The sequence below is a fragment of the Prosopis cineraria genome, unplaced genomic scaffold, assembly GCF_029017545.1.
Source record: "Prosopis cineraria cultivar Desert tree isolate PC_DT_omini unplaced genomic scaffold, ASM2901754v1 PC13, whole genome shotgun sequence".
Classification (NCBI taxonomy): Eukaryota; Viridiplantae; Streptophyta; class Magnoliopsida; order Fabales; family Fabaceae; genus Prosopis; species Prosopis cineraria.
This window is the reverse complement of record NW_026555344.1, coordinates 29347689-29419777: the sequence shown is the minus strand read 5'-3', so window position 1 is coordinate 29419777 and position 72089 is coordinate 29347689. Positions and strand designations below refer to the sequence as shown.

At 32.0% G+C, this 72089-nt stretch overlaps 1 protein-coding gene and 2 long non-coding RNA genes across 16 annotated transcripts; 1 reads left to right on the top strand and 2 right to left on the bottom strand.

Annotated features, from left to right (window-relative positions):
• Positions 1-23164: 23164 nt before the first annotated feature.
• On the bottom strand, positions 23165-36798 carry LOC129290612 (uncharacterized). Of its 3 annotated transcripts, none has more exons than XR_008588464.1 (6): positions 36459-36798; positions 36059-36088; positions 35829-35976; positions 34261-34356; positions 27466-27611; positions 23165-23484 (listed from the first exon to the last, which is right to left on the bottom strand). It is a non-coding gene; the product is annotated as an uncharacterized LOC129290612 (long non-coding RNA). The 3 variants fall into 3 exon arrangements; XR_008588463.1 differs by having other exon boundaries at positions 35829-35971; XR_008588462.1 differs by lacking the exon at positions 34261-34356 and having other exon boundaries at positions 35829-35971.
• A 2671-nt stretch (positions 36799-39469) lies between these two features.
• LOC129291067 (uncharacterized) lies at positions 39470-51148 on the top strand. Of its 12 annotated transcripts, none has more exons than XR_008588623.1 (8): positions 39470-39807; positions 41822-42177; positions 42257-42326; positions 42439-42532; positions 42844-42887; positions 43073-43116; positions 43827-43909; positions 47210-51148. It is a non-coding gene; the product is annotated as an uncharacterized LOC129291067 (long non-coding RNA). The 12 variants fall into 12 exon arrangements; XR_008588622.1 differs by having other exon boundaries at positions 39470-40148; XR_008588627.1 differs by adding an exon at positions 44222-44313 and having other exon boundaries at positions 39470-42177; positions 43834-43909.
• Positions 51149-53762: 2614 nt separating this feature from the next.
• LOC129291066 (cytosolic sulfotransferase 12-like) lies at positions 53763-55577 on the bottom strand. Its single transcript, XM_054928186.1, has one exon. It carries the CDS (start codon positions 55489-55491, stop codon positions 54451-54453), a length of 1041 nt encoding a protein of 346 aa, XP_054784161.1. The 5' UTR covers positions 55492-55577; the 3' UTR covers positions 53763-54450.
• Between the last annotated feature and the right edge of the window lie 16512 nt (positions 55578-72089).

Below are 72089 nucleotides of genomic sequence, written 5' to 3'. Positions count from 1 at the left end.
TTCAATATGATAACTATATCCCTGATCAACTATTAGTCAAAAGTCACCTTTGATTGGGTGATCATAAAGGCTATGATTGAGTTTAGTGATATTCATGTAGAGGAATATGAGTGGTCAAGATGGAATTTGTCCCTTACATTAAGTAAGAGATATTATTAGGCCCCTCGATGAGTAAGACTGAGAAAATGTATGGCCATGCTATAATGAAAAGGGTTTTTTTTATTGCTACTTTTAGTCTACTTAGAGATCGAGAAAGTAATGGTCAGGTAAAGGAGAATGACAATTCCATGTCTCATACTTGACCGAAATATCATGTGACAAAAGGATGTGATATGTTTGCATGATAGGTTAACATTGGATCATCGATCTCCATGTGAATTAGGTATTTGCAATGTCTTACTAGAGGCCACTGTGACTTGTGGGCTAATAGCGTAATTAGTTTACTGCATTTCATATGGGCCTACAGGATCACATACAAAAAATAGCCCAACTCGAGCTATTATGTTCAAGTTCATTGAGTCTGAAATATGTCTAGATTCAATGAATGTAATATAGGGTGAATGAATTCTATATATATAAATAATATATATATTTGAATATTTATTTGATAAATATTTATATATATATATATTTATATGAAATATAAAAATTCAAAATATAATTATATATATTTTTTGAAAATATATATATTCATATATGTATTATATATATATATATATCAGATATATATGATATATGTATATGATATATAAAATTAAATATAGATAATATATATATATATATATATTTGAAATATATGTGTATATAGATATAGTCGTGTATATGTGATATATATTATATTTATTCTATTATGTTATATTATATTAGTTTTAATTTCCTTTTATATGATAGATTAAATTTAATAACTAACATGATATGAGAGAATATCATGTTAGTTTTATAATTTAAATTTATAAGATAAATTCAAATTAGATATGATATTATGGATTAATTTATAAGATAAATTAATTAATTTTCATGGGCTTTTAAGTGGAAGACGAAAACCCTTATCTATATGCTATATATAGATAGGGACATCCTTTATGAAGGAGGAGAGAGTTGGAAAAGTTCTGACAGCAAAAACACTTTGAGAGCCACAAAACACCTTATAGAAAGGAAAATTAACGTTCAAAGAAGAACGGATGTTGAGAGCGCTAGCACGCTGTTCGAGTTAGAGAGCTGTTCATGTGGATACCGGTAGAAGAGCAGATCTACGTTGTCAACTCTTAAAATCCAGACTCTTAAAAGAGAATGTGCGCCAACTTCAAAGAATTAAAATGTAACTCTTCTATCCATCTTGACTTAAATGAGTTCTTTAGTCCATATTAGGATAGGAACTTTAAAATTTTAATCTTCCACTGCGCCTCCCTATCCAACAGATGAAGATGTGGAACAACCTTTCACACCCTCAGTGATCATAAATATAGCAAAAAGAGAAGTTAAAAGAATTAAAAAGCTGGATCAAATTTCTCCAATAGTAAGAGCATATTCAAGCTTCATAACAAGAAAAATAAGCAATGGTTGTAGGAGAAATTTTCAAACAACTTAGCAAAGAACTTGTGCAACATAACAAGCGAAACAAGTCGTACTTAGGAAATCCTCTATGGAATAGAGCTATCAAGGGGATGAAAGTACAAGAAAAATATAAAGGTATAATTAAGAATTGTCTTTTTAGGTTTGTACCTTAAGTATTTTTCTATTTTTTCAAGAATTTGTTTTTAGTTAAGTTATGTTGTATTAAGACCTTAATGATTTATGATGTATATGAAGCATGTTATTTTATTTTTATTTTTTGCTTTATATATACTTTGTTTGAATGGAAGCTCTAAAGTGATAAGTCAGTTAAGAATTATATATAACGATTATAAAAATATTTGTAAAATTCTTTATAAATGATAGCGATTTATTAGAATCAATGTGATGGGAGATACAAATGTAACCTCCTGATCATTGACTTAATAGAGTTGTTATCACTCTAATAAAGAATAATATAAATATAAGACATTATATGTTTCTCATAAGTATTTTATTCTTGGTTTAATATAGAAAACTATTAATATGGGATAGTTTCGTCTCATAACTAAGAATGACAACAAAAAAGCATTATCACTGAATTGAATAAGGGCGACAAATTAAACGAGGATAAGTGGGATATCTGGCACCGTAAGATGTCATATTTTGGAAGAACAAGATGCTGTTAAGCCACTGATTGTAGTCATAGCCGAGCATGAGGTGGGAAACTCGGCTTAATATAGGAGAGACCAAGATGCATTTGCAGGATGGAAACAAAAAAATAGCATTGCACGAATAACAACTTCTAAGTACTATGGCGGACGATCTGATGTGAAAATTTGAGAAGTACTTTACTGCCCAGGCCATATGGGCTACCTTAAAAGAAAAGTTTGATGGTACCTCAACCACCAAACTAAGAAAGCTTGCAATTAAGTTCGACACTTATAAACTAAAACTGAATACTCTTATGCGACAACACCTTAGGGAGATGGCCAATATGATTAGGGGTGAGCATTGGTCGGTTTGGTTCGGTTCGATCTTAAAATATGCAGAACCGGTCGATCGAATAACACTGAAAATGAAAACCGAATCAATTCGAACAAACAAATCAAACCAAACAAGGACCGAACCAAAATTTGATAATTCGATTCGGTTGGTTAATTCGGTTTTTTGGATTTCATATTGGGCTATTGAAATTGGGCCCATTTTTTAAAATATTAAAATAAACAACACTACAAAATTGAGCCTTTTTTTCTATTCATTTTTTTAATATGAGCCTATTTTAATTACACCCATATGACATAAAGTCTAAATATTATAAAGGCATAGATAATCAAATAAACAATCACAAATAAACACCGATGATCAAATAATGGCCCCATAATCTAGCCACAACACCATAATCTAGTACAACACTTACTGATGACAGTGACTGACCGAAATAGGGTTTTAAGTGATTCTATTATTTTTTGTTCTTTATTAAAATAAAAAATAAAAATAAAATAAAATAATTTATAAATTAAATATAATTTATAAATTAATAAATTATATGTAATTCGGTCGGTTTGGTCTATTCAATTTTAAATTTTACTAATCGAATTAAACCGATCAACTGAAATATTTAAAATAAAAAAAAACCGAATCGAATTGAAAAATCAAATAGACCGAATCAAATAAAAAAAATTCGATTCAATTTTCGGTTTTGATTCGGTTTGTTCACCCCTAAATATGATCCATGAACTTAAAGAAGCCGGGCACGATCTGTTTGATGAACAATAAGTACGAGCTATAATCATATCGCTACCAACTAGCTGGGGGCATATGAAAGTTAACTTAACCCACAATGAAAACATTGTTAACTTTAATGATGTGGCTAAGCACATGGAGCTAAGGCTAAATGTCTAGACGCTTACAAGTCATCTGGACAGGCTTACCTTGTCAAGGAACGTGGTCCTTCAAATGTTAAGCCTAAGAGGGGCAAGAAGCAACAAAAGAAGGGTAATAAGAGTGGCCTTAAAGTAAAAAAGGATAAACAACCTTTCAAGAAGAAGGGAAAGAAGAGTGGTAAAAAGAGAATTAACCTTAAAAAGGTCAAATGTTTCGCTTGTCAAAAGATGGGCCATTTTGCAAAGGATTGTCTTAAGAAAAGTGGATGTGATTAGGTACTTGTGAATTATGTGAATTCACATTTTTCTTATGTTTCTAGTAATATTTTTCTAATGGAAACTGTTTCCACTTCTTGGATTGTAGATTCAGGCTCCACTAATCATGTAAGCAAGGATTGTGGATCCTTCATAGAGTATCGTCAGTTGCCAAATCAAAGAAAGTGGGTTTACATTGGCAACAACGTGAGAAGTGAGGTAAAAGGCATAAGAACTTGCAAATTGATCTTGCGAGGTAGAAGAACCTTAATTCTTTATGATGCTTTACATACACCGGACATCTGACGGAACTTAATTTCAATTACTTGCCTTTTAGAATTTGGTTTTGTAATTAATTTTTATGACAAGGTTGCTGACATTATGTACAATTCAACCTTTTATAGTTGTGCTTTTCTTTCAAAAAAGTTCTTTGTTATGGATATTGCTGACAAAGTTTACTTTCATGATTGATTTACCACTTCTTCCAATAATGTTGATATGAATATCTAGCATGCTAGACTAGGGCATATCAATCAAAATAGAATGATTAAACTAGCTAAAGAAGGAATGCTAGGTCTAATTAAAAACATGGAAATGTCCTTGTGTGAAAATTGTTTAGCTAATAAAGCAATAAGACAACCTTTTAGTAAAGGTGTTAGGGCTAAAAATTCATTGTAATTAATCCATTATGATATATATGGTCCTGTGAGCATAAGGGCAAAACACGAAGCTTGGTATTTTATTATCTTTATTGATGATTTTTCATGTTTTGGTTATGTCTATTTGATATCACAAAAGTTTGAAGCTCTTAAGTGCTTTAGATGATACATTAATGAGGTTGAAAATCAAATGGATAGTAAAATTAAAGCATTGCGAACTAATTAACGACGTGAATACTTGTCCAATCAATTTGAAGAACTTTGTAAAGAAAAAGGAATAATTAGATAATTAATTATTCTGAGCACTCCACAACAAAATGGAGTTGCTGAAAGAAGAATTAGGACTCTTATAAACATGGTTAGGTCAATGACAGCACAAGCAAATCTTCCAATCTCGTATTGGGGGGATGCTTTGCTGACTGCAGCCTTCATACTTAATTATGTGCCCTCAAAATCAATTACTTCTACACCCTATGAGTTATGGACAAAATGCAAACTGAATTTAAATATCCTAAGACCATGGGGGTTAGCTACATATCCATGATGATTCCCATAAATATGGAAAATTAGGTCTAAGAGGGAAGAAATGTATCTTTATAAGATACACTTTGAGCAATCAAAGGGTTATGTTTTCATTGGTGAAAATGATGATAGAACTATAACTGAAATTAAATCTAGGAATATCACATTTTTAGAAAATGAGTTTCCTAGCAGGGGTGAGGTTAATCAAATTGTATCTCTTTACGAGACACGAGAACCACATAATATAGAACAAATAGATAGGCCTAAATCATCACAAAATGTTGATCTGAGTGAAAGCTTTAAAAGGTCTGCCAGAAGACATAAAAAGGATCAAAATCTACAAGTAACCCCACTTTAAAAAAGTAATAGAGAAAGTGTGCTGAAAAGACGCTTCTAAATTGAGGGTGAAGCATTAGTGGTAACTCCTCAAGATGATGATGAGCCACATTCTGTAAATAAAGCTTTATCAGAACCTACTAAGGATTCATAGAAAAAGGTAATAGATGAAGAAATAGATTCCATGAAGACTAACCAAGTATGGAAATTAGTTGATTTACCACGTGGCTGAAAGGCTATTAGGAACAAGTGGGTTCTTAAAATCAAAAGAAAAGTGGATGGATCAATTAATAATTACAAGGGCTCGCTTAGTAGCGAAAGGGTATACATAACAAAAGGGAATAGATTATGAGGATACATTTTCTCCTATTGTACACTTCAATTCTATCAGACTAATTCTGACAATAGTAAATAGTCTGGACTTAGAGTTACACCAGATGAATGTAAAAAACTTCTTTTTAAAATGGTGATTTAGATGAAGAAATTTATATACAACAACCATTAGGTTTCATTGAAAAAGGAAAAGAAGATAAAGTATGTAAATTAAATAGATCAATTTATGGACTAAAACAATCATCCAAATAGTAGTATTTGAGGTTTCATAGAGCAATAACCTCATATGACTTCCAAATGATTAAGGAAGACCACTGTGTTTACATCAAGAGGTTTAACGGGAACTTCGTAGTATTATCTCTTTATGTGGATGATATTCTACTAGCCGGAAATAGTCTGGATGTGATAATCGCTATTAAAGAATGGCTTTTATCGAATTTTGAAATGAAAGACATGGGTGAAGCAGAATACATTCTTAGAGTTAAAATCCAAAGAAATTGCTCTAAGAAGCTCCTTTCTCTTTCATAAGAGAATTACATAAGGAAAATTCTTGAGCATTTTAATATGAAAGACTATAAACTTATGAATACCCCAGTAGCTTCAGGTGTGAAGCTTAGTCCAGATATAGGTCCTAAAACTGAGATAGCCAAAAATAAAATGGAAAGAGTTCTATATGCTAGTGCAGTTAGAAGTTTGATGTATGCAATGATGTGTACAAGACCAGACATTTGTTATGCTGAAGGACTTGTGAGTCACTACCAATCCAATCCCACTGAGGGACATTAGAAGGCTGTAAAGAGGATCTTAAGATACTTAAAGGGTACTATTGACTATGCACTGTGTTAATAAGGAAGTAATTTATGCTTGACAGGATACTCCGACGTAGATTTAGGTAGAGATAAAGATGGACGAAGATTGACTTTAGGCTACACTTTCTTGCTAAATAATGTTGCCATTTGTTGGAGCAGCAAGAAGTAGACATGTATTGCCCTACACTTTATGGAATCTGAGTTTATAGCATGTACTGTATAAGATGCTATATAACTGAAGAGATTTTTAGAACATCTTGGGTTTGGAAATGAAAGTACAAATTTAGTGTTAATTTATTGTGACAACACTGCAACCATAGCCTACACTAAAAACCCTAAATACCACAGCAAAACTAAACAAATAGACATTAAGTACAATTTTGTAAGGGATTATATAGTGCAAAAAGTTATCACTGTTCAATACATTTTAACAAAGTGTATGATAGCAGATCCCCAAACAAAACCTATAGCTAAGGAGATATTTGAGAAACATGTAAGGGCTCTTGGCATGGCTAGATTGTGAAAAGACAGACTTCTTGTAATATTTTGGTTACATTAATGAGAATTTTCATTACTTCCATTTGTGTACGCTCAAGAATATACAATGTCTAGTATGTTGTACAAGTTGATAAGGTTGACTCTCTCACACGAGCAACAGCATTTGACATTTAAATCAAAGATATGACATTTGTGTTCACCAGCAAGGCAATAGAAATGTTGATATGGTAGAGGAGAAACATAAATAATTTGTCGCATCGATCAAAGAGCAAGTCAAGATAAGATCTATAAGTATACTTAGATCGATTCATGGATCCCCATATCCATGATACTTGTAGCCAAACAATAAATTCTTCTAAATTGACATCATACGAGATCAATAGAAAAGAAGAATTTGGGTTTAGGTATAGTGCATATCTAAACTTAAGTTTGTATGGTGTTAATAATAAATGAAAATGACATACGCTCTTACAAGCAAGAGTAACACTAGAACGTGTGTTTCATACCACATGTGCTTAAGAATAACAATGGGAAACAAGTGAATAAATCACTGCTTTATTGCTGCGTGAGTCCTAAAAAGGAAAAATCCTTTCAATGATGTCCTTTGACTTTGACATTATCATAAAGATATGTCACAGTGTTTGCTACTTTAACATACATCCTATGGTCATGATTGATATGACCTAAATGTATCGTATTAGGAAACCACTGTTTCTTATCAAAGTGGTATATGGACAAAAGGAAGATTATCTTAAATATACATGTCTATGCTTGTATTCAAGACATGTCCCTTTCGAAATAATTTGTTGATTCCTAAGTGTGGATACTATGCATATAAGAGAGACTATCTAAGTCTTAGATTGACTTAAGAGGGATCAAATTAGTCATAATGAGAAAGTATATATTGATAAATCTAAGACATTAAGGCATGAATTCAATTAAGAATAAATTCAACTTTAGGGTTATTTGTACTGGTCTTTAATAGGATTCGTAGTACGAACATCCAAAATGAAGACATCAAGCCTTTGCAGTCACGGCAAAGTACTTTGTATAAAGAAAGGAAAGAGAAAGAGATAGGACTGACATTATATTCTCCACCAAGTGTGAGTGGGAAATGTTAGGTAATCCACTTTTAGTGGATCAGGCCTAATATGAGCCCATGAGATCTTTATTGAAATATAGAGAAGATTTGGGCTAGAAACTGTAATATACTCTGGCTCAGATATGCAATTTTCCCTTAATGATTTAAAACTTCAGAGGAGGGAACACTTTTACTTCATGCACGCACGACTAAAAAACATAATTGGTGTGGGTGGTTTTAGGAGCCAGAAAACTTCCAAGTAGTTGAGTAGTGGGAATTCATTTTTTGGGCTTGCTCTCCCTCTTTCTCGATTTTTACAAGTGCATTTGCTATGTGTATCCAAACGAAGTTTGACTTTATGGCTTTGTTCTTGCATATGTCCATGCAACCCAACCACCACAGATATGTCTTCCTCCTCAAAATATTATAATGACGAACAAGAACATAGACGAATGGAGAAGAAGATCTAGACACACACAGAACCACACAGACTAAGGGACTACAGTCGATGCCGGCATTTCAATCAAAGAAGAAAGGTGCTTGAACGGGTGTTAATGGCAGCAAACAAGTGAAGGCAAGGCACTAAGATTATAGGGTAAAGGGACTGAAGCTTCTCAAACACAAATTGTTGGCTCTCTTCTTAATATAGAACACGTGTTGGGAAAGAAGAGAAGAAGGGAAAAATTTCTGATGGTTTCAGTTTTGGGCAATAGGGTAATTTTATAAAGCTAAAATAAAAAAAATCCTCATTTTATTTTGAGGATTCAAACCTTCAATGAGAATGCTAAACACCAATTAAATTTCCACAAAGCCACTTCATCTCTCTAGGCATATCTTTCCCAAAAATAATAAAAATATATTTAAATAACTCATAAATTTAATTTAACTAATTTAATTATTTATTTTTTATATATTTTTAATCTATTTTTATTTATTTATTTATTGTTATTATTTACATAAAACTTTGGGTCATTATATTTACAATCTATAAACAACCCTTAGCTCTGTTCCTTTCCCTATCCACCACCAGATCCTTTGCCTGGACCTAAAAATATTGAAAGAAAGGGGTGAGACAACCACAGTCTCAATAATAAAGAAATCTACATTCCCTATTACAAAGAAAAGTCATAATCAAGTAAATAAATAATAGATTCAAAATAACATATAATTAAGCTAATTAAAATGCTTGAATGCATTATATAGGCCAGTATGGCCTTTCCTGACTAATAAAATGCCCTTGGCACACTACAAAAAAACAACGGATTAGCAATGGAATAATTTTTCATCGCCAATCCGTCAGTAATCCATTGCTAATTCTATCACCAATTTAGTGACGGAATTTTGTGTCACTAAAATTTTATCATTACTCTGTTGCTAATCCATTAGAAATAATTTTCCGACGGAATTTACCGATGAAAAATTCTGTTGCTAATGGTTGGGATATCTTATTCTAATTTAGTAACAGAATTAGCGATAAAAAATTTCATCACAAAGCTTTCTATTATAGTCCGTCGCTAATTCCATCACAAATTATTTTTAATTTAATTTTATTATTTATAATAAATATTTATATATAATTTATTTAATAATTTATTATTATGCTATAAATAAAGAATTTTAAAATTATAATTTAAAATAATTTATTATTTTAAATTATTTTTATATTATGAATAATAATTTAAATTGTATACTTAATTATTCTTATTTAAAAATAAAAATAAAATAAAATAATTAAAAAATAAAAAATTGAAAATTTTAAATATTATATATTATATAGATACAAATTATAATATAATATATAATGATAATAAAATATTTTTCAATTTAATATTAAATTTATTATCAACACTATTTTTTAAATAAAAATATAATATAAATTATTATTATTTATAAATTAATTTTTCCATATTAATAAATAAAAATAATGTTAAAACAATAAGTAAATTTAAATACTATATTTAATAATAATTTAAATAATATTTATTAATATATGTGTATGTGGTTAGTTATTATATATTTAATTTATCAATTAAGACTGAAGATTCCTTTCAACTAAACTGGCAATAAGGTGGATGCAAAAGCACTAAGGAGTGTGAGGTTGCAAGTTTAAACCTAGCCAAGGCACAATTGAAGGTAATAATATTTGACATGACAGTGATAAATGACATGGCGGTGATGTGGCACTGATCCACTGAGTGATTAGGTGGTGGTGAGGTGACATTAATCTATTGGGTGATATGGCAATGATATTTTGGTCCACTTAATAAATTAACGATGAACAAGCCCATTGAAAAATTAGCAATGGAATGCATTGGTCGCAAAGTTAGAACAACTTATCCTTATTTAGTGACGGAAAATTTCTGTCACTATTCCATATCTAATTTTGTTGCCAATTTTGTCTATAATGAATTAGTGATGGTGTTTTTATCGACAAAAATATTTCATCGCTAATCCATTTAGCGATAAAATTTTCACTGATTAGCGATGGAAAATTCCATCACTAATTAGCTATTTTTTTGTAGTGGCACTCTTTAACTCATAGGTAAACCACATACCCCCTTGTACCTCTACAGGTACAAAATATAATCTACGGCATGATCTAATTCACTGAACTGCATGTGCCCCTTCGATATGGATTTTGGGAAGTCAAAACTAACTCCCTCCTAGAATTAGCCTGACTTTCTCTCTATGTGAGAGCTACCTTGTCCTAGGCACTTAATCTCACACTTCTCATGTCGGATTCTCTCTCCATTGAAAGGTGTCAAATACTCAATCTACTAACCTTTTTAGTGAACTGAGCCCACAAATAGGTACAACAACACTAAGTGCTAGCAGTGAGCTATAGAATATCACAAGATCACATCTCTCATTGGTGAACTCCTATCAAGAGCATGCCTCCAACCCTTTTTTACCTTCTCTAAGTATTGACCATAGTATAACACTTATAGTTCCTCCCTTAAGTGATTCCTTAGCTTATCTAAGGTACTTAACTTAGTTGCACTTTCCTAATTGCAACTCTTCATCTCTATGATCACAATGTATGCTAATAATCTCATTTCCATAAATAACATCATTATTAAATAAATAGTAAACAGAAATATATTATTATTAAAATAATACCTCATAAACCCTCCTAAAACATATTTGTTTACATTTAATTGTTTAAAAGATGTAACGCATGCTAGATAAAATTATCTACTCAAAAATAGCTAAACAAAGCAATAAAAAATATAAATTTTCGTATTACCTCAACCCTTTTATACCAAAAAAGCTTCTCTTTGTACAAAAATATGACTTGGCTTGTTCCTTAACTTCTTAATAAGTTTCACCAACAATTTCTATTGCTTAAACCAGGCTTGCAATAGCTGCAAAATCTCTTGGATCTGAGCCCTAACTTCCTTGTCGTCCTCCCTCCCTCACTCTCTCGTCTGTTCTTGCTCTTTGTTTCGTTTCTTTCCTTTCTTTGTTACATCTAGTTTTCTACATGCTTTACCCTTAAAAAAAAACTGAACAAAATAATTTGAAAAAATTACAAAGAATGGCCCAAATGTTTTTATTATAACACAAAAGCTTGGGGCAACTTTAATAATTTTTTTCATTATTAAAAATAAAATAAAATTAAACTTTTGCTAAGTAGAATTTGAACTTTGAGCCTTTATCAAATTATTCTTAATTTTAATTTAATTATGCATATTTTATTTTTATTATTATTTTAATTAAATCTGGATCTTAAAAATTTCAATATGTTTCACATTGATCATGATAAATAATCATTCTTTAACTGGTAAAATCAATCAATATTAGCATGGTAATACTTATAAATATTTGTTTGAAAAACAAACTCCAATTCCGTTCACAAGATTTAATGTAAAGTAAAACTTTTCATATATAATAGTCAATAACAGGATTAAACCACAACATTAGATACATATATTATATAAAAAAAATTCAAAGAAAATGAATATACTATCAAATTATTGAACGTTATTTACTCACCTGAGACATTCCTAAACAAATAACTTACTCCTAATTAACCATTTTTGTGATATGGTTTGCACCTTGATTCCCTAATGCCCAAAAGAGACATTATTGTTACATCTTTTAACAAATTTTGAGAATTAGGAAAGAAAATCTCATCATCAACGTTTTACAAATAAAATGCTACGCTAAGTTTAAATCAACAAATCATCAACGAATACGTATGCAAATATCATTCAAGGTTTCCAAGCCTTTCTATAGAAAATAAACAACTATGATTTAATCGGTATTGCCATTCATGTACATTCAATTTTCATAAACCTCTTTCCCTAAAATTTTTATTGGACACTTTATATATATGTACCTAAAAGTCATAAGAATAAACAAACTTTAACATAGAATTATTAACCAAATATATTTTTTTAAAATTTCCTAACTTTATCTCCAACCAAATAATTGTCAACTATAATAATTTAGTCAACAATAGTATATTTCTCCAGGCCATTTTTTTGGCTACCATATGCTGAAATTCTTCTATCAAACATTTCAACATTAAATTTCCAAACCATTTGATCAAGTCCTTAATCGTAAAGTCTCACGCCCAGCAATTTTAGCATCAATATTTAAATTTATCAAGCTTCTCAAATTCGATTTGCCATCAAAATTAATTTTAACTCAATAAAACCAAATCTAATCTAATCTAATCTAATCTATCTCTTGCAAGAGTAACAACAACCCAAAACAATTATAGTGGAAATTTTTTATCAAAATTCATGTTCTTCAAACATAAATTGCAGTTTGCCTAGTCCAAACTACTCTCCCATTTACGCATCAAGCAAGAACAATGAGACAATCAGTTTTTCCCCCTATTACAGCAACCTATTCAACAACTACAATCACATAGATTCGAAGCCTGAGAGGGAAAAAGATTGAGTTTGAACTCACCAAGGAGGAATGGAAAGAAGGAATTGAACTCTTCTACTCACCTAAGACAGTAACGTTGCGGAGCTATGAGAGGAAGAAGGAAAGTGTGTGATGCCAAAATAGAGGAAGAAAAAATTGTGAGCTAACGAAACCCACAGCAGCGGCGGCGGCAGCCAACACTCCAACTATTGCTAGCTATAGACGATCAGAAATGGAAAAAGATGAATAGAAGGATGAAGGATTGAGTTGTCTCCCTTAGCTCTGGAACAATCCCCAAAATGAGGAAGGAGAGGATGAAAGTTTATGTGTGAGAGTTTTTCTTTGGGTTTCCGATTCACTTTCTCCTTTCTTTTTAATGGCATTTTGGTAATTTTGTAAGGTAGGGCAAAAATAAAATAAAATGTTCCACTTGGGCAAAAAGATGATTTGAACCTAGAACATGAGGGTATTTAGCAAGCAAGTTTACTACTAACCACTAATACATCTTGTTAAATTTACTCCAAAATTAATAAAAATACACTTAAATTATCTCATCATAAATTATAATTTTATTAAAAATTCTTGGGCTATTACATCTAAATTCTTGAGACAAGGCAAGACAGTAAACAACAATACCTATTCTGTACAGTATCTCAAATAGAAGGGTAAGTTACTGACAAGCACGGCTAGAAGCCACGAAATAATCAAGCATGGTTAAAAGTCATGAAACAAACACAAGCATAAAGCCCACAAAACAATCGTGAGTACGATACTCACAAATATCCATCCCTCTATTCCACATGCGTTGGCCTGTGCATTAAGCTAGCACTTTCTACAAACACCCTGCTAGTTAAGTGTACCATGGCACATCAAGGGCTAAAGGAACTATCATTAGCAACTAATGTTCTAAACTCAATCCCCTTAATCAAAATCAAGAGTGCATGGATCTAAACATCCACTTTAAAAATCATTCCTTTCAAAATTTAAGATTCAACTATCAACTTCCGTTTTCAATATTTCTTTATGCACGAATCACTGTAAAAATAGATTTCAAATCAAACATTAAATTTAAACAATAAGATTATTTTGAATAAATAATCAATTTATTACATATTGGATAAAATAGCATAACTTCTTGATAAAATAGAATAATTTCAATAATATCCCAATTGAATAAAAATAAGATAAATAGGGAGAACTATATAAATCGCAGAGAAAATAATAACAAAGACTTTAAAGAAAGCATTAAATGAAGATAGTTTAAGAAAAATTTTAAGATAAGTGGGACACACTCACACACTTGAGGGATTCTCAAGAATTCTAAAGCTTGCTTCTCTTAACTTTATACTTTAATTCTAATGATGCTCTTAATTTTTTGACAAATAAATCATAATTGTAAAATCATTTATTAACTAATTTCCAAATCAAATCCAAGAACAAGCATCTTAATTTAAAACTAACCAACTCACTTTTATGTTGAAATGAAATTTCTAAGAGCTTTCTTATCAACAATATAAACTTTTAAACCAAATATAAATTTCTCTTTTCCTGTCAATAAACCAAAATTTAACTATATTAATCAATCAATCTTACCCTTCTCTTAAGCATTTAAACAAACCTCCCTCGTACATTTCCATTTTCTCACTACAACATTTAATCTCACTGATCAAGGAATTTCCATACACCTGGTGGGTATTTAAATTCAATTCTAAACAACATCACAGCTAAAAATCCATACCCAATAAGTTTATTATTAAATTTATAACTTATCAACAATCCAATTAGATATGCTTCTCATACAAAAGTTAGTTAAATCTCATAAAATACATATTCAAACAAAGTTCCTCCTAATAAGCATTTGGGCAACCACCTTTCATGCATTACTTCATAAACTCCAACTAAATTGTTTTCTTCCTTGACTCCATCTCCCAAATTTTCACAATATAGATATTTAAATCAATCAGCCTCTTAAATTTATTTCTTCAAAATAAATCAAATCAATTTAACTCAGTAAATTAAATCCCCACCAAAATTCAACTAAGCTTAAAGAAATTTCAAATCACTACCACTCTCCTCAAGTTTGAGCTAAAAGAAATTATGGGGAAATATCATACTAAAATCAGAATCATAAAACGTAAAGTTTAGCTCAACCTCATCATCAAATAATTTCCAACATTAGTCAAAGCAATATTACCCTTCCTAAAACGCAACAGCAACAATGAAAAACGGGGTCTCTATCCATCGACCAAAGAAGGAGAGAATGATTTGGTTTAGATGTTAAAAACAAAGGGAGAAGAAAAGACCAGTTATTTACCTTGAACCAAAGTTGTCATGTCTCAAAAATTAGATGTGAGTGGCATGAGATATATGTACAAACATACATACCTTAAATTGTGGTCAAGAAAACTTTAATCTAATGTTTAATATTTATTTTTAAAACATAATTAGATTTATATTGAAATTTTTAATGCCTTTAATAATATTTTATAATAAAATTTTCAATAATTTTGTAGAAATTTCTGCAAAATCTCCCCAATAAATAGGGATTTTTCAAAAATTCTACAATGTAAAGTTTCAACCAAAAATATCAAATTAGTCAGGAGCAAAGCTCCTTCCAGCTAGCTGACAAAATATACATATCAACATAAATAACCTAACCACAAACTATGTGGAGCACCTAAAAATAAGTTTACAAAATAAAACTTTATAATTAAAACTTTACATCAAAATAAAGCTTAATCTTGAGCTCATCTACTTCTAGTCAATAATAGACTCCTCAATGTTCATCAAGTAGTTTAGTGCCAGCTATACTATTTGAGACCAAAATTATTTTCAGCGAAAAGCGTTCAAATAATAAATAATTAAACATGAATAAAAGAAAAGTTAAAAACAATTATGTAAATTAAAAAGACAACGATTTCCATAAAATTTTAGTAAACTTCAGTATAAAATGGCTCTATATAACTTTAAATTTTTTTTAAACCATTAAATTATCATATTAAATATTATTGTTACTTGATTCCAAGAAAGCAAATAAAAAAAATAAATAATTATAAATAAATTACTAAATAAAAAACAATGAGATGTATAAAGTCACCAAATAATCTAATTTATGATTATAAGGACTTATTAGAATAATTGACAAACGTAGACACACAGTCCACAGGGATAAATAACCAAATGCGGTTTATGATATGAAGATAAATGTAGACACACAGTCCATGAGGGTAAGTAACCAGACGCGACCGAAGCTACAAAACAGACGTGGACATATAGTCCACAAGGGTAACTAACTAGACGTGGTCGAAGCCACAAAATAGACATAGGTATGAGACCCACGAATAACAAACATGAGAACAGAGCTCATAAAAATTAAACTAGCTAGTCATTAACCATGGCATGCCAAAGGCTAACGAAACTAACATTAGCAACCAGTATTCTATATATAGTGCCCATTTGAATTTCAGTTGGGTATAATAGATTATGAAAATAATTGATTAAGTGGTAGATTTTAATCATAATTGATTATGTTATAACACAATGTGTTTGGATATTATTTTTCTAAAATTAATTTTAACATAATTGAAGATGTTTGGATAATTTAATCAGAATTAATTTTTAACTATATAAATTACTATATAATTTAATTTTTAAATACTAAATATTAATTTTTTGAAGATACAAAGTTTAAATTTTATTAAGGAAAAAAAAGAAAAAAAAGAGTTTGATTTTATTTTTATTAAATTATGTGCTTTTTTTGTAATTTTTTTTGGGCTAATTTTTCCCAACATTCTTGACAAGCTTCTTGGCAAAAGCTCCTAGAACCAAAAATCGATTAACAAAAAAAATGGGTATTTGGATAATTTTGCCAAGAATTGATTTTTTGGGCCAAAAATTGATTATTTGACTATCCAAACACACACATAATCTCTTTCAAAATCACTTTTCCAAATATATAAGAAAATAATCATTTTCAAAATATAACTTTCTCTTCTTGCTATCAAACTCAGATGAATTATAAAAATATCAATCCTTTTAAACATAAAAATTCATAATTAATATCTCATAAATTTTTTTACCAATTTCCATGGTCAAATGTAAATACAATAAAATACTAAAACTTATGAAAGCATTTTCGCAAAACTCATATAAGTATATGACATGATTCCAAGAGCCAGAGTAATTTAATTAGCAAAAGTAATTAGTGCTGGAAAAATTTATATATTAACAATAGTAAATTGTTAAAAATATATAATAGTTTAATAAAAGAAAATTTGATAAGACATTAATTGGGACTTTATTCACTTACTTAAAATTCTCAAAGTTCAAAATTCACCTCTTAACTTCAATCATATTTCTCCTTTTCCAAACACTCTAAAAATCATTTTAAGATTTGAAATAACTTTCAATAAATTAATAATATCCTTCCAACATTACTGCTATCACAATTTAGCCATAATAGAGCTAAAATTTTTACAATCAAGACTTTACACATAAAAATTCCACTAAAGCCATAGCTCTAAAGACTTTAACTAACAACATATCACTTTCATAATCAAAATTTGTACACAATACCAAGATCAATTCTCCAAATAATAACATCTAAACTAATTATGTTTTTCAAGGAATTTAATGAGATTTTTAAAAATACACAATCAAGCACCTCCTCTAACAAGCATTTTAACAAACATCTTATAAATATCAATCTTTTAAGTTTCATATCCAAGCTCTTCCTTCCAATTTCATCCTAACAAATTATTCAATAGCAACCAATATGTGTCATCATCATACTTCATTACAAATTTTTCAGCTTATTTTAACTCTTCTCCCCCTTACACTGTCATGAGTAACAGCAGAACATAAGGAAAAAAATTGAAACTTCAACAAAAATTGCATCACAGACTCACACGTACAGCAGAACCTAACAATGGAAGGAAATTTACCAGCAGCAATCATGAACAGAGGAGGAGAAAGAAAGGTCGACAAAACAGGGAGAAGAAGACAGCTGCAAACCAGCCTCCATCTCATGAATCAGACCTCCAAAAATCTTAAACCAGCTCCTAGCATACTCACGATTCTCGAATGAAAAGAATAGAGAGGAAAAAAAGGTTCAACAGCATCTACGATGGAAAATGATGCGAAGACCAGAGATGAAATGGGAAACCCAGAACTTGCTAGCTGAACCACAGCTCTTGCTTGCATGGCCGACGACCTAAATAACGACAGAGAAAGGATGGAGAAGCCAGATGATGGACGAGCACTCTCTTGTTTGCTGAATCTGGAATTTTTAAGATGAGGAAGAAGGGAAGGAAAGCGCAGACCCTGCGTTTTTTTTTTTTTTGTCTGATTATGTTTCTCTTTTCTTCCCTCTCTATACATATTATTCATACATAAGGGCAAAATGGTAAATTAAAGAAGGCTGGAACAAAAGAAATAGAGCATTTATTTCTAGTACCCTAGAAGGCTCAAACCCAAAACTTAATAAATCTATTAATAATGCCAGCTCTACTAAGCTATTACACTCAAAGTTATAAAAATCAGACCAAAATCAAATTGAGAACTAGCCATTAGAATTAGCCATTAGTTTGATTCGGCCAACTCTTTTAAACCGCCTATTATAGTATAGAACCGATCAACGACCAGTAAAATCAATCAATATCCAGTAAAATCAATCAATAACTGATAAAAATCAATAACTGATAAAACCAGATAAAAACCGGATCAGTTCCTTCAAAAAACCAGACCACATTAAAAAAATTAAAAAAAACCAGAATTTCCAAACTAAAATACTAAAAGCTTTGGGTCTGAGCTGTGATTTTTGCAAAAATGCAACTCAGCCCCTTGTCTCTCAGCGTGCGCTCCACTTCCTTTTATAGTCATGCACGCCTCTTCTCCTTTTTCACGTAGACGATGTGGGACTCAACAAATATTATACACTTACATGTATTTTTTAATATCGGCAAATTTTTTTAATTTTTATACTTTTTATTATTTATATATATTTTTTTGTTTAAACTTGATATTTTTAATTTAGCTTAAACATATTTTCAAAAAATATCTAATATTTATCATTCTATCAATATCTTTCTTAATTTTTAAACAAAAAGCTTTATTTATAATTAATATTAATCATATATTCATTAATAGTAAATTATATTACAAAGCATTTATGATATATTTTTTTAAAAAGACATATTTAAATGTATTTCTTATTTAATTATTATATATAAATTAAAATATATTAATTTAATATCAGCCGGTTCAATCACGGTTCGACCATGGTTGAACCAATGAACTGTAAATCAGTGTCTAGTTTGGTTAAATAACTGGTCCGGTTTTTAAAACCTTGATTATACCTTCTTAGTATAATTTTTTTTTCCAAAAGTAATAAAAATACAACTATCTTATCATAATTTTAATTTTTTTATTTAAAAATTATTGGTTGTTACAAAAGCGCAGCGGCGACTAGCACATGATCGACGCTGAAGAAGGATAGAAGAAACTTCAACATGTGCGACAATGAACCAGAGAAGCTCAGAACAAAATAGGGGCTGCTGCAAGGAAAAATTTGGTGACAGCAGCACTCCCAGTGGCGAGACGTAACGATGTGGAAGAGACGAGACCCAGCCAAAGGCGAGTAAAGAAGATCCACGGCAAGAACAGAAAAGGGTTGCGACGGGGAAGAGAAGAAGGAAAATGAAGAATAACACGATCTCTCTCTTCCTCTCTGCTTTCTCTGTCTGAATGAAGAAGAAAGAAAATGATATATAAAGCATGTTGGAAAAATTACAACTAAAGACCCCATCAAAATTTTATTATTATTATTATATTATTATTATTATACAACAATAGGCAAGGGCACTTAAGTAATTTCTTCATATAAAACAAAATCAAACTAATCTTTGGCTTAAATAAGATTTGAACTTTGGACCTTCAGGTAAGCATCCAACATAGAGTTCATCCATATGTGTGAGATGGATCTGTGTCCACTCTTCACCCTCCTTTCACTATTAGGAACTTAATATTTATGTACTTAAATGAACTCCTGTTGTTCTTGGAATATGCATTGATACCTTATCATCAACTATCAATAATCAATCAAATATATTATACAAATGTTGTAGCAAGCAGTTGATTGGTGTAAAATTCATTCACTTTCATTGATTTATATACTTTGGTTACATTTCAATTGATCAATTCATTATAAATGCATATATCCTTCATAATTTATTCATTCTATATTTTTAACGTCATTTGTTTGACAATTATAAAAATAAATGCTAATAAATAATTTAATAACATTTATTAGTTAAACATGTAATTAATATTTTCGAACTGTAACTTATGTTTTGTATATGACCATTTATAACTAATAGTTATAGTTGAAGAAATTTAAATTAGTGTGACTAACAACTGAAAAACCTAATGACAATATTACTATTAAAAATTATTAATTGATAATAATGATATTAAATTAATATTAATGACATCTAGTCAAAAAATTAATATTAATGACATCAGTACTCATTTCTCACTATTTTATTTTAAAAATTTCATTTAATATTCATACGTTTTCCTTGAACGTAATAATAACTTTATAGTCAACATTTATTCTTGGTAAATTTTCTCCCATTCAACCATAATCTATGATAAAATTTCCTCATTTTTGGTCCTATTTGATTTGTTTATTATTCTTTTTTGAATGTAACTATTGTGATTATGACAAAAAGGTTTTGGAAAAATTCCCAAGGCAATAATCCCTCATGTGTAGCTTGTGTTTATCAACTCTAATTAATTATAGCAAAAACAATTGTGTAAAAAGTTAAAGGGACCCTTCTCCTATCAATGACAGTGCCGCTAATCCATTTAGGTTACCCTTCTATTAATATTAGTCCCATTCAACCATAGTATATCATAAAATCCCCTCATTTGTGGTCCTACTTGATTCCTTTATTATTCCGACATAAATTTCGCTCCATCATTCCCAAAGCAAAATCCCTCATACATAGCCTATTTTTTACAAGTCTGATTAATTATAACAAAAAAAAAAAGCAAAGTACAAAAATGCAAGGGACCCTTCTCCTATCAATGAGAGTGCCGCTATTTCATTTATGTAACACTAATATTCATTTGTGACACTGCTATGGCTAAAGATCTTTCCTTTGATGAGTATGACTACTTGAGTGACATCAATGATTCTCAAGAAACATGGTGTATTGTTGTGAGAGTGGTGAGAAAGTGGTATCTAAAACAGAAAAATCTACCATACAACACTTGAAACATATGTTTCTTGCTTAAGAATGAGAAGGTATTCATACATTACAAAATGTTTTCACTCTCTTTTTCGATTAAATTAACAATTATGATAATTTTCACTATTATGTTTAGGGAGTACAAATCCAATCATCTATCCAGACCAAGAATTAAGTTAAACAATTTGAAGCTGAACCTACCGAAGGAAAAGTGTACTTCATAGAAAATTTTGAAATTCTAACTAATAATGAGGACAACAAGGCTACCATGCATCCTTGAAAGATCAATTTTCATGCAAACACATTTGTCCATACTCATGATGCAAAAATTCCTCCTTATGGATTCAACTTATTCCCTATAAAAGATATTATCAAGAAAGCATATATGAAAAAATGAAAAACAAACATTGACCATTTAGCTAGTGAGCATCTAATCTCCAATTGATCTTTCATGTTAACTAATTCAGCATACCTTATTATTTGAGAATCTTACAAATGTCATAGGCTTCCTCTAAGGGCTTGTCACGATCCAGGATCATAAAAGTGGTCTTGAGAACAAGAATAGGTTGTCATTCACAATTGCTAATCAAGAGTGAGAAATTTTAATTCACAACATTTTTTCTATCCCTTGTCTTTTTCTTATTAAGCATCCTAGCCAATGAACATTTTGTCAATTCATCCTAATTTTGCTATTCTACATAAATATAGGGAGAGGTCAATCAATATTGTCTTGTTCGATGAGAGTGCACATAATGCTTTCAATGCAAAAACATCAAAAATGAATCCACCAATAATTGTTGTTGTTCAACTGTGTATCATTCACTTCTACAAGAGTAAAATTTTAAATCTTCCATTCATTATATTTACTTACATCATTATATATATATATATATATATATTAACTATTATGAATCTACTATTTTCTTTTTAACCAGACAAGCTTCAACTAAGCAATTATGGAACAGCAACCCATGTGCACTTTAACCCATCGATTGATATAGTTGAAAAGTTGCTAGCCATGTACTCCTCTCCTCATTCCTAAATCTTTTTCCTTCACATCCATCTACTATGATATTATTTAATGAACACATATTGTTTTACAGTGCAAGAAACTCTGAAGACTTGTCTCAAACATTCTCACAAGTTGTGTCTAAAAAACCCATTAGAATTCCTATATGCAAATTAAGGGACCTTGACAGTGTAATAGTTTTAAATCTTTCAAATGTTACGTTGCCATGTTTTAGTTATGTTTTCACATTGACACACACACACACACTCAAATACTCCAAGTAAAGCATATAATAAATGACATCTAGTCTTCATCATATATATGTAAAAGGTGTGTAAAGTTGTGATAAAATGCAAGATTATGAAAGTGGAGACTTCCCAGATGTGGTACTATGAAGGATGTGGCCTGTGTGATGCCAAACCCAAGCAAAATGATCTAGAAAAACCTTACTGCAAAACATGTAAAAAAAAATTGATCTACCCCTGGAGCCAAAGTATAGTCATCACTTCATGTTACTGATGCTCTATCATTTTTTTAATCACTTTTGGAGAGACGTCCTATTTAACTAATTAAGCAAATACCTATTTCTTTTCTTTACATAGGTTTAGAGTACATTACACAGCAAGTGACAATTATGGCCATTGTTTTATTGTCTTCTTCAACCAAATTACTGTAGAATTGCTCGAGACAACAGCATCAAATTTACTGACAATGAGAAACCATGTTAGATGACATTATGCTCTACTTTTATATGGTTTATTACAAAAAATTCTGAAAAATGAGTCTCTTTACCATCAAAACAAAAGAGACCTACTTCCTTCCTAAGGATATTCAACATCTTGAATAGGAAGGAAATGCTTGTACGACTCAACATTACAGAGTTCAACATACAGAACCCATCTACTGGAATTAGTGTCTCACAACATACTGAAGACATTGACATCATGAACAGATTCACCTATACCCATAGACTGGTACTATACTTAGTCATAAATTTCTATTAATTTAATTATAAAAAAAGTGTTTACATTAAAAAAATTCTTTCATTTCATTATCTATTTCCACACATCTAAGTTATAAAGATAAGAACCAAGCGTGAAATATTGCTAATGATGAATAAATATGTCATAAAAAAATTCAAACATAATGATTCATTTTGGACTTAATTCTTCCAAAAGTCTTTCTAACTAATAGTGCATTAGATGGTATAGTGGGAACACCTTTTGAATCTTCAGGATCCAAGAAGTACCCACATTACATGATGGTTGATGATGAAGTGGAACTTGCAACACCTCAATTCCCAAAACTTTCTAATGGTAAGGGCAAGAAGAGGGTTAATGTTATGAAAATGCTGAAAGGGATGAAGGAATTGAGGCAATGTCGACACCAAATTTTAGCAGCACAAAGAATCCCTGTTGGATCAAGAAAGAAAATTAAATTTATATCTGTCAGCTTTGATTTCATTTTATATTTTAGTCATATTAAGTTTTTATTTGGTTTAAGCTTCTTTTTTTCCCCACCTAGTGAGATAGCAATTTGACTTGAATTGATGGGATGTTTGACACTACTATTGAATAGTATCAAAATTAATAAAAACTAGATTTTATAGTAAAGCGCAACCTAGGTCGTCTCTTTAAGAGTCAGTAGAGTAACTATTTGAATTATGATTATAAAAAGGTAAATAATGGGGGGTTTGTTAATGATGAAATTAAAACTAAATTAGAATTAAATAAATAGAGGAAATTCAACTAAGAAAATAATCAAGAACAAGCAGTGCAATTAATCAAAACTCAATCACCTAAATTTAATCTTCCTCGTCCACAAAATACATTAATTTTATTTAAGTTTATTATTCTGGTTTCATTATATATTTCTCAAATTATCATTCAAAAATTAAACAATAAATTAAATTATAGATTAATTGAAATTTCCCTCAACCCACAACCTAACAATTATTTCAAGTTAGCCACACCAAAAATAAAGCATGGATAATCACCCAAGCTAGGCCAAATTACTCTTATATTATTATATCAATTGACTATAGCAAGCAAAACCTCAGATAAAATTTATAACTCAAAAATTATGCAATAAAGCTACTCTAATCAGCAATGGCAATTAAATCATAAAATTCAGAAGTGGAGAGAAGAAAAGTAAATTGGAATAAAGCTAAAATAAATTCTTCCTTAAATATCAAAGATTTTGATTAAGATTTAAGATCGTGATTTGTAATTGATTACATCAAAAATTTAGCTCTTTATGGAACTAAAAACAAAACTATAACATCGCCTCTAATTCTTTATTTCCTCTCTGATTGTTTTCACCGTCAAGTGATGCCTTTGCGTGCTGTGTTCCTTGCTTTATATATAAAATTGATGATGCATTCCAGTGCATATGAAAGCTAATAATAAAATGATAAAATTACACTAATAACCCTAATTAAAAACTACACTAAATTATCCAAAATAAATTTAAACTAAATTTTAAAGATTTAATTCTTGATTTGATCTCCAAGCATGCCTATATTCTTCTTATTCGAAATAATCTTTATTGATATCTTTTAAATTGAATTTAGAAGATATGTACAAATAAAATAAAATAAAATAGTACTTGTGCACAAATATTAAAGATATAATTTATCTTTTAAAATCATAAATTTAGATAGTTAAAATTTCAAAACTGAATATTGGCTAATAAAATCAAATAATATCTAATTAAACTCAATTAGCCTTAAATAAATATTTAAAAGTCTAAATTAAAAGGATAAAATATATAAAATTGCCATTTATCAATGTTTATGAACTTTTTAAATGCACATTGGATATTGTAATGGTTATTTAATATTAAGCTTTTGTCCAATGAAAAAGCTGATTGGTACCCTCAACTTTATTTTTGTTTAACATAAAGTTCAACTAATGAAATAGTTATGTTACACAAATGTTCAAGACAAAAAATAAGATCAAATGACAATACAAATTTGTGGATTTAGATTCACAAACCATCTAAAACCATTTTGCAACTATCACATTATTATAATAATAATGATTTTAAAAAAGTTAAAGATCACCTTTCACTATCTCGACATACTACCAATGAAACTTCACTACATCAGACTAATTAATTTAATCATAAATTAAAACAAATGTTAGTCCATAAAACATCTTACAAAATTTTTATATTAATATCATGTGATCCATCCTATTGATTCCATCAATTATCATTCAGTCAAAAAAGACTAGCAGATCCTATTTTATTGATGTCTATGTTTAAATATTTATTAGACGTTACAAGTTATCAACTGATGGTTGACAACTCACATATCCTTATATCATAGAATAAATTAGTAACTGATGGTTGACAACTTATATTGTTATATCATAGAATATATCATAGAATTTGCCTAAACATAAACCATGCTACATACTTGCGAAGTATTTACTATAACTATATCAAGCTTATTAGTCCATGAATGAGTAAATTAACTATATCAAGCTTATTAGTCCATGAATATGAATAAATCAAAATTAACCTTACTTACAGCTATAACTCCATCAATGAGTAAATTAACTATATCAAGCCTATTAGTCCATGAATATGAGTTAATCAAAATTAAACTTATTAACATCTATAACTTACTATTATAGCTTCCCAATGCTACTATTTGTAGGATCATTAGCCAATGCAATTTATTTCACTGATTGTGAGAATGAAGCTAAAACATCATATTTTAGAACACCATCTAAAATTTTAATTTGTAATTCCATCATTTTCTGTTAGTAATTATCTACAAGTAAATGCATAACATTAAAAAAAAAGACACTTTGGAAACATGCAAAAGTCAAACACCAACAACTGTAAATAATAATGCCATATTTAAAATATTATTTAATATTGTTAATTATTGTTTTCAGTAGAAAAAAACATTGAAAAAATTAATTACAAAGTTTTGACCAAAGGTTGACGCCGTGTGAGTGAAGTTATGAATCAAATAGGTGGGAATTAAATGACTTGATTTAAATAACCAATTGAAAATAATCTCCATGATTCCGCAATGGAAATTGGTGATTGCTGGTGATTAAACACATTGTTATCATTACAATAATTAACTTTAGTAATTGAGATTCAAAACATTTTATCTCAAATCCCACAAAAGTCACATCTGAAATTTTTTTGCGCCAAAATTTAAAAATCTCATAGAATTAGATCAAGCTTATTAGTTCATAGATGAGTAAATTAATTATATCATGCTTATTAGTCCATGAATATGAATAAATCAAATTAAACTTATTCACGGTTATAACTCCGTGAATGAGTAAACTAACTATATCAAGCCTATTGGTCAATGAAAATGAGTTAATCAAAACTAAACTTATTCACATCTATAACTTACTATTATAGCTTCCCAATGCTACCATTTGTAGAATATCATTAGCCAATGCAATTTAGTTCACTGAGTGTGAGAATGAAGCTAAAACATCATATTCGAGAACACCATCTAAAATCTTAATTTGTAATTCCATCATTTTCTATTAGTAATTATCTACAAGTAAATGCATAACATAAAAAAAAAGACACTTTGGAAACATGCAAAAGTCAAATACAAAAAACTGTAAATAATAATGCCATATTTAAAATATTATTTAATATTGTTAATTATTGTTTTCAATAGAAAAAAAAACATTGAAAAAATTAATTACAAAGTTTTGACCAAAGGTTGACGCCGTGTGAGTGAAGTTACGAATCAAATAGGTGGGAATTAAATGACTTGATTTAAATAACCAATTGAAAATAATCTCCATGATTCCGCAATGGAAATTGGTGATTGCTGGTGATTAAACACATTGTTATCATTACAATAATTAACTTCAGTAATTGAGATTCAAAACATTTTATCTCAAATCCCACAAAAGTCACATCTGAAATTTTTTTATGCCAAAATTTGAAAATCTCATAGAATTACATCACTACATCCTCACATGTTTATGACATGAGTTTTCCAAAGGTCTGGTATAATTCTAGCATCTAAACACCATGTCTACAACAATCTTTATTAAAAAAGAACATGAAATATAATTTCTAAGGCATTATGAATACCCCTCAGCATCTGGAGGCAAACTAACTTATCTTTTTTCAATGCAAATGCTTCTGGAAAATTTTAGATAACTCCAAAAACATCTCAACCCTCTTCTCATGGTGAATCTAAAAATGTTGCTAGTAGCAACTATGTTGTTCACTTATTTAACTTCTTTTGTTCTCTAATCATCACTAAATCTTATTAACCATTTAATTCATATGAACATAATAGATGAACTTTTCAGCTCTGGCATAACTAGTATCTTGCAGAATAAAAGATTAGCAAGACAAAAGAGAAGTCACACTGAAAACCAAAATCATACCTTTTATGATGAAATCAATCAAGACAAACTTTGAAACTCTGCTGGTATTATTAAATCTTTAAGCCACCTCCTCAATGCATCATTATCTATTTATGTCATATTATTCATGTGTAAGAGAAGTTTCTCATCCTTACTTGAAGTCAATCCTGCATAAAAGGAAAGCAGCTAGATTACACACACATGGACCACAAAGAAATGTTTATTTTCTTAAAAACCTTAGAGACACAGGTTATGAGACTAATACTACATTTCAAAATATAATCTTTAACATATATCATGACTTATTGTCATTATTGTTATTTTAAACACTTTCAATTTTTTATATATGGCAAGTGTAATCAACATGATTAAAACCTTTTACAGCAAAGAACACAAAGGCCTTAACTGAAGTTCAAGAGATGTCATGCAGTAGAACAAAGAAGCAATTAATTTTTAGTCCATAGTTTGTTCATTCTTCATTAACATTCCAGATGCCTGAAGAAGATGATCATCAAGAAAGAACCAATGTCAATAGATCACCTCTACAAGACATCTCAAATGGTATTTATATACTTTCAAAAACTCGTTAAAGTTTTCAACATTGACTAATTTGGATAAACATACTCATGTATCTTATATCGTTCATCACAGATTCTTTAAATAGTTTAAGCAAAAGCAAGAGATGCAGTCTTCTTGCAAATATTTCATTAGGATTAAAAAGAAAAGTCAACATGGAAAAATCAATCTTTCATCTCTCACCCTATGTGCCATACAAAGTTCTTATGCAGCTGAGATGAATCAAGCTATTCATGAAGAACTCAATCCAAATCATCATACTACCAAAGTTTCTAAATCTCTAATGACACAAAAGTTCAATAACTTAACAACAAATCTATAATAAAGTTTCGGATATTCAATTCATATGGGTACCTAGAACATACAAATAATTGAATAATACGCTTGGAGTTTCCTATATCATTCACCCAATCTTAATAATTATTTCCCTATACATCAAAATCTATCTTATAGGATCCAATGGTGAAAAACAAGATTGTGACCAAAATGTGGACCTAGAATGGGATTATCAAATAGAAGGCAATATGGAAGACATTTTAGGTATTCTACAGTCTTCTATAATAAAATTTCATATTTTGAAAGCTTTTAGCATTCAATATTAACAGTACATGATTTTATCTATCACTTTCCAACCATTTATTTTTAAAATACTTAGACAATGGAGACCCTATTTATAGTTGTCAACATTGTGGAGCCAAAATGTGGTTATCTGAACGTCTTAAATGAGCATTAAGTAAAGTTACTCTAATATTTTCAATGTGTTGCTGTCATGGGAAGATACAAGTGCCTCACTTTAAGGACCCATCACAAGAATTGTATAAACTATACTTCAATAGGCATTTTCAATACTCTAAAAACTTCTAGGAAAACATAAGAGCTTATAATAATATATTTTCTTTCACTTCTATGGGTGGTAAGATTAATCACTCCCTTAATAATAGGGGTAGTCTATATACATTTGTTTTTCCGTTCAGCATTATCATCGCCTAGGAAGTCTTTTGCCACAAACTGGATCACCACCAATCTATTCCCAACTGTACATATATGATATGGATAATGAAATTTCAAAAAGGATTAATGCTGTCAGGTGAATTCATTATCTAAAAATTACCTTAATTCTCAATTAATTTGCTTATCATGAATTAATTGCATCCTTAGACTCTAAAGTAACATTTTTTATTTTCCCTTACAGTAAGAATTCAAGGGATGATGCATAAGAAGCTAAAATTGTACGTTATATAAAGGAGGTTTTAGATTCATACAATGAACTGGTCAAAAAATACAGAATGGCAAGAGACATATTGCAAGAAAGTCCAAAGGCAATAGCCAAATTATGCCTTATACGAAATAATGATATAGAAAGCAGGAATTTCAACTTGCCTATTACTTCAGAAGTAGCGACTCTTGTGGTTAGGGATTTTGATGAAACATACTCAAAGAGAGGTATAATTGTTGAGAAGAGAGGCCAATTGAAAATAATAGATGAAATTCACAGTCATATCTCCCTCTACTATATCCTTTACTCTTTTCTTTTGGAAAGAATGGCTACAATCCAGAATGCATGAAGAGGAAAGCCTAGCAAGCACATCTAAGAAGACACTCTCCATAAGAGAGTACCTTTGTTATAGGTTGATGGATATGGATAACAAGGTATCCTTGCTTCTTTATGGAAGAAGACTTCTACAATAATTTCATCATTGATGGTTAAACAATGATGGAGAGTCAAAGATTGGATTTCATTAGAAATCATCAAAGTGAGCTAAGGGTAGATTTGTACCAAGGTCTATCCAATGCATTGTTTAGAGGGGAAACTGAAACATTTGCAACTAGAAAAAGGATTATTCTACTTTATCATTCACTAGTGGAACACGATACATGACAAACAATTACCATTACATAATGACAATCTATAAATGGGCTGGGTACCTAGACATATTCATCACATTCACTTGCAATCTGGCATAGCTTGAAGTTAGGAGATTTTGTAAGGAAACTAACCTATCAGTAAATGACCATCTAGATATATTGTGCAGGATTTTCCAGTTCAAATTGAACAAGCTTATGAAAATTATAAAGGAAAAAAAATTGGCATGGTAAAAGCAAGTACATTTTCAACCTTTTTGGCTCATACTTTGCTTTTTCTTATTTACCTACCATGTTACATTATGCATCATTAGACATATGAAATATAACTTTTAAAATAATGCTAGATATCTACACCATTGAGTTCCAAAAGAGAGGTTTACCATATGCTCATATTATACTTTTCCTTGAAAACAAAGACAAAATGAACACTGTTGAGGAGATTGACAATATCATCTCAGATAAAATACCTAATAAAGATGAGGACCCTGTTTTGTACAATTTAGTCAACAACTACATGACTCATGGACCTTGTGGACAAGTGAATTCAAGATCTTTGTGCATGAAGGAAGGAAGATGTAGTAAATTCTTCCTTAAAAAATTTATTGACCATACTGTTATTGATGACAAAGGCTACCTAACTTATAAAGGAGGAATGAAGGGAGAAGAATTGTCAAGAAAGGGGTTGTGTTAGATAACAAATTTATTGTCCCATACAATCCAAAGTTGCTGAAGATGTTTTAAGCTCATATTAATGTTGAGAAACTAATCAACCAACTTTAATTAAGTATTTGTTCAAATATGTTAGCAAAGGGAATGATTGTAGCAGGGATGTATAATAACAATAATGACAGCAACTCTAGAGCAATATTTGATGAAATATCATACTACTTGAATTGTAGGTACATTTCATCCTGTGAGGGAGCATGGAGAATTTTTAGTTACGACATTTACCACAAGCACCCTTTCATGGAGAGGTTAAGCTACCATCTTTCAAACAAGCAAATTGTCATATACAAGGCAAGTTCAAGTGTTCAAAGTTTAATGTATAAAAATACTATTAGAGAAACTATGTTTCTAGTTGGATGGAGAAAAATTCAAATTCGAATGACATAATGGCAAGATCTCTAACTTATTTAGAATTCCTCGCTCATTATGTGTTTGATAAGAAAACAAAGAATTATGTGTTTGATAAGAAACAAAGAAATGAAGGTCATGCCAAAGAGGATTCTCCATTAGTAGAATTACACATGCATTGCTGTCACAGGGTGAATCTTTTCTCCTTCGCTATCTTCTAACGAAAGTAAAAGGGCCAACATCTTTTGAAGACATCAGAACAGTTAATGATGTAGTATACCCAATATACAGAGCTGCATGCTATGCTTTAGGACTATTAGATGACAATCAAGAGTACATTGATGGAATTAAAAAGACCTCAATTTGGGCATCTAGTCATTACCTAAGAAGATTCTTTGCAAACATGTTGCTAAGTAATTGTCTTAGCTAGCAAAAAAGGTTTGGAAGGAAACTTCCAATCTAATATATAAGGACATATTCTACTCCACATCAGAATTCAGTATGATACAGGACATTACATCTAAACCACAACTTAAAATATCCCTCGTATGTCGATTATTTATATCTAAATCAAAATTTAAATTTAATAGTAAGAAATAATACCTCAATCACTACAATATTAACTAATTTAAATTTAATTTTATTATGACCTTGATTGTCATGCTAAGGTTGAAGTTTTCTTATATATATCTCAATGCTACATATTCTATGTTCTCAGATGAAGATAGACAAAATGCAGTACTCTCAGAAATAAACAAGATTCTCCTTCAAAATGGAAGATCACTTGATGATTATCCTACATTACTTAAGCCTACTATTGTGACTAATTATGACACACAAAATCATTTGGTAATGGAAGAATTAAGCTTCAACTCAAATGAATACATCAAAAAAAGAACTACATTTGAGAAAAAAATTACAGATGAGTAGAGGATAATTTATGATGATATCATAAAAGTTGTAAAGGAAAAAAAGGTAGGTTTTACTTTGTGTATAGTTTTGGGGGAACATGTCAGACTTTTATGTAGAATGCTCTAATAGCATACATGAGGTCTAAAAAAAGATTGTGTTACATGTTGCATCAAGTGCAGTTATGGCAACACTACTACCTTTTGGAAGAACAGCTCATTCTAGGTTCTCCATCCCCATAAATATAAGTGAAGATTCTACATGTAATATCATGCATGGTACAGCTATTGCAACTCTTCTCTCAAACACTGATCTCATTATGCAAGATGAAGCTCCTATGATTAAAAAATATTATATAGAGGCATTTGATAAAAGCTTGAAAGATATCATGCATTGTGATCAAATTTTTAGGGGGGAAGGTAGTTGTGCTTGGAGGTGATTTTAGACAGATTCTTCCAGTGTTACTAGCAGTGATAGAGAAAATGTTGTTAATACCTTAATAAATTCTTCATATCTCTGGTGTTATTGTAAGATGTACAAGTTGATAAAAAAACATGAGATTGAGTACATATAACTAATCATTAGACAAGGACAAGATCAAAACCTTTTTAGATTGGTTTCTTAGTGTTGGGGATGGAACATTTAGAGGAGAAAATGATAATGTTTCAAAAATAAATATACCTCATGATCTCTTAATAACAGAATTTTCAAATCCTTTGAAGACAATTGTTGAAACTACTTACCTAACATTAGAAGAGAACTATAGAGAAGAAAATTTTTTCACAGACCGAGCAATTTTAGCTCTAACACTTGAAGTTGTTCATAAGCTAAATAACTATATCTATTCAAAATCTTCATGTGAAGAAGTGACATATTTTAGTTCATACACAATTTGCAAGGATGACCAAGATTCAAATTCTTTTGATGACATCTACAACACTAAGTTTCTCAACACAGTTGAGTGTTCTGGCAGGGCTCTACACAAATTAACCATTAAAGTTGGTGTTCAAGTCATGCTTATACAGAATATCAACCAAGCTAATAGTCTTTGCAATGGAACAAGACTGCAAATAACATTATTGGGAGACCATTGTATAAGGGGACTAACACTAAATGGTTTAAGACCAGGTGAGGAAGTTTATGTCCATCGTATGGATTTAAGTCCCTTCGAGGGAAGCCTACCCTTCCTTATGCATCGACGACAATTCTTAATAGTACTTTCATTTGCAATGACAATAAACAAGAGTCAAGGACAATCATTGTCAAGAGTTGGGATATATTTACTGAGGCCTGTTTTCTCACATGGTTAGTTGTATGTAGCATTGTCGAGAGTTAGGTCTAGGGGTGTTCTCAAAATTCTAATTCATGATACTAATTTACATCCAAGGGTCTCTACTGTCAATGTAGTTTACAAAGAAATTTTTCAAAATGTAGCTTAGCCAATGATAATAAACTTTTGTCATTCATTAAAAGCCTCTATATATTCAACTTGATCATATTATATATAAATAATGCCTTGACTTACATTTTGATAGATGTATTGTCTGATTTATTATCCATAATTACTAATTGAAAACAAAAGCAAGTTTTCTAAAGCCAAAATCTTACATCTACTTAAGATCACTTGATACTCTATCGATCTATAGTAAGAGACAACACCTATTAATTAACAGAAGGCAAACACCAATACTAAAAAGATAACGAATATTACCAAAGGGTAACAAAACTAAACTTGATAATGTTAAACAATTATAAATGACTGATCGTATGTCCCGTGCAGGACCTGACTTTTCCTTTCTTTCATCGGTACAAGTGACAAAATCCAAATTTTATACTAGATATCATAAGCAAATTCAATCTTATACTAGCCCATGTAATTAGTTCATGATTTCAACATCTATATATATGATTTGTGAAAATGAAATTAAAGTTTGTGTATTTAGGATTTCCCCACTTAGAAAGTAAGAATGCTTATACTGATGAATGAAACAATTGAGAAAACAAATCATTTTATGAATGTTGCATGTGCATGTTCATCAACAAGTTATCATCTTCAAACAAAATCATTTTCACAAAAGCAATACATCAAATAGCTGTTATTCAATACTGATAAAAAGAGATCACCGAAAGAAGAGGGTCATCCAAAAATCCAATGGAAGCAAAATGTCACTAATTCTATAGTTTAGAGGAATTTTCAATTAGATTAGGACTAAATTAACTCACTCATGCTGTACAAGAAAACACACAAATGTATCTTCCTAAGAATGAGGAGGGAACCAAATGGAGAACTATGCAATGAAGATCAGTGGATATGAAGTAAAATCTAAAGGCTGAAAAAAGTAAAATGGTAGAAGCTGAGCCAATAACAGTAGGAGAGAATATGATCAATACTCAATGCCTGAATCAGCACGTCAATTGAATCACTGTCCAGTGAAGAGCAAAACCATTGGCCACGACAAGAGACTATTCCTAATCATCTGCCGTTGCCTGGATTAGATGGAAACATTAATTAAAGAAGCTAAAACACAAGGGGTGGGGGGATTTATCTACAATGAATGAATGTGTTAACAATTATCTTAATTACTAACACCATCTAAAATCTTAATTTGTAATTCCATCATTTTTTGTTATGAATTATCTGCAAGTAAATGTATAACATTAAAAAAAGACACTTTGGAAACATGCAACAGTCAGACACTAAAAAACTGTAAACAATAACGCCATATTTAAGATATTGTTTAATATTTAATACTGTTAATTACTATTTTCATTAGGAAAAACATTGAAAAAATTAATTATAAAGTTTTGACTAAAGGTTGATGCCCTATGAGTGAAGTTATGAATCAAATAGGTGGGAATTAAATGATTTGATTTAAATAACCAATTGAAAATAATCTCCATGATTCTGCAATTGAAATTGGTGATTACTGGTAATTAAACAAATTGTTATTATTACAATAATTAACTTTAGTAATTGAGATCCAAGACATTTGATCTCAAATCCCGCAAAAGTCGTATCTAAAATTTATTTGCACCAAAATTTAAAAATCTCATAGAATTAGATCACTACATCCTCACATGTTTATCACATGAGTTTTCCAAAGGTTACTACTGGTATAATTCTAGCATTCAAACACCATGTCTGCAACAATCTTAGTTTAACTAAAGAAGCACTTGAATTCCAATAAACTTAGTTTTGATGGAAACCCACTTCACAAAAACTCATAAAATGAACCTATCCTTGAAACGTGATCCTAAACTAACAAGTTGAATACCTGCAAAGCCTTGGATTCATGAAATTAATTTTAATAACTCAAATATGATGCATGCGTGCTAATTATAATAAAATTTTTCTACATCTTGATGTAGCTATCCATCTTATAATCAAATGTATTAATGGCAGAATTTGTGTTTAGGAAGCAGAGCTTTCAGCTGGTGTTTACTCTTATATCATGTAATCATAAAACCTTCTTGCGCAACTCTATTTTAAAGTTGGTCTCCAGTGTTTAAAAAAAAATTGAACTCAATAATTGTTGGTTAATTCAATATTCAGTTCATGTCTTAGATAATTGGTTTCTGATGCATTCTACTGAAATCCCTTAAATGATTCAAACTTGATTTGCACAAAAAATTACCCTATAAGTGCTCTTTATTATAAAATCTTGAAGACTATTATTTAAAGAGAGTACATTTTTGCAAGACATATACATGCTTCAGAACCCACTCGTATTCTTCAAAACACATCCATTCCTTTATCATCATCATCTCCAAAAAAATATTAGCTACAATAACTTGTATGTCTTTTTTGTCACCTTCAAAGCCTTGGGTTCATGAAATTAATTCAAATAACTAAAATATGATGCATGCGTACTAATTATAATGAAAATTTTCTGCATCTCGATATATCTATCCTTATAATCAATTGTATTATATTATTTAAATGGTTTGGTTTTTTGTACCTTATGCTTAATGGCAGCATTTGTGTTCAGGAAGCAGAGCTTTCAGCTGGTGTTTACTCTTCATATCTTTCAGCTGGTGCTTATTCCTCATATCGCCTAATCATACAACATTCTAGCGCACTTCTATTTTAAAGTTGGTTTCCCTGTACTAAAAAAACTTCCACTCAATCCCTGTTAGTTAATGCAGTATTCATTTCATCTCTTAGATATTGGATTCTGATGTATTTTACCTAAAATCCCTTGAATGATTCATACACAATCTGCACAAAAAATTAACATATAAGTGCTCCTTAGTCCTTCATATAGAATCTTGAAGACTATGATTTAAAGAAAGTACATTACTGCAAGAAATATGTATGCTTTAGAGCCCACTTGTATGCTCCAAAACACATCCATTCCTTTTATCGTCATCACATATAAGATGTATACAACAGGAAAAACATCTCCTTATATGATTAACCAATCATTTATTCCTGTTTTTCAAAATCAGAAACCTAAGACTTGCATGTACGATTCTCACAGTCATATATACTTACCGTTGTGCATAAAATCAAGCTGCTCATACCCATATGGAAAAAATACACTCATAATTAGTAAAGATGCAACTCTTCGAGACTAGAATTTGCTTACCCATATGGAGAAAATCAGGCCGTTTACACCGCCATAAGCCATTTGAAGATTCGCCTCACTTTGTCTGGAATGTTGCAATTGAAGCTCCGTCTCTTCCAAGGCGGTCAGCTCCTCCGAAAGTGAATAGGTCGGCCTCAAGGATTAAAAAAGGAAGCAGAGACCATCTGAGTCATTTGTCTCGCCGAAAGTTGCTACGATGTCAATGTCAAGGACTTCCACATCGCATTTCTTTTACCAATGCAAATCTAATACTTTTAGACCAGGCAATAATAAATATTAAATACAATTGTTTGCAAAGTTTCGGATCAAGCTCTTAAATTACACGTTACTTGCGTGTCAAATAGAGTAAGTTTCGTGTAATCCAATCCAACTAATAAAATTTGGTGTCCCTGAAAATTCTCCTTCTCTAATAAGCTATATTCATACTTTGTGATTTTTCTTTCAGGGATAATTATTTAAAAGTCTCGCACGACAACAAAAAATACTCTAAAATCCCATCTATTATATAAATTATTCTGTAGTCCTAGAGAGCTTAAATGTAATTAAATTTTTATGTGTATTTACCAAAACGCCCTCTTTAGACAAAACTCTCCCATGGTCACCGGGAAACCAATGTTTTGCAAGAATAGACCGGTCAAGTGGGTGTTCATTGAAAAGCAATTGGACCTGAAAAGTTGTCGGAAAAGAGATCCAAGTACATCAAACACTCAACTGAGCCAGAGACATCGGAAACTCACTGGAGATTGTTATCCTGGAGGTAAATGATATGAAGAAACAATAAATTGAGGAAACAATAAAATGTCCAAGTGTCACCTTTGATTAATAATTATAAATAGTAGACATTATTACTACAATCTTGTCACCGATAATAGTATCATGATAAAAGAGAATGCTGACAAATAATTTTGTATAGCATCTTGTCATGATTAATTTTCTGCAGTTTGCCATCATGCTTAATGATCTAAATAAACATTGCTTGCTACTATTAAAATATTAATGTGCATAAAAAATTTATTTGAAATGATTTCAATAACTTCCATCTGTTTACACAGTGGATATCAATTTTTTTTACTAATATTCTTTTAACTATTAACGATATTTTCACATCCACAATATAAAAGAATTCATTATTACAACATTTATATTCTTTAAATTAAAGATGTATATATTCAAATAAATCTTACGCATGTCTAATATGCCAATTTCATTATTTTTATTCAAGTTCTTGAAGATATCTTTATTTAAAATTCATCATGCAATTATTTTTCTAATTTTTAGTTTAATATCAAACTTTAAAAAATTACTCTTATATTTGTATGAATTCAAAATTGTGAAACACATGACATTCAATCTACATAATGATATTGACTTTTTCGAAATGTGCTCATTTAGTTAATTTTATTATTAAAATCTCTCTAATATATGATAACATTTAAAATTAAATTAAAGAAATTTATTTCACAACTTTTTACATTTTACGTTATAAATGAATAAAATATGAGATTGTTATAATTGCATTTATATCTACAAAATATTAAAAGACAGGCTAACAATATTCTCGACTAATGTTTATATTGACATCATTCTTTCCTTTATAAATTCATTGTTCAATTGTTATAATAAAATTATACTTAAATTAAGTTAATTAATTTACAAAAAGTCAACCATTTTTGTTAATTTTTTTTAATAATACTTAAGTTACCATTTTATGAATACACAATGAAATGTTGTTTGATAAGAATTTCTTTACTCATTTATATCTTTAAAAGATCATTTTAAATAAAATAACCCTCTCCAATGACATGTCAAGATATTTATTTGATTATTACTTTTTAATTAAAAAACCGTGCAACGCAGGGGGATTTAATCTAGTTGTCACAATACCTTAATGCTATTTCTATTTTTTGCAATAAGCACAGCCAAGTGATATTCATCAACCATATTCCATTGTTAGATGCCTCATAATATGCTGTAAATACCATCGTAAATGTAATGACTCCTAAATTTTAAATCAAATAATTATTTTTCAATTAATATTTTATTTATTTATATATTTTACTTTTATAACTAGTGTGAATAGTAGCCTAGTAGCTCAATACTAAATACTTACTTGAAGTCCCAAATTTAAATCTTACTTAAGCTAAATGTTAATTTTATTTTGTTTTATATGGAGAAATTACTTAAGTGCCCTTGCATCTTATTATATAAATTAATAATAATAATAAATAGATTATTATAATAACAAAAAAGAAAGAGAGAATAACAATTAAGGACCTGCTAAGAATATTAATCCCAATTACGGACCGTGAAATTTTGAAATCTCAATTAAGGACCATAATTGTGATTAAAAAAATGTAATTTGTGATGTGAGATTCATTATTGCCACTTGAAATTCACTAACCCAACTTGAGAAAATTTGTAACGTATATTGTGAAAACATGAAACCCCACTTGAAAATTGAATGTTTAACAAAAGCGCCACTTGAGAATTCACTAACTCGACTTGAAAAAATTTCTAACGTATATTGTGAAAACATGAAACTTCACTTGGAATTGATTGTTTAATAAAAAACACCAATTTGGATAAGTCACTTTTTATTAATGATTCTCAAGTGGGGTTTCATTTTTTCACAATATACATTAGAAATTTTTTCAAGTCTAATTAGTGAATTTCCAAGTGGCGCTTTTTTTAAACATTCCATTTTCAAGTGAGGTTTCATGTTTTCACAATATATGTTAGTAATTTTCTCAAGTTGGTTAGTGAATTTTCAAGTCGGTTAGTGAATCCCACCTCACAAATTACATTTTTTTTATCACAATTAAGGACCATGGTCCTTAACTCTGATTTCAAAATTTACAATCCATAGTTGGGATTAAATTTTTAGGAGGTCCTTAATTGTCATTCTCCCAAAAAGAAATTCTGATGGGGTCTTTAGGTGTGATTTTCCAACAAGATATATATATATATATATATATATATTATTTTCTGCCTTCTTCATTCGAACACGGAGGGTAGAGCGGAACAGAGAGATAGCGTTATTCTTCATTTTCCTTCTCCTCTTCCCTGTCGCACCGCCTTTCTGTTCTTGTTGTTGATCTTCTTTGCTCACAATCAGCCGGGTCTTGTCTTTTCCTCATCGTCATGTCCTGCCGCTAGGAGTATTGCTGTCACCAGATTCCTTTCCTCATCGCTGCCCCTATTTCATTCTGATCTTCCCTGCTTCATCGTCGCACGTTGAAGCTTCTCCTCTCTTTCTTCAACGTCGAGCCATCTCTGTCTAGTCCTTGTCGTTGATTTCTCCACTGCTGTCGACTGGAGCTATCCTCGCGGTCGTGTTTGGCTGCTTGAGGTGATGAAGTCGTTGCTTCTTCCATCGTTGTTCTGTGTTTGTTCGGTCTTTATTTTCCTTTCCACCTTATTTGTTGAGTCTTGTGCATGGGATAAGCTTGTTGCTACTCTTCTCTGTCACTGTTGTTAGCCATGTAAGCTTGAAATTTCAACTCTGTAAAATTTAGACCAGCCACCTTTTCCCTCCTTTGATCATCATTGAAGCAAATATGGTATTCTAGAGAGTATGGCTGCCATGGAAACTTTGAGTTAATTAATTGTTTTCTTGTTTCTTCGTTCGATGGTGTGCCTAAGTCCTCTCCCTTCTATATTGGTGGATGTCACAATTTTTAGGGAATTGAGGTGCATTTTAGTTAATTTTGTGTGTTGTTTATTTTGATGATAAGCTGAATATGGATGATGGAGGCTCATTGTGAACTAAATTTGAGTGCACTCGAGAGATTTGTAGAAATATTTAAATGAAGAATTTAGGTTCTTTTTGAATAATATTCGATGCTATTTTATTAATGTTGAGCTGAATATTGGTGAAGAAATTAGATATTGAAAATTGTTGAACTTGCTTGGATGCTTGTTTCATGAGTTAGTTAATGGTGATTGTTCTTTTAATGCTTGTAAATATGCTTAAAATGTTTGTTGGTGAAAATAAGATTGTTAAATTTTTATAGTGGAGCATAGAGAAATTAAAAATATTTCTGACGGAGTATATGTCTTTACATGCAAGATATATAGTTAAAATATTCATTGAAATTGTGTAGCACTTAAAAGGAAGTCATTAGACTATATGATAATTAAGATTTTTGTTAAGTCTAATATAAGGGCTATGTTAATGGTTGAAATTGAATGCTACTATGTATTGTCAAACTATTTGATAGAAGTTATTAAAGTGTTCAATGAAAGTTTAAGGGGTTTATAAGAAGTTTAAAGGATTATTATCGAATATTTGGATGTTAATTTTGCTCCTTTATTATGAGGAGGGAAATTCATAATGACATAAGAATTGTTGGATCTTGTGTTAATTATTTGCTCGTTTAATTTTATTTAGCTACACGATAGGCAAACTCCTCATTTCAATTCTCTTCTTTCCTCTTGGTTTTCTTGAGCTTTTAAAAGAGGTAAGTTTTAAATTTTGATACTAAAGACTTTGTTCTTAAAAACTTTGATTTCTTTGGGTCTTTGAGAAGTTCTTTTTGAGTTTCTATATGATGCTTTAATATTTTGAGCGAGCAATTGAATAAAAAGAGAGTTTTAAGGCAAAAATTCAAATTCCAAAGGATTGGATTTTGCTCTTTAATAGTTTAAACCTATTGAATTAGTTATAATTGTGTTATTTGAATCTAATTAGATTTAAATTAAGTTTTAGTTTTCATTATAAGGCCTAATTATAAAAGTTGGCAATACTAAGTAAATGTTTTTGTTGATTAAAAATTGTATGGTTTGAAAATTGGCCTAATGATGACTAATACGTGGTTTTGATGGTTAAATGATATTATGAGAATGATTTGTTTAATACTTGGATCAATGAGATGGATTATGGCTCATCGACTCAAGTTATGTGGTATGAATTATAGTCTTATTTTATATTATTTGCCATGATAAATAATATGGATCATTTATATGTTGTATATATTGTTGATGAAATTTATTGAAAAGTTAAAGAACAGTTCAAGTCTTCTTTTTATACAAGCATTATCACAGAAAAAAGCTATAGGAGTGCCCATGTAGGAGCGTTTTAAATTGAAAATGTTCTTAAAAAAACGATACGGAGCATACTGGAGAGTTTCTGTTTTAAAATGCTACGGTCATAGCGTCTGCCATAAAAAGCGCTCCCATGAAGCTTTATTTTTTTTTAAATTTTTTTAAAATAGCTTAGCAACCTACAGGAGCATTTTTAGCTTAAAAATGCTCCCCGTAGGCCTTTACTCTATCGGAGCGTTTTAGGCCCAAGAAGCTCTGGTAGGTTTCAATCTTGTTTTTTAATTTTTAAACGGCTTCCATCTTTCATTCTGTCACACTAGGTTTCCTCTTCGAAGCTTTCCGTTCGTTCGACACCGTGAAGCTCTTCTCTCCCGCCGTGAATAGACTCACCATTCATCTTTGCTGTTCCCTTTCCAGCACGAATAGCTGTCATCCTCACGTGTTTTCCATTCAGTCGCGAGTCCACCGTTCCAGACCAGTCCGAACCAGATCCAGTTCTCTCTTTAATTTGTTTATCGTGCGTTCTGCTTCTCCTCGTCCGTGCTCCATCCGCGTCGGCCCTCCTCACCCAGTCGTGCTCCATTGAGGTCAGATCCAGTTCATATCGTGTTGTGCCTCTTCCAAAGCAGCGTTTCGATGTCCTGTTGTCACATCTTCCGGTGTTTCGGTTTCCAAGGTAAGACTGTGACATTTCCTTTTTTTTTTTTCCTGCTAAGTTCTTATACTGTTGCAATCTTTGTATTGGTCGCCTGAAGAAGTGTCCGAGGAGGCCAGAAGATGCTGTTGCTGTATATGCATCAAGAGGGGAAGCTGAGAAAGAACTAGGTTGTAATCGAACCTTTTGTGAACAGAACATGAGTAATCAGGTTGAATTGGTAAAAAAAAAAAAAATTAGGGATTCGAATGAAGCTGATTCATTGTGGATGTGTTTGTGCAGGGCAAAATTTCGCTTAAAGGAAATGTGCTGGGACCAATGTTGTTGAGAAGGCAACAATCCATGGAGCTACCAGGGGAAGCCATAATTCTTACAAGTAACTTGGAGACACAGGCTTCTTAATTAAGTTACTGCACATTTTTTATTTTTGTTTTTTTAGCTTGAAACACGTTGTCTTGAGAAATTGCATTAGGCTTATTGTTCTGATGCATAGTGATTGATATGATCAAGATCTTCTTGATAGCTCATGTATGAGGTTATGAAGTTGGATTTTTCATTTTTCCTAAAGGACCTTAACTTATGAGTAACCTGTTGATATTGGTTCAGGGTTATCTGGTATTTTATTCCTGAAATACTTCTGATTATGGAAGTATCTAATAGAGATTATTCCTCTATCCATATATGCAGGATTGGCCTTAGGAGTTTTAAATCTTGCTATTGTTTTTCCACAGGTAATTATTAATTGATTATTGTCTCATGTTTGCTACTAGTCTGCCTTTTCTAGGGGACAAATGCTTATGAAGTAGCAACAGTATCTTGTTTTAACTTGTCTTTCGTGAGCTTTATTGGGTATACCTTATTGTGTGTTTCTGTTGCAATGCTGACTATTTTTAACATGTTGGAATGCGGACTTCAGTGGCATTCACCAGCCTAGTTTTTGCTGCTATTCCCATACTGTTTGTAAGTTGACAGTCACAATGCTTATATATGATGATCTCATCTAATATCTATATGTCAGATTTATTTCCTGTTGATTGTTTATGCTTACATTCATTTATTATAGTTATAGCTGCAGATGCTTTAAAGCTTTACGATTGTATGATATTGCTTGGTTTTGATTCAGTTCTTGCTTACTTCTATCCTATTTTGCCCTTTCTTTGATAATGCATAAAGAATGTAGTAATTATAAACCAATAGAAGCACTCCTTATGTCTTAAAAGATATAAAATGAAAGCATAGAAAATAATGATATTGCTTAATGTATTTAATTGTTGCATCAGATTTGGTTTTTGAAAGGGAGAAACCTGTTCTGTGATCAATAGATTGGATTTTTTTTTCTTTCAAATCTGCTCAACTAATTAAGCTCGAAAATATGTGCAAATGCCAACAATGGGGATCTTGAGCTGAACACCGAATTGAATAGAAACTACGTTGAAAACTCAAGCTTTTCTCTCTAACCAAATAGACTAGAGAAAAATGATTGGGCTGTGATCCCTAAATTTAAATTTCAAAATATACTCATTATCTCTACTCAAATCCTTGTCTTTATCATTTTGAAATAAATTTTTTTGCATCTGTTTGATTATTGGTCCTTATAGTATTTACTTTTTTTCCTAAATATTTACCATGCATTAAAGTTGATTTATTATTTTTTTATTTTCTTTTTCCAGGTGACAGCAACTACTCATAAAGAAAGTTGCTGTTGGATAAGATATTATTTTGTTGAATAGACTGTTAACTTCTTTAGGCCAAGGTAATAATCTTCTCTTTGGATAAACATTTGTACAGAATATAATTGTGTGCGAATGTGTGTTAATTTTGTGAGTATTTGTTATGATTATCACTTTTAGTTTCAGTATATACAAAAATTATCAAATTTAATATGCCTATACCCTTAAAATATGTTATATATAGATTGTGCATCAATTCTAGAGTGAGGATATTTTGATTTATGATGTTTCAGAACTTGGTGAATTTAGCTACTTTCTTTCCTATGCTGATCTTCATTTATGACTGATATGTTAAATTTGTTTCTCTCCAAATACGTTGTTTTGGATTGTTGTAGAATTACTGAGATGCCCAATGCAAGTCTTTCAAGATGGAAGAATTAAAAGATTTAATAGAGTGATTAGCAATATGTCATGAGATGTTTACAAGGTATTAAAAATTAGTTAATATATGATGTTTGCTATAAGAATTTTGATATATGAAAGAATTTGGTTTGTAATTTGAGTTGTCTCTTTCAAAATTAAATGACAAGTTGTTATGTTCAATTTCTATCATTGTAGTAATGGGTTTTAATTAAACTCCGGTAATTTTCAATGATATATTAAGTTGTGTGTATGAATTCGACGAGAATTTTTCTTTTTATAGTTGTAGGATTGATTATATATAAATTATTCAAGCGCAAAGACAAAATTCATGAAATGTATATCTGCATTAAAAATTATTTAAAAAAAAAAACTTCCACGGGAGCATTTCTATTCATAAAAGCTCCTGTAGGTCAACATACGAGAACTATTCTACATAGAAACACTCTGGTAGGATGGACCTAGGGGAGCTTTTCTGAAAAAGCTCCCGTATGCTAACTACAGGAGCTTGTTTTAATAAAAACACTCCCGTAGGTTGGTCTATAGGAGCGTTTAAAAAATGCTCTTGTACATATAGGAGCTCCTATTTTTGGAGCGTTTAAAAAATGCTCCAAAAGGGTAAATATAAACACTCTTGTAGATGTTTTTTGTTGTAGTGAAGGGAAAACTTTTTCAGTGCAAAATGGTTGAGGTAACAAAAAAATTTATATTTCTTATTGCTTTATTTAGCTATTTTTGAGTAGATAATATTATCTAGCATGTATTACATATTTTAAATAATTGAATGCAAATAAAATGTGTTTTAGAAGGGATTATGGGGTATTACTTTAATAATAATGCATCTATGTTTACTATCTATTTAATAATGATATTTATGGAAATAAAATTATTAGCATGCATTGTGATCATAAAAATGAGGAGTTGTACTTAGGAAAGTGCGGCTAGGTTTGATACTTTAGATAAGCTAAGGAACCGCTTAAGGGATGAATTATAAGTGTTATACTATCTTATAGTGTTGAAGTGGTCAATACTTAGGAAAGGTAGAAAAGGATATGAGGCATGATCTTGGTGGGAGTTTACCAATGAGAAGATGTGATCTTGTGATATTCTTTGGCTCATTGCCAATATTTAGTGTTGCTTTACCTATTTGTTGGCTAAGTTCACTAAAGAGGTTAATGGATTGAGTGTTTGACATTTCTTAATAGGGGAGGGGATCCAACATGAGAAGTTTGAGGTTGAGTGCTAGGCTAAGGTAGCCCTCATATGGAGAGTAAGTTGGACTGACTTTAGGAGGGAGTTAGTTTTGACTTTTTAGGATCCAAGTCGGGATATAGACAGTTCGGTGGATCAGATCATGCCTTAGTTTATATTTTGTGCCTGCGGGGGTATAGTGGATATAAGGTTTACCTGCAAGCTAAAGAGTATCAGAGGGCATTCTGTTGGTTAGGAAAGGTCATATTAGCCGATCTCATGCATTTAAGCATTTTAATTGGTTAATTATATATTATTTTAGATATATTATTTATTTACTTAACTATAGCTTTCCTTGTAATAAGAAATATCAATTTTTTTTGTTATTAAGATTGTGATTGTCTCACCTGATGCCCACAAAAATTAAGAGGCACCGTAAGTGTACGGGTCGCAATTGAAGCTAGTGGTAAATCAAGGTCGATCCCTCAAGAAATAAATTAAAATGGTGATTAGGCATTAAATTTTCAAATTCATTCATTAAGCTAATAAAAAATAGAGATTGATTTTAGGACAATTAAAATGAAAATATTAAAAGTGATCAATTAAAATAACTTTCAATCCACAAACAATTAAAGTTAACCAAGAGAATAGTGTTTTAGAGTCCTAATTCCCTATTTGCTTCCTAACCCTCTCATTACCATATTAATTGTCTTGAAATTCAATTTTGATAATTTAGGAATCTAAATTAATTCAAAATATCTTCTAATTATTAAAGATCCTAATTAATTCAATTAAAGCAAATTATTACTTTAATTAATTAATTGTGTTGTAGGCCCTAACCCATGAGGATTACTTAGATTTATTAGATACATTCTTGTTCTAATGGAAAATTAGTTAAACTAATCTTAGGCTACTAGTTCTCAGTCCAATTTGAGTCTCATCTTTTAAGGTTCAACTCAAATGTCCAAATCTCACGTAGTGATGGCCAATCACTAAACAAGAGCAAAATAGCTCAAGAACAAGTAATCAAAACTTTATTTTTCAACAACTAAATGATAAATTTAAGGTTATTTACACAAGTAGGTTCATAGTCATCTAGAACAAGAAGATTTAGCAACACAGTCTTCTAGAATAAGAAGATTTAGCTACACATTGATGAAATGAAAATTGTAATAGCATAGACAAAATTTGGATATATTAGCATAAAAGAAAAGAAGAGAAAATACTGAAAAACCGAGGTAGAATGAAAATTTGCTTCACTTCTTCTTGATTTTAAGCTTTTAAGACTTCTCCTCTTACTCTCTTAGGGTTTTTTCTAGCTGCAACAGTTGAAATGTGCCTCTTCTAGTTCAGAAAAATGAGTTATGTAGGTTAATTTTGTATAGAAAATGAAACTGTGCTTCTGCATTTTCATCTGGTGCCATGATACCAATGAGCAATTCTGAAAATGCTTTTGCTTTTATGTTTTGGATTGAAAAAAGCACTTTTTTTCTTATCTCCTTTCTCTTTCTTGTTTTGATGTAGACATGCCTCACCTATCTATAATTAATAAATATGAGTGTAATATTTGCTTACTTCAATTTTTATCATTTTAAACAATTTCCTTAAAAATATTACAATAAATTCACATTAGGCACTTAATTAATTTTTTTTATAAAAACAAGAAAATGTTTCTCTTTTTCATTGATGACTTTCAAAATATAACCAAAAAATATATCAAGTATAATACAAAATAGGAGTCATCATCACCCCTTTCTTTACAATATTTACAGGTCTAGACAAAAGATCTAGTGGTGGACGAGAAAAGGAGCAGAGTTAGGAGTTGTTTGTAGATTGTAAAGAATTGCAACCCTTTCTTTTAAGCAAATTTATTGCAATGTATTTAGGATTGGGATGCCAGTAGGATGTGATTATATATATGTGTGTGAATATGTGTGGATTGTATGTTTTTGTATGAATTTTTGTCTGCTTGTAGACTTTGACTAGAAAACTTGGTTACGATGTATGGTTTTAATGGATTCATTTGGTAGACTAAATTTTCACTACAAGCAAATGTTTATTTTAATATGTATATGAATATATGTGATTTTACAAGAAAATGCAAAGTGGTTGCATTATAAATTGTGTGCGATGGGTAAACATACACCGTGGATAGAGAGAGTGGGTGCATGGGCCCTATGGGAATCTTTGAGTTAAGTGAAAATGTTTAGTACGTGTATTCATGTGTATATGGTGTTTGGAATGGTTTTTGGCTACTCTTATGTGATTTGTGAATTTTAAAGGCTTAGAGTTCATGTTGAAAAATGGCACTCGAATGCTTAAATTTTGATATAAGGGTTTTTCATCATTTAAATATTCTATTAGGTACTTTTAGTCGTATTTGACATGGCCAAAGTGTTTACACAAATTTATGACCTTTTGGATGAAATTTAGACAATTTTGAAAATGATTTTTACTAAAAAGTTGTATTTTTGCGTTTGGGTGTCCAAATTTTAATTGACCATTGGATTTTCCTGAAATTTGGCTTACAATAAATATTTTTATAATTTTTGTGTTGGCTTTGGAATCATCTCGATTGGATATCGAACAGAGAAATGGCACATTCTGAAAGTTGGTCTAGAGATGTTGTCAGTCATGACAGCAACAATTGCTGAGGTTGGGATGTGCATAAATTTTGATCTGACCATTGATTTTTTTAAATTTGATACACTTGTGGTACTCTTTGAATGTGACGTGAGCTCTAGAATTAATTGGATGACAAAATGGTGTACTTTGGAAGTTGATTCGAGAGTATTGTTATGATAGCAAAAATGCCAAACTTGTAATATGTTCAAATTTTAATTCGACCATTGAATTTTTTAAAATTTAAAACACTATTGGTACTCTTAACAAGTGACATGTAAGCTTTTGAAATCACTTCAATTTGAGGTCAGACGGTGAATCAATGCCTTTCGAAAGTTTTCCCGAGAGGGACATCGTGATAGCAATTAATTGCCCTTGTTTACTTAATTTGCTTCCGTGCACTACATAGTAATCATTCAAACTTTTCTGAGGTTTTAAATGTTTGTTTTACTATTGTATAGATTGTTTGGTAATTTAATTGTTTTTTTTAAGTTGGTTTTAGGATCAACTCTTTAACTACACTTAGTTTTCTTGAGTTGTGGTGTGATTTTATTAACGCTAGGGGAAAGTATTACAGAGGTGCTAGCCTTGTGAGATGGCCAACACATGTGGAATGGAGGGATGGTTATTTGTGAACATAGTACTCACGTTTGTTTTGTTGGGCTTTGTGTCTACACTTGATTTCATGAGTTTTGTTCTTGCACTTGTTTTTGTGGCTTCGAGCCATACTTGTTGGTTACTTACCCTCGTGGACAATGTATCCATGATTGTTGGTTATTTACCCTTATGGACTATGCGTCCATGCTTGTTAATCGTTCTGATAAAGTTATGCTAAAACATGAAGTTTTGGAAACTGATAATGTTTTTTCAAATTTATTCTATTAATCAAACTGTCGTTTGATCATATATGATTTTACACAATAAATTATATAATTCAATTGTTTAAGATAGAGAATGTTGCTTGGGATGTTGAACTTGATTTCTCCATTATCTGTAATTAAATATATAAATTTATATACTTAATTTATGTTTTTGTATATGATTGTTTAAAAAAAAATAAAATGATGAATAAAATGAGCTTTAATATGTTAATGGTTATTTTTCTTATTGGATTCATAAATGTTCTCTTCATTTTTATAATCTCAATTGGGATGTTACTTATCAAAAATTGTCTTTGGTCTCATATATTGAAGTTGACCCTATATCTTCTATTGATCATTACGGGACACAATTGTTTTCCTGGAAAGTGGAAGTATATATGGACCATTTATTTTGATGTACTTTTGTATTACATTATCAATTGTAATTTAGTGCTTCATGTATACTATGGTTTTCTAGTTTTATTTTCTTGTGAAATTTGTTGGTATGAAGCTAAGCTCCTTTTGGTTTGGCTAAAAGGTTTGTTATTGTAGAAATTTAGAAGGTCCTAATTATAGGAGAGACTTTATTGAAATTTTTACAGAATGCTTAAAATTTTACAAATCTTAAATTTAGTCATAAATTATATATTATTATCTTAAATTAATTTTCTAGTTAATTGAGACTTATGAAATGTGAGTCTATCTTATATTTTATTTCGGTCACACCCTCAGTTCTGGGGTGTGGCATAAATGGCATTCTTCATAGTTAGAATCAAGATACTTTATGATCTCTAACTGATCTAATCTATGATGTATGAGTATGCCAGCCTTCATTCTTTTCAATTAGCATAATAACTATATGGCTGCTTTTCAATCCAAATATCTACCTAACATTTCTTAGAATGTACACAAATCTAAATACATACAAATCAAAGTATAAATTAGACTTCCAATAGCTAATTAATGTATAGGAAATCTCTTGCATTTCCTTAATTTCAAGGTGGTAACTAAAGCATTATTTGAAAGCTAAGCTTGATGCACTATAAATATTTGCATGCTGTATGCCAAACCTTTTGGACATTTTATGTCATGACACAAAAATTAAAATAAATAAAAATTAATAATTAAATATTTTTTATTGTATTTTTAATTATTTTGGAACAAATTTAATAAGAGGGAGAGTTGATCTAATGGAAATTTTGTTAATAAATTATCTATTAGGTCCCTGTTCAAATCTTGCTATTATTGGAGGAGATTTTTTCCCCTTTATTTGAGTCTTCCTTAAAATCACCAAACTGCCCTCTATTTTATTTTAAAAAAACTAATTTGATATCATATTTTTATTTCACTTTCTCCTTTCTTCGAATGATCTGGATACTTCAAACAGAAAAAATATTCTCTGCCTCTCCCGTCTTCTTTCTTCTGTCTTACGATCTCCTCAGCCTCATACCTTCGATGCTTCGTTGTTGGCAGCTGAGGGTGCTTGGGTTGCTGTTTGCTCTTCCTAACCTATTCAACCACTATTGCAATATGCAATGTGCTTCAGATTGCAATTTCTCCTCCTCCCCCACATTAAGTCGCTGCCATTAACTGCTGTTGGGGGGGGGGGGGTTTGTATAGCTCATAGCTTCTTTCATTCTTGTTGCAGTCGTCAGAGGCCATGAGTGGCGAGAAAATTCCTCCTTTCTCCATGTGTTGCTTTGGGTGCTGCTGTGGATTCGTGATCTTCCTCCTCCCCTGCTTGCGTCGATTTCTTCTTTCTCTTTCCCTTCTCTGTCATTACTGATTCAGGTGAAGCTTAGAACTGTTCTCGTTGATTTCGTGTGTGTATTTCAGGGGTTGAAGTTGTAGATATGCCCTCTCTGCTGAATCTGTGCATGTGGGTGCGAAGAGTGAATGCTATGAAGTTGATCTTTCTATTCGATTTCAATAGGCTACGTGAATGTGTAGGAGGGGGAGCTGAATTTGAAAAGCATGATGAATCTAATTGTGATTGTTCAGGAATTGTTGGGTAAGGCATTAAAAGGTTAAGAAGTTTCACTGAATGGGCGAAAATCATGCACATGAAGGGTTTGATATAAGTTTTAAGTGGAAATCATATTCCAAATTGAGAAATAGACAATGGTTAAAGTCATATGGGAAAACTCTGATGTAAATGATGATGTTTAAGAAATTTTGAATTATTGAGATCTATTATATTGTGTTAATGTTAGAAGGAAGTTTATTGAATTTGTTGGATGTTTAATAAAATCTTATTGTATATTATAAGACTGGAAGAGAAGAGACCTTAATAAAATGCTTGTTAGATGAATTTGACATATAATGGCAAGATATTTGTGATGGTTGTATTGTTGTTAGTTAAAATATTATGGAAGACACTTTATAATGGAAGTTGAGGCTGAAATTAGAAATTTTAGGAATAGTTATCTTGATTGGTAATTCATGAGTTAAATTGCTATTGATGTTAGTCTTTAAGGAAAAAAAAAATAGAGATTTTAGGAATAGGTATCTTGATTGGTAATTTTAAGGAAAAAAAATTGATGTAATTTTTGAGAATGATGGAGTTAAAATTTACCTATTCTTCTCCTATGAATTAATTTGGATTGTAGATTTTGGGTTGCAAAGTGTATAATGGAAAATGACTATTGTATTATCTAGGCACTGGGAAATTGAAGGGCAAGTATCATTGCAAGAAGACTAATTTGGTAGCAAGTTATATTTTGAAACTCTTCAGGTAAGTGAATAACATCCCAATAATTTACTAACAATTTTTTTACTGAAATATTTTTCTTAAATAGATCATGTGTACTATTTCAAATGTTGAATATTTTTCTTAATTAAATTACTCGAACTTCTGAAGTCATAGTATGTGTCTGTACATTCTTTTGCAAAAGGCATTTATTTTAATTGATTAAATGTTTTTACAAGTTCGAGCAATCTTTTATCCGACAAAGATTGACAATCATGAAAATTGGTAAGAGTTTATGAGATAATAGTTTTGAATTTTCATGTTTAGAAGATTTATTATTTTAATTGATTCTGCGAGTTTGATACGGAGAAGAGAAATTTATATTTGAAAAAGTGGTTATTTTATTACTTGTTTGAAAATGGTTTTTGAAAGGACTGTATACAAAACATTGGTTATTAATGGCAGTTTCGTTAGCTCTTAAACGTGCCTTGGTTAATGACTAGCTAGTTTGGTTTTTGTAAGTTTTGTTTTTACGTCTGTTATTTGTAGGTTTTGTACCTGCATCTATTTTGTGGCTTTGACCACGTCTGGTTATTTACACTCGTGGATTGTGTGTTCATGTTCGTTTCGTAGCTTTAACCATGTCTAGTTAGTTACCCTTATGGACTATATGTTCACATCTGTCTTTGTAGAGTAAGTTAGGTTTGGTTACTTATCTTTGTAGACTGTGTCCACATTTGTTTTCTGTTATGGTAAAGTCCCAATAAAATATGATTTCATTTAGCTCATTTATTATGTATACAATTTCATTTGATTCTTAATGACAAGGTTACTACAATTTTCATTTTTCTAGTCTATTGATTCATGATTTGATGTTGGTTTTATGTTCATAATCATGCAAATTGAAATTGAATAATTTTTTATTTTATTTTGAAACAAGGTGTTTACATTGTACTGAATTATTTCTTTAAAGAATTTACATATTTTCTTTATTTTTTATTTTTATTTATTTTTATAATTGAGATGTTATTCACTAGAAAATACTTTAGCCTCAAATAATAGCTGGACTTGTATTTATTGTTGATCATTAAGAGCTTTATTGCTGAACTGAAGTAGAAGAATTTCTTTGGATAGATCTCACTTGATGTAAATGTCGGCTTGAGTATTATTTTTATAGTCTATTTCATGTGTTCTTCATTGATTACAAATAGAATCTTGATTTGTTGTATATGTTGATTGTTTGTTGTTGAGGAGCAGAGCTCCTTGTTGTGGAATTGTTAAAAAAAAAAAAAAATTTGTTGTTATAGAAATTTTGGGAGATTCTATATAATTTTAAAGTAGGGTATAGGATTCTTTTTGTTTATGAGAAAAACCATGGTAAGAATTTCTAATCTTATTATTAATGAGTTCAAAGTCTTAAATTAAAAGTTTCTTAGATTAATGCTTAAGGGATATGTGTTTTATACTCATGTTCTGTGTCTGTGATGCCTTATTTTTGGGTGACATTTTATTTGACATACCAAGTGCCAAGCAATATATCATTACATAATTAGGAATTAAAACTTACTCCCATTAAAACTTATGATACACAAAATTTCAACATTTATCTCAAAACCAAATGAGATAGTTACTCTATGAAAATTGTGATATCTTTATTGGGAAACCTATTGAGTCCTTTTTTTTCCCCCCATCGTGCATGTTCCTAAAAGAACTATTTGTTTTGTTATCTAGAATAGCATTTCTGCTTTCTTTTATTGGACTCATACACTGAACGTTGGTTGTTGAGGGTGTTGAGTTTGTTCCCAAGAGATAGTTGTCTTATGGAATTACATTATTTCTCCTCTGAAACTAAATGTCCTCAAAATAACCATGCATTTTCTTGTCTCAAATATATATACTTTATTGTGGGATTTGAAAATTTGTATGCCTTATACTTCCTTATACTATTAACAAGACTCATGCTATTGAGCAATCTCACTTCTAAAAGTACCTCCATTCACATGATGGACTTGCAACAATAAGTAGGCTCTTCAATCCTTCATGCAAGGTCAAGATCCATATAGCCCAAAAAATCTAAAAAAAACTTTTCTTTCTGATCCTTGAAATTACTCCCATTCATAAGATGAGAACGGAACTTGAGTTAATTGGCACATATATATAATTATTTGAATTTAATTACTGATAATAATAACTCAATTTTTTTAAACACATATTACAATGTACCATATAATATATTGATGCAGCATTGTATAATATATTGACATATATATACGAAACCACACCAAACACTACCTCCATACACTAGCACTCTTTCAAGAAAAGTATAGAAAAAAAAAAATACACTTAAACCCTTTAATTGTTGACAATAATAATGCCAGTTATTTAAACACATATTACAATATAATATGCCATATAATATATTGATGCACATTATATAAAAATATATTGACATATATATGCGGAAGCCTCCACCTTTTGATTTATTTTGTATTTATTCAAATGGGCCAACTTGAATCCATTCGAAAACTCAGATGGCAGTTTGGTGAAGTAACAAACTGTACATCATCAACCTTCACATGGCCGTTCTGAAAAGAGATGCGTTCCCCAAGGAAAAAAGAAGAAAAAACTCGACCCCATATCTGTTATTTTCGAAAGGTTCCAATCGGTGGTTCCTAATGGCAATGTATTTTCCGATGAAGACGAAACGAGATGTGATCTGCCTCTCTCCCCCTCTGATTTTAACGCATCTGATGCCTCTAGGATGTGGCTAATCAGAGGCAAGAGTGGGAAGCGATTTCCAACGACATCTGCATGACGAAAATAACATTATTAAGCTTTCCAATCAAGAGTTGTGGATATGAAAGTTCACGCCATGTTTTCCCAGCTTCTCTTGAATAATAACATTGAGCTTTTCAATCATGTCAGAGGTGAGAAAATTCTCCCCATCCCCAACATCTCCACGTCTAAAGAAAACATTATTATCTACCCCACTCAACAATTTGCCAGTCTTGTTCACTTTCATGCTGCTCAAATTCTCAAAACTGCAAAGCTTCATGATATCATTAATAACATTACCATTCTCTTCCTCCTCAGTAAATCCATGCCCCATAAATTCAGCTAAGTCCTTCAAGACCCTTGCTGGCTCACTCTTCAAATCCTCATACGTCAAAAACATTACCTTATTTGGCCTCTCCAGACTCTGCTTGTAGTATCCCAAGATGTGATCCCAAAATGGGCCATAGGGATTCCTTCCTTCGCAGAAGCTCTCAAATGATTCCTCAAACGACCTGGGCTCTTCCACTTGTGGTGCGAACTTTTCAATGAAGTGCCACAATGATGTGAACATATCCTTAGGGTTTCTACACAAGTACACAATCTTACACTTTGACAGCTTCACTGATTCTGGCAACGAAATGTATGGCATATGGCTTGCTAAGAGCCTTGGTGACGGGAACGAGCTTAGATCGGGGATGTTTTTATGGATGTAGAGATCGATCTCTAAAAATGGTACAATATCATGAGGGTTAGCAGTGACGAGAGGGTGAGGGTGAGACTGGTTTTCATCAAGATCTGAATTTGTTGGATAATGGATCTTGCGATTAAGAATTGCACAGGCTAGGGCTTTGAGCCAAGTGGTGCCAGATTTTGGTAAGGTGACAAGAAGAATGTCAGAGTCATGAGCTTTGAAATGTTTTTTGCTATTGAGGATTCCTTGCAAGTTTTTTGTGGCGTACCAGAAACCATCATATTGATGGATGGTATAGGAAGGTTCGCAAAACGCATCGCAAGGTAAGGTGGCAATGAGGTCCTTGTTTTCTTGGGTTAATTCGACTTTCTGGAGATACTTGGGAGCATTGGAGGGTTCAGAGTTTTCTGCCGCCATGGTTATAGTGTTAGTGTGGTTGGGAAAGTATAGTGTGAGAACACTTAAAAGAAATGATGAAGAGAGGGGTCTAAATGCTACTGGCAATCTTTCTATAGTGTCGTTATGAAATGACAACCAAGTGCACGATATTAGATCTAGAATTTTAAATTAAGTATAATCATGTATGACAGGGTGTAATATACTCCAATAATTGAGTGCGGTGATTGAGGACATACAGGACTTTGGAGGAAAATGCTGTTGTGTTAAGCTTTCTAGAGATCAAGGTGCACCACGTGGGAATCTCGATTTACACCAATAATGTTGACATTATTAATATCTTAATTAAATGTGCTCTAATTTTATTTCAAGTTAATTATCGATCCCTTCCATCCTTTTTTTTATATTAGATATTCTAAAAGATTCCTTCCTCCTAGGAAAAAATATGTGACACTTTTAATTATTTCACAAGAATTATGAGAAGTGATAGGAGAATATAGACCTAGTACATCATGTTATCCATATTCCATCCAATAAAATTACACCACTTCAATCAAATGAAATTTTATGTGTTATTATTTTTACTGACTTTTTTTATCATATAATACCTATTTAATTTCTTACATTTTCTTTCTCTACTATCATTAATATTATAATTAATTTATATTTAATACCATATGAATGTTATGTTTTTACTGAATGAACTATAGATAATGTGGTGTATTGGATCTATTTAAAAATTTCTTATAGGACATCATTAGTTGTCTCATTAAGAAGGCAAAAAATTATCATTATTTTTTAAGATTACCCTTTAATTAAAATCAATATATCTTAATGGGAAATTCTTAGATGGATCCAATAAGCCATGTCATCCATGGTCCATCCAATAGAAACATGACACTTAGATGGTACTAAATGTAAATTGATTTTGATATTAATGATAGTAAGAGAAAAAATGTAAGAAATTAAAAAAACATTCTATTATAAAAAAAATCGCTAAAAATAATGACACATGAGCTTTTATTTGATTGTATTTGTACAATTTTATTGAATGGGCCATGGATGATGTGATACCTTGGGCTTATCTAATTAAAATTTCTCCTATCTTGATTATCTTTAATTTCTTTCTTAAGGACATTGGTGAAAAAGAAGAATTTAATGTTATTTACTTTTTACAAAGTGTCTTACATTTGGGTCAATACTAGCTAATGGAAACTCTAAGAGGGGATATGGATGAAACTCTTTCATTACACAACAACAATGATTACAAAACAACACAACATTTTCTTCACTTGATGGATTATAAATATAATCAACCCTTAACTTGGGTGATGAACAAACCCCAAACTATGGGGACTAACCATGAGGTGAGGACCATGTTAACATCCCTCATTTCTAATCCAAAGTTGTGCCCCTTTATATACACATTAGGGTTGCTAACTATCAAGTGATTAGCACCTAATCATTTCAAATATTCCAACAGTTATTTACTAATTACCCAATAGAAATTTGATAAAAGAAAAAAGTAAATAGATATAAATTAAAACCAAGAAGATTTTTTGCACATACCTTGTAGAATGTAATTTAAAGAGAATTTTTATATCTTATAAAGGGGTATTGATGAAAAAGGATAGGATTGCCAGACAATCCCCTTCCGTTTCTAGTCCCGAAAAAAGAACGGGCCATCATTTTTATCTAGTGTCCTGTCTTAGAAATTGCCTTGTCCCGTTGGAGATTTGAACAGGATGGACCCAAATTAAAAAAATAAAAAACCAATTATGGCTGATGCGCTAAGCTTTCTAGATATCAAGGCAACAAGGTCGTGGTGCACCACGTAGGAATCTCAACTTGCACCAATAAGGATGACATTTATAATATTTTATTTAAAGGTGGTCCAATTTTATATATCTTATCATAATTTTTAATTATTAAAAGATTAAATACATTTTAAATATCAAGCCTAATATTTCATGTTAATTATTGCAGTGAAATACACCCATCACCCTTCTATTTTACCTTAATTACACATACCTTTCCTCTATTTTGAAAACATATAATTTGGTCTAATACATTAACTCTGTTAGTAATATTTTAAAAAGATTATAAAAACTTATTTTTAAATTAAAATTTATAGTAAAGCAAATTTTATTTACTAATTTACCCCTTAACCTGTGAAATCCTAAATTATATTAGTTTGATAGTTACAAAATTTCATTTTAAAAAACATGTTTACAAATTTTAAATTTTAAATTTGAATTATTTATATAAACTCTCAAACTTATATCATTTTATGTTATGTGATGAACAAAAATATGTGTTTTAAATATGTTTTTAGCAATTTTAAAAAACATAAATAAATAAGTTTCAATAAACTTGATAAAAAGTTAAATTTTATAATATGAGAAATATTTCAAAATGTATTTATTATATATTTTTTAGTTGAATACAAAAAATTATTTTTTGGAAAATCTATATTTTTGGATAATTCTTATGTTAAAGAGAAATTCTGGTCAAATTAAAAGTTTAAAAGTTAAACTTAACAAGTAACTAATGGCTGGATGAATGAAAGTAAAATCTCAAATATATAAGAGAGGTTTATGTAACATACATTTTAATTTTAAGGGAGTTTATATAAATTTTCAAAATAGAGGGGTGGTTTGTATAACTAAAGCATAATAGAAAGGTGGTTAATGTATTTTACTCTAATCATTATATATTCCGATAACAATTTAAAAAGAGTCGCAGCTATCACGTTGCTTTATGGAAAAAGAGTCACCGAGATTGATAAGTTCGTAATGTGGCTTCAGTTAGTGTAGTAATCAATTGATGAGATTCTGAGATCACTCGCTGAGATTAATTACTATTTTTTAGATACGAAAAGATCTTCTTGTATGATCACATGGCCTCGATCCGACGCTGTTCAAAAAGGAAAAGAAACAATGGCATCCCACCAAGGTTCAAGGAGGCCATGTGATCATTCTTAAAAGCTATAAATAATTTTTCTAAACTATAATTTTTCAATCAGGAGGAGTTAATTTTTCTAATCAACTTCCTGAACTTTTAATTTTTATGTATAAACCCCTTGTGATATTCAGATCACTGTTAATCAATTGACAAAGTCTCCCATGGTTGACGAATTATAGTATTGGGTATCTAACATGTATCATGAGGATATTAAGATGCACACGTTGAAACACTACGATATAAGTAGCTCAAATCACATAACATCAAAAATACCAATCGAATGGATAAATTCACATTGCAGTGTTATGCTACATCAAATATTGCCGCATAAGAAGTGTCATTGGTAGGCATATTAATAAATCTCAAAAGATGTTCTTCCTTTTCAGGCGATAGGCACTACAGAGTATATATATGTTTTCAAGTTTCTAGGTCTAGTTCTTCATTCATAATTTTATTGGCAATATGCTAAACATATAAGATATCAAATTAGAAAAGTTTTAGTTAGATATTCGTTTAGAATTTGTAGCTAGGTCAGATGCTATAAGAAACCAATATCAGTGGATCTGCTCGGTAATGGCATTATTCAAAGCAAAAAAATAAAAAGGATAATGGGAATTTTTTAGGGAGAATTTCATATGAAACCCCAAGGAACATAATTTCTTTGCAGGCACAATAGATTCTAATATTTCTCTGTAGGTCCAATGACCTTAAGTGCAATTATTTTTGAAGGTGAAAAGACTGAACTACTCTTAATGAGTGAGAATAATTGTGCTCAAAAGAAATTAATAACAAAGGACTATAAATTAAAAAAAAAGGTTCACTTAATTACAACAAGAAATTTGTTTATTCACAAGAGTCCATGTAAATTTACACTTGCACATGAAAAAATTTGTTAACCAATTAAATAAAATTAACAATAGAAGGTCCGTAAATAACAAGAAAAGTTAAATTATTTATAGTAAGAAGTTTATTTATTTACAACAATCCATGTTCGTTTACATTTGAGAAAATTTACAAGTCAACGAAGAAAATTAATAGCAGAAGGTTCATAATAGAATAAAAAAAGTCTAATTATTTACAACAAAAATTTCATTTTTTTTCACAAGAGTTCATGTGGGTTTACACTTATATATACTTGAGGAGGAGAAAATTTTCAAGTTAATCAAAGAAAATTAACAACATAAGTATTGAAATTAACAACAAAAGTACCATTATTTACAATAAAAGTCTATTTGTTTACATGAGTCCATGTAGATTTACATTTGAGGCTTTTTCATTTATTAAAAGTAATTGGGTCATTTCAATGAGGAAAATAATTGCAATTAAGGCCTTTAGGCTAGTAGAGGAATATCAAAATCTATTAGACGCATAGAGAAATTATGTTTCTTTAATTGGGTGGGCCTTATATGAGATTATCCCACTTTTTCTTTATGGGTGACACATCTCTAAGGCTTTATGAATTAAGCTATTAGTGGTTTTAGGTTAGAATCATTGGGTCCCAATATTTTTTTGATAGGATGAAATCAATAAAATATCATTAATATGTTGGATATTATAAAATATTTAACGAGGATTTTAAAAGGAATTATTTTATGTTAATAATATTAATCACTATTTAATTCTATTTATTGTGTACTAAACCTATATATTAGACCTCACTATTACCCAGAAGCATTTTTTAATGTGTGATTAAGACATCATTAATTGGTGTTATATAGCCCAATGTTAATTTTGAGATCTTTGCCTACAAAGGTAGTGCTTGCCGTAGGTTCTGGTACACCACCTTGAGCTTTTAAACATGCTGCTCTTTACCCCATACTCGTTTCTCTTGAGTCGTGTTATTTAATTTCTATTGTTCTGTGTCCATGCTAATTGTACAAGTAGAGTTCGTTTAATCCTTGTTCTTTGTGAACAAAAAATTACCAAGCGTGCTAGAGAAGCTGAGTCTCAAATGATAATAAAGGGTTCCCAGGCTCCCTTACCACAATTCACCTGGATGTAAGGATACAGAGGAACTGGAATAATAAGTGTTTGATTAATTGAATGTGCAAACTATAAAGTTGTAAATATTATAAAGCTAAAAATGATGTTAAAGACTATCTGAATTAAAAGTGTACTGGGCTTCAGTGATCGATGGTTGTTCGGTCCTTTTTGTTTATGACCTTCTCTTCCTTTTATATTGGTTTAGCTGAGGCAGTTGGCCCCATGAAACCTGGAGCTCGTTCATGAAGTATCGAGGATTCAATAGACATGGCCTGTGAGATTTGTGACATGATCTTCCTATTTGCAACGCGTATAGGTTAACTGCCAGCCCGTGCCCCCAAAATATCCGTTGATAATGGCCATGATCTTGCAAGATTTAGGGGCTTGTTGAGATCACAGTCTATTGTGAGGTAATAGTCTATATAAGGAATCTAAGTCTTAAGGGATTCATAGACTCGAATTGACCTAGTTAGGTTATTCTATCATGATTTGGACAGGCCTTGTAATTAGATTGCTTATTGGGTCTGACTCTTTAGTTACTCAACCTATTTTTTATTATTATGATGGTAAATGATGTTTCAGTTTTAGCCCAAACAATGCCCCCCGCGTGGTAGTGGTTGGCAACTATAAGCCATGTGGCACGTTTGAAAAAGGACTAAAATGTCATTTCATTTCTCTACTCCTTCTTGACAATATAAATTTCACCCTTCTTCCTTTTTTCAATCTTTCCTATTTACTTTTCCCTTTCTTGACCCCTAAGCTTCTACTTTTTGTTGCTTTTGCTTCTTTGTTCAATAATGACTTCTTCTTCTGTTGCTACCACTTATAATGCTACTCCAACCAACACTCCCACCATAATCTTGCTTGAATCTCTAGCCATGATCTGAAATCCTGTAGGTCCCTTAAGAGGACTTGCTACGGTAAGTACTCTATCTTGAACTCACATTTTTCTTACTTTAAATTTTTAGTCTAATGTTCTTCCTTTCTTTTTCCTAGGAAGTCGTTCCATCTGTGTATCAGTTTCTTGTAAGATTCTTTCCTTAGGTTAAATTATTGCATTTTTAAGGATTAATAGTGATTGTATTTTCCCCTTTTTCTTCATCACTTCTCCCTAGAGCTTTCATCTAGCCAATTAGAGCAATGTGGGGGAGTTTTTTCTGTAGCTCTAGATCTATCAAATGCGGCAAATCCTACCTAGCCAAACCCATGACCCATGACCCATAACCTCAATATGTGACATTATATTAGCCCAGGCGACCTTACCCTTTACTGAATCTTCTTGTAGGAAGCTCCACAATTGGCCCCATTCTCCTCATGCTTGGACCAAATGGGTTAAGCATTTAAAACCAACCAATGAAATGCAATAGAAGGAAATGGGCTTTTATGACCTAATCTAACTTTCACAAGTTGATGTTGATATTCCTATTAGTTTGTTGAAGGCCCTGTTGAGCTTTTGGGCTCCTAGTTGCAACGCCTTCTTCCTCAGGTTGAGCCTCATGACTATCATACTTTCAAACATGTTCATATTTCTAGGGTTTCATATTATCAGGGAAGTAAACTTCTTTGCTATCCCCGACAAGCATGAATCATATGTTACCCTACTTCTTTGCTATCCTTAAAAATCAAGGGCACCGATTCTTATACTTGGATCATGGAGTTATTCTCAAAGATGTTTGTAGATGAGGTCGTGACTCCTACGGAGCACTTAGTTTTTATCTAGATTTTGCTAAGTTAGTAGATCCTAGCCCCAAGGGGAGGAAAGCTAGTACAATTTCATCTAAGGGTGGCCCAATCCCTTCTTTGTGGCAACTAACTAGCTCTGGGCACTATGTTTCTTTATCAACTTTATGATGGTATAAGGGAGTCCATACAAAAGAGGCCTTTCAACAATTTCTATGGGCTCATTTGGTTTTTAAGGTTATGGACCACGTCTTATTTTTTGAAGCTTCGTCGTGAACCTTTCCCCTAAGACCTAAGTGTCTCCCATCCTTTCACCTACTTGTTGGGTGTGCATATGCTAAATGATGAAACAGACTTCTTTGAATTCTTCTGCCAATATAATTCCTTGTGGTGGTCTCTAAAGGCCTTCAACATTCCAAACCGTTGCCTTCCCACTTGGTATAAGTTTGTAATAGAGAAGATGAACAAGCCTACTTCTCTTTTGAGAGATGAGACCTTCCTTTCGGTCATCACACCCAGGAAGATGTGGCTTACTTATACTGGTTCTTCCTATAGAACTTGGAAGTTGTTTGTAGAGTCATATCATCCTCAACTATTGGTAGGCTAGTTTGGACTTAGCCAATGTATCCCATATAGTCTATCTCCTTGAGTTAGTATGGAGTTGAGTTAGCTACCCCTGAGGTTAGAGTAAATAAGGATGCCTACCTTAAGATCATCCCTCACTCAGTAAATAAAGGTAAGACTGTGGTGGATTTGGACCAAGTATGTTTATGTTCTTTATTTATTTTCCATTATTGTTCTAGCATTCTATTGACTCATTGTCTGTGTTTCTTTAGATGCTGGTCTTAATACTAATAACCCCTATTGATACTCTTTTAGCTCATTTATGTATTTATGATAAGGAGGTCATTAGGGATGCTTGGAAGGTTATTCAATTTCGTCTTAGTTGGAAGAAGCCCATGTTACTCTAAGAGAAAGGTTGAGAAGTTGAAGAACTTTTCTAGCTAGGCTATAACAGTCTTGGAGAAAGCAGTTCCATTTCCTGAGGTGGAGCTTCTTCATTACTAGCTTCTTGACTGTTATGGTATGATCAATTATTGTCACGTGGAACTATCATGCTTATCAAACTTCCTTTTGATGAACTGGTTTGTCAGGGACGAGTATAGCAATGCCATGGCTCAGGTGTTCGCCACTAGAAGTCAGGTTAGGTAGATTACTCCTCGGGTAGCTCATCTTAATTCTCTATGAACAAAGGAGGCTGACCTAAGATAGCAGCTAGTGGCTATCAAGGAGGAGTTGGCACGGGCTGAAGAGGGTACCATGGAGTTCGAGCTTGAGGTTGCAATGAAGGAGTTGGAGGAGTCACGGGCTAAATCTAAAGGTACTATGGACCTCACGCATCCAGATCTTCTCCTCTTCCCTAATCCATTTCATCTTCATTTCTTCTCAATCCAGCATCTCAATTCGTCCAAATTTATACCTAACTTCCAGATTCAGATTTCTTGATCTTCATATATTCATGAAGTCTTCTCAAGTTTTGATTCAAGTGAAGAGGAAGACATGAGTGGCTGAATCTCCTTTAAGCCTTAAGGAAGATGAACCTATGATTTGAGTATTTCAGATTTGCCTTCTTAATGTGTAATTTCAATTCTGCAATTTCTTCTATTTTCTTCAAGGATTCAACATTCTAGTTCAAGTTGGATTATGATTTTGATTCCAATTACATGTTAGATTGAAGTTGTGGATGTTGGATTGAAGTTTTATAATGTGTTTCAGTTCTGGAATTTATGAATTCAATTGAGTGTTCTTGAATGCATTCATATGTTCTTATTTAGATTTCTTTATATTTCAAGCTAGATCCATATGTGTTTATATGAATTTGGTTTGAGAAGTTTTTTCGCCACTTAATTTAGTCTAAATTGATTGGCCAAGAACAAGACTGAATTACATTGTTAATTTCATTCTACGTGGCTTAGATTTATAGTGATCATTGGATGCAATGTTTCACAACACTTTAAAGGTTTTAGAGTGTTTTTCATTAAGCTATTATCATTACATGTGTGGTTGCAAATCTGAAATTCAAGGATTATTATAGGGGATTCTAACTTGAGCTCATCATCTCATTCATTTACATCAACATATTCAAATCATAAAATATAAAAAAATTCATAGCAATTTAGATAGTAGCAGAATCATATCACCACTCTTTTAATTTGTAGGCAATTGAACCCTAATTTGTATGCATTGCTCTCTTGGGAGATGACCTAGAATGCTTATAACTACATTCTAGTTTTATTTGATGGCCTAAAGCAACTTAGGGTTTTCATTAGGGATTGATAATGATAGAACCAGATGGATCTAAGGTGGTCTGGGACCATTTGGGGGAGTCGTCTAGTAAATTCAACTTCTTCGTTAAGTACTTAACGCCATTAAGAGCAAGTGAACCATTCATAGAGACACTTACAAGCTGGAATGTGGGCCCTGATGGCCACATTTACCACCATTAATGCTATCAGAAAGTATCACAGAGCTTCTTCAAAACCAAAAGTCTCCAAGGGCTCGGGCAGGTTCGTTACACCACCTGACAATGTGCCGCCTCTAAAATAGAGAGTCGTGAGGCACAAGAAGTTCCCAACTACCTTGACCAAGACTCAAAAATGATGTCTTCAATGAAAGCAGGCTATACAGAGATACCTCGAGCAGTAAAAAATTGAGGTACAGGAAGGCCCTGATGTTCAGCAGGAAGTTAACAAGTTCAAAAGGAAGTCCACCTAGGATCACGACGAAGGGAGTGAGAATGAAAATAAGCATGATGGGACCATTCAATTTGGAGAGATACCTCTTAATCTCTGCTGTATAGTTTCCTCAGTTCTGGTCTACAACTAGTAGGACTCAGGACTAGTATGAATAGAACTCCTCGAGGCTAACGAACACGGGCCCATATCAATATTGCCCAATAGAGCTAAAGAAAGCAGAGGAGTATGGACCAATAAGGACATGAATGCATAAAGAGAAGGCTATGGAGCCCGTCTGCCAAGTCACCTTACAAGCTGTAGAAGGAAAGCCAAAGCAGGCTGTCCTGGAAAAATCAAGCGTTAAGATGACCAAGCACCTGAAGCTTTTATACATTAAGGCACATTTCGACGGGAAGCTAATGATTAGGGTCCTCGTGGACAATGGCTCGATGGTGAACATACTGCTAGCCCCTATGATGCTCAAGATAGGGTGAGAAGAGCGTGACCTGATGCCAACTAAGGTGTCCATTGTAAGATTCACTAGGACCGCCTCTAAGGTCCTCGACGTATTACCATTACAGGTTAACATCAGGACTAAATCCTCTTTGACAACCTTTTTTGTGATCAGCACTACAGCATAATATCATGCCCTCTTAGGTCGAGACTGGATCCATGCCAACGAGTGTGTACCTTCCTCACTACATCATATGCTTCTCATGTGGAAAGGGGAAGAGGTAGAAGTAGTTTGGGCAGAAGATAAACCATTCACAGTAGTCACTGACTTTGTGGATGCGAGGTATTATGACATTGATGTGGGCCCATTTATGTTTCGAAAGGCACAAGGAATCCTTTCATGCAAAACAACAATGAATGTTATAGTGCCTCTAGCATCGTAGAGGTGCAAGCCCATCATAAAACTAGTTAATGATTGAGTCAGATAAAAGAAAGGTCGTAGCAGCCACGGCCATTCAGAGGCTATGGTTGCACAACATACAAGAGAGATTGGAAGACTACAAGCCTAAAACCTTTGGGGCCAAAGTTGTATATGAAGATGAAACCTAAAGGCTAATGCAATTGCACGAATTAGACCCTGCACCTCTAAAATTTGAAGACATAGCCCTGGAGATTTAGGATCCATTAGAAGAAGTAAACATCAGATCCCTAGAAGAGTTAAGAATTACTTTTATTAGCTCACTATTAAATGAAGAGCAAAAGAATGCCACCAAGCAAGTACTACAGGAGTTCAAGGATTACTTCGCATGGGACTATGATGAAATGCCAGGGCTGGTGAGACAGTTGGTTGAGTACAGGCTTCCTCGTATGTGTTGACATATGAGCACAAAGCCGTATTGCCTATGAGAATAGCTATCCCTTCTTTACGCGTTATGAATAGTTTAGGAAGACTATCTGAGGACTACAATAAGGCTATGATGAATGAGTTAATTCAGTTAGATGAATATGTTTACAAGTACTGGATCATATGATTGCCCAGAAGAAAGAAGTCTTAAGAATATATAACAAAACAAAAAAAAAGAAACACTTTCAGATAGATAAGCTTGTGTGGAAACTTATGTTACCACCTAGTTTAAAGACCGAACAATTGGCAAATTTTCACCTAATTGGGAAGGACTATTCAAGATAAGTGAAATACTTAAAGGAAACGTGTAGTGTTATCCAGCATTAACAGGACTCCGCACAAACGGGCTATAAATGGAAAATATTTAAAGAAATATTAGCCGTTATTGTAATATAATTTTTAAAAAGTAAAGAAACAAAGGACTTGAGTCCCAGAATGGCCTCAGGGCATACAAAGGGCATACAATAATAAAAGAATTTTTCTCTTTATTTCACAAGAATTGTGTTATAAGGGACAATACAAATTAAAGAATAAAGAATGAAAAATGAAGAGTAAAGTACATATGTCTACTATTTACAAAAAGTACATATGGTCTCCCACGTTGCCAAACCCAAGTCTAGCTCATCAGATAAGCTCTGATGTTGACTAAGGGCCGTCTCAAATTCAAGCATAGAATGGAGGTTTTCATTCAAAATGGCCAGTGCATTGTCCAGAGCTTTAGTCACAACTTCTAGCTTAGACTCAGCTAGTCCATCTTCAACTTTAGCCTGTGCCAGCTCTTCTTTAGCTATTACTAGCTGGCGTCTCAAGTCCGCTACCTTAGCACGTAGCGCCTGGAGATGATCCATGCGAGGGGCAATCTCCTATACCCAATCAATGGCAATAGTCGTCTGGGTCTTGGCAGCAATATACTCATCCCTCATAGACCAATTGTTTTTTAAATAGTCTAAAAGAAGGGAGAGTTCTTTATAGTAAGGATTAATGATGCTGTAGTACGTTGAGACTTGAGTTCGAAGGAGAGCTAGCTCAAGCATGGAGACCGCCTTCTACACAACCTCAAGAGCCTGAATCATCTCCTCATAATTTTGCTCGGGAATGAGGAGTGGGTCTCGGCTGAGTTGAAATTGCATGACCTTCTAAGCATCTAACACTATGTCCGTTTCAGGGATGCGGATATGAGTTAGAAGGGTATCGGTAGGAACCACCTCTGACGACGCAAACTGAAGAAAAAGAAGTAAGGTTAGTAAAAAGAGAAAAAAGAAATGGACTAGAAGGACTAGAAGGAGAGAGCAAAGCAAGCTAATACTTGAATCAGGTCCACGAGTGCTTTTCTTTGCTTATGGAAGGGGGAGGGGTACGTGTAAACTGCACAACTGATCACAACGCCTTCTCCACATGACCCGCAAGTGTGAAGGAGTTAGTTTGACCTCGCGTCAAGATACCTTGGGTGAAGGCCAGGGTGACTATCATGTTCTCCACAATCATCGCCTGAGATCTGTCCAAGGGCTTGTCAGTGCCCCTGACCTCTAGGATACCTGCTGAGCTGGTAGGCGAGATTGAACTAATAGGAGGAACTACCCTTAGGGCCTTAGTAAAGATAGGACCTTGAACTTTATTGGCCCCAAGCTCCAGCTTACTGCTCAGGGTTGTAATGAAAACTTCTTCTTAGCTAACAGTAGCCCTAAGGTGTTCTAGACCTTCAACACCATCTAGGGCTGTAGCAGACATGGCTCCTTGAATCTTAATCATAGCCCCTTGATCCTTTGCATGCCCCATCACCTCCCAGGTTGCGTCTTGAGCAACTTTAAGTGGATCCACGGGGATTGGTTCAAGGATGGTAGCAGCAGTAGAAGTAACCACTTGTGGGTCTAAAAGCTGGGTCTCTATCCCTCCACGTTGAAAGGGACTCACCCTACCATCATCAGATTTTGCCGACAGGATCATTGTCCGTTGGCGCTTGTGCATGCGCTTTCCCTTCTGAGGAGTAAGACCAGTTAGAAGAGGAGTGGAGGAAGGTTGATCGATGGGAGGAGGCGTTGTCTTCTTCCTTCTCTTAGAGTTGGGTGAAGGATACGGAGCTCACTTCCTCCTGTAAACTCCATCTCCTTTATCTAGGTGACTTGAGGAGTGGATCTTCTTAGCCCTAAGCTTCTTTAGGACTGAGACTTGGGAGGATGTATCATCCTAATCCATCCCTTAGACAATAGTCCTCAACGAGAGGGCCGTCTGGGTCTCTGAAGCAGTGGGGGCATCAATATTTTCCCTCAAGTATTTTATCAACACGTGAGATTGTGTCCAATCACGACCTACAAAAAGTTAAAACAAGATGAGATTTTATCATAAGGGAAAAGAAAAGAAGGTAGAAGAAAATTGAACATAAGAGATAATACTTATTGGTATAGTTCTTTATTATACTCCTAAAGTACTGGGGCCACCACTTATTAAAGTGAAGGCAGGCGTCTCTATCTACAAGCTCTACCTTGCACTATCGTTGGGCGGTGTATGGGACGGTTATCTGATCGATAGCCTCTCGATCCAGTAGCTCCACACTAAGTTGGGGGGACAGCCCTCAAGGGATACACTGGCTCAATTAGAACTGGCCCACCACTAGTTGAGGATGATACGACTCCAAGTAAACCTTTAAAGACTTGGAGGAAGAGCTAGTGTATGGCAGCCACATCTTTCTGAGAGTAGTGGCTAAGAGAAAGACCTTATCCCTTAGCAATGGGGCAAGCTTATTCTTTTGGTCCACCGAATATTTGTACTAGCTGGGGAGGTGATGGTTTGGAATGTTGAAAGCCTTTAAGGTCCTTCCCAAGGACCAGCTCTACTGACTAAAGAACTCAAAGAAGTTCTTTAAGTCGGTCAGCGAATGACCACCCAGAAGGCAAGTGAAGGGGTGGTTGGTGAGGGAATCATCAAGAAAGGGCTCCCGGTGGAGAAAGGGGAAGTAAGTTGTCGTCTACAGCTTTAAGAACTAGACAGGCCTATAGAAGTTGCTAGAGGGCTTCTTCATCAGCGACTTCCTCATACCATCATAGAGGCGGCACAAAAACATCATCCCCAAGGCTATCTAATTGCTATAGAGTAGAGATTGGGCAATCCTCAGCTGTAACTACATGGGCTTCCCTCCCCCCAGGGCCATGATCTATTGGCTTAATAGGATCCAGATAAAGACCAAGTGCTCTATGGGGGTGATGGGCTCGTCGATCGATTTCTCAGAGAACAGCTTCATGATCTTCATATAGGAGCCTGTACTCCTAATCTTGCTCTCCAGTTTGACTATGAGGGTGATATAGGAGTCATGCTTCTCAAGGATTACATTGAAGTTCTCCTCCTTGATGATAGTAGCCTTAGGAACATGAAAACATCCCATAAGGTAACAAACATAGGGCTCAACTTGAATATGAAGGTGTTGTAGCTCAAAGCCCAGAAACTTAAGAGGGCTATTAGAAGGTCGATTGGGATGTCAACATCAGCCAGGGACAGCTAAATTAAGTCGTAAAGACCAATCTCTTTCTACTGAGGCACATAAGTCTGCTTTAAGTGCCTCACCTAGTTGATCCAACCACGAGGGGACTGGGGCTAGTTCCTCATCTTTTGGTAGGACGACTCAAGGAAAGGTGAGGTCCTTCAAGCTAAGACTAAATTGCCGATGGAGGTCAGCAGCCAAGGATTTGGTTGAGTGGGGGCTGTGACTTCAGATAGGTCGGGAGAGATGGTCAAGTACTCGATGTCGCTTTTATTAGAGATTTGGAAACTCCAAGGAGAAATGTTGAAAAAGCAATGAATAGTCAGTGTATTTCCCTAATAAAACAGAAGGGCTAAACAGGAAAAGTAAAAAAAAATTACCAGAAGGCCACAGAATCATGGAACGAAGAATCCTCCTGTAAATAAAATAAACAACTATTAGAATGAGGAACCAATCCAGGAGAAATAAGGGTTTCAACCATTGAATACGTACCGTCACAAACCTGCCAAGTAGGGTAACAGGATTTCAGATAGTTGCCAAAGAATTAGGCAGACTTCTAGTGGATGTGGAAGACAGAGCGTTAGTAGGGGTAGTGGCAAAAGTGGAAGAAGCCATTTGAGAGCAAAGGTAAGATAGGAGCAAGGGAGCAAATGCTTGAAGATCAAGAAATGGCAGAAAGGGCAAGAAAAGTGACTAGAAAAAGAAATGAGTTTATATTAACAGAGGGCGCTCGAAGACGAAGCAACGTTTCAATTTTTTCAAATGTGACACGTGGCTTACGTTATTAGCCATTAGCACCCGAGGGGCATTGTTTGGGCTAAAATATGAAACGTCACTCATATAGGTCACAAGGCTAGTTGGGTTGAGTAACTGAAGCGTTAGGCCTAATAGAACAAAGGGGCTGGCCCCGAAGCTTAATAAAGGCCACGATAAAATAAACCTACCAAAATCTCGCTAGTTACAAGCATTAGATCATTGGCACAAAAAACACGATTTCAAGTAATGCCGAAATCTACGAACTTCACACCCAAGTATTTCAGTGAAATGGGTTGATTACTAAAATGGAGAGCATGGAATAAAGACTGTGCCATGAGTTTTGCAAGATCCCTGATTCTTTGGCAAAACATGCTAGGTCTTAAGGGAGAGACTACCACTACTCTGACACTATAAATAGAAGATGAAGACACAGAAGAAAACAGTCAACACTCAATCAAAGACTTGTACTTTTACATCTTGTAGCCTTAGTTTTATCAATTAGTTTTACTTTCAACTTAATCTTGTAGCTTCCCATATTTCAATAAAATCAAATACTTGTTCTATTAAGGCCTTATATCTTTTTACATCTAAGTGAATTGTGGTAAGGAAGCTCAGAAACCTTTTGTTATCAATTGAACCTGGTATTCATTATTCACCACAAATATATATATTAAACATTATAGGAAGAGTTGGAATTTTGTTTTAAATGAATGTTAGAAAGAATTAATTTACAAATGATATTTTTAACATTTTCCATACTTTTAAATTAAACTATTATTTTGGCCAAGAGAGATTTCATCAATGAAAATTTATTTGAATTATATTACTTTCTAATTGGTAGTTGAATGATAGTTTAAACAAGTATTTTATTTGATAGTAATTTTTAATATATTGTATGCAAACATTCATGCATGTTTAAAAATACTTCAATGGGACTAAATACAGAATGTTAGTTGTTAATAGCAGTCTTGTTAGCCCTTGACGGGCCATGGTTAAAGCCTAGCTAGCTTGGTATTCATGAGCTTAGTACTCATAATTGTTATTTATGGACTGTGTGTCCATGGTTGACTGTTATTTACGCTTATGGACTGTATGCTATGCTTGATTGGTTAGTTATCCTCATGGACTTTGTATCCACACTTATTATTTATTTTGATTAAGTCCTACTATGAATGAGTTTTGAAACTTACTATTTATTTAAATTGATTTTGTTAAATAAGATGTTCTTTCATCATATATAGATTTTATATATTGATCTATTTTGTGTGTGTGTAGTTTATTGTTTAAAAGATGTATTATAGCCTAACAGTAGGACTTGAATTTCTAATAATCTTTATTTGAATTCACACATTTATGATTTACACACACACACAACTATTGATTTATGAGGTATGTGTTTATATTGTCTCAATTGATTATTTTAATAAGTTTATAATTGACTCATTGATGTTTTTATATATGACTTTAAATTGGGATGTTATTTATTAAAAAAATATTCTTTTGATCTTAGACATATTAGCTAGTGTTATACCTTCTGCTAATTGTTAAGGGGCTTTAGTATTGAGTAGTGGTGAAGAACGCAAGATCAAGCTTCTTCTGTAACTTAGAACCATGTAGTATGTTTTATAAACATTATGTTACACGCTCCATATAGACTATAGTTAGAATCCTC

What these genes read in the sequence shown, in the direction of transcription:
- LOC129291066 (XM_054928186.1), bottom strand. Translation starts at nt 55,491, where the DNA reads ATGGCGGCAGAAAACTCTGAACCCTCCAATGCTCCCAAGTATCTCCAG.